Source organism: Hemiscyllium ocellatum, chromosome 6 (genome assembly GCF_020745735.1).
Source record: "Hemiscyllium ocellatum isolate sHemOce1 chromosome 6, sHemOce1.pat.X.cur, whole genome shotgun sequence".
Lineage (NCBI taxonomy): Eukaryota > Metazoa > Chordata > Chondrichthyes > Orectolobiformes > Hemiscylliidae > Hemiscyllium > Hemiscyllium ocellatum.
The window spans coordinates 26,584,081-26,654,311 of NC_083406.1; the positions used below are offsets into that span (position 1 = coordinate 26,584,081).

Below are 70,231 nucleotides of genomic sequence, written 5' to 3' on the forward strand. Positions count from 1 at the left end.
GGCAATTTAGCATGGCCAATTCACCTGACCCGCACATCTTTGTGACTGTGGGAGGAAACTGGAGTTGGTATTTCTCTGCACATTCTCTGTACCTGTAAAACTATATTCTGTATTCTGTTCTATTACCCTGATGTACTTATGCAATGTATGATTTCTCTAGATAGCATGCAAAAAAAAACCTTTCACTGTAGCTTGCTACTTGAGACAATAATAAATCAAATCAACTCAAACTACAGGACCAGTTGGAATGGTGAGGACAACCATGAAGGCTGTTCCCCTGAGTCTCACATACTGTAACTTGGAAGGCTTCATGAGTGACCTGAGAGATGATGATGAGGTGAGGTCTGCCAAAGAGGGAAGGGTTAGTATGGCCTTAGCAAACAAGAAGAAGTAGATACAAGTCAACAAGGAAGTTAGCAATGGGAATATAGTCATTTCAGCTTGGAATGAGTACACCAAAAGGATCTGGAACCTTACGAGGACTTAGCAGATGATACAGCCTGGTGCCAAACCCCACAATCTAACTTTCCCAACATTCTTTATCCTGCTAAAAGCATAAGACTCATGGCGGGAAAGACTGAAGGAATGGAAGTTCATGAGATTACTGACACAATGGCACTGTTCACAAATATCCCAGTGGTTTGGTCTCACCCCATCCCAATCTCACTTCCACCAGCTTGGGAAACCTCCCCATGTTATGTGTGATTTACATTGTGGAAGTAACACACTGAGCTCGGAAATTTCATTTTCATTCTGAATAGAAGCTAACCTGACTGTGACATCTATTAAGTCATAAACTGCAGGTAACAACTTGTCAATGAAGTCTCCCTTTGACTATGAGGGAGTTTGAAAAGATAATAAAGCAAATGAAAGAAAGTTACACAAGAGGCAGTGTAGTGAAAACCATGCAAAAATTGCCAGGAATCATTAAATGAAGTAAAAGCGAGGCTAACAAAGATTGATTTTATGAGAGAGGCACAGTAGGTTTGGCAGCATGTGTAGAGAGAAAGCAGTTAATGTTTTGAGGTCAGATAGTGGAGATAGTGCCCTTTCTGTTTTTGTTTCAGATATCCAACGCCCACACCAATCCTTCATGTTTCATGATGAAGTTCTCCATGACCCTACATGTACAAGCGAAGGGTCAACAATGTTTGTAATTGCTGGTTAGTGACAAAAAAATGGCAGATGTTGGAATGCAAAGTAGACAGGCAGGAAGGCTGGAAGAACACAGCAGGCCAGGCAGCAGCATTAGGAGGTGGGGAAGTCGACATTTCAGGTGGGTATGGGGTGAGCTGCATATAAAGAGGATGGTGGGAGTAGTGTAGTGAAGTGGGGATAGGTGAAGCTATAACTGACCATCCTTGGCCTCCTCCATTGCCACAACTTCCAGTCACTGCCCATTTTAATTCCCCTTCCCACTTCCTTTCCAACATGACCATCCTCGGCTTCCTCCATTGCTACAACAAACCAAACCGCAAATTGGAGGAACAACACCTCATCTTCTGCCTGGGCAGCATAAAACCCAGAGGACTCAACACTGAGTTCTCCAATTTCAAATAACCTCCCTTCCATTCCCCCAACTCCCTTCCCAGACCCTTCCTCTCCCTTCCACTCCTCCCAGCTACCAAGCTGATTCATTCTTCCCATTAACCAACCAGGTCGTACCCTTTACCTGTCTTCACCTAGTCCCCACTTCAACACCCGGGCAGCAGCCACCCCCTTTATCAGCAGCTGCCACTATAGTCACGCCCAGTCCTGAAGAAGGGTTACATCTGAAACGTCGACTTCTCCACCTCCTGATGCTGCCTGGCTTGCTGTGTTCTTTCAGCCTCCTGCCTGTCTACTTCAACCATTAGCTACCAAAGTACATATAGAGGCAAAGGTAGATTTAGCTGGATTTGGGTAGAAAAGCAGTGGAAGTTTTGATGGCTCCAACCTTGATAGGTTTTTAATTTATTCTTTCATAGACGTGGGCATTGCCAGCAAGGTCAGTATCTGTTGCCCATCCCTAAGTACTATTGAACGGAGTGCCTTGTTCGGCCATTTTGGGAGGCAGTTAAGGATCAACCACATTGCTGTGAGTCTTTAATCACATGTAGGCCATATCACGCAAGGATGGCAGTTTCTTTCCCTGAAAGACCTTAGTGACCCAGATGGATTTTTATGACAATCGATGATCGTGACTGAGAAGAGCTTTCAAATCCAGATATATTTATTGAGTTTGAATCCATATGTTACCAATATCACAGCACAATAGCATGGGTCTCTGAATTGCACATAGTTCACAAATAGGACTTTAGTACCAAAAAATGTTCAGGAACAATGCCTGATCCTGTACCTACTGTTGCTGATGCCACCACAATCTCCTCCTTGGCTAACAAGTGGATAGCCTGAACACTGACTTCAATCATGCAACAGTTAGGTTGTTCTTTAAAATTTTAAGGCAATGCAAATAAGCAGCAGCAGAACAGCATTGCAATAAAAAAGTTCACTCTTTACATAAATAAATTGAACAAATAGAAAATGCTTAAATTGAGCAAATAAAATGAAGGAATTTTATTTAATAGTTAAGGGTGAAACAGAGCAGGTCTTGAATTTCAAACATTGCAATACCTTTTTAGCACCCCATATCTCTAACCTATTGCCTATAAAATACAAAGAAATATATTGGGTTTTTTTTATATTTAAGCTCCATTTGGAAAATGGAAAATATGGAGCATTTCTTTGGGATTGGAAAGCATTAACTGTGTGGTTTTAACAAGAAATGAATATGTGCTATAATCGAATAATCTTTATTGTCATGTGTACTCAAGTACAGAAGTACATTGAAAAGTTTTACAATGTTGCTTCTTATAGTGCCATCTTAGATACAAGCACCTAGGCACAAATCCTGGATGCAAAAGAGGAATAAAAAAAAAGTAGTTGCATTACTTTGCAGTGTTTAAAGAATACATTAGAAATAAGACATAGGTAAAGATTGGCATGACAGTCAGATAAACAAATTTTAAATAAATACCACATTACAGTAGTTCAGTGCAAGGGATTTCCACACATGGTCTAACCCATCTGTGCCTGTCCCCAGTCCAAAAACGGTCCCCACTCCACTCCAGGCCTTCAGTCCACTCTGCACCAGCTCTCAGCTGCTCCAAGGCAAGTTTCCTCCCGGATTCACTTCCTAGATCAGCATCTGCTCTAGGACTACTTCCCCGCACCAGCCTCTACTCCAAGATTCTTTCCTCAGGCCAGCCACTTCTGGGGCTACTTCTTCATGCCAGCCACTTGTCCAGGACTACTTCCTTGCGCCAGTCGCTGCTCTAGGACCACTTCCTGTGCCTACCGCTCCCCTGGGGATACTTCTTTATGCCCCCTGCTGCTCCTGGATGACTTCTTCATGCCAGCTGCCTCTCCAGGACAACATTTTTGCAACGACCACTTCTCTGGAGCTATTTCTTTGTGCTGACCACTCCTCCAGGACTACTTCCTTGCGACAGCCGCTGCTCTGGGACTACTTCCTTATGCTGACCGCTTCTCTGGGACTCCTTCCTTGCGCTAGTCGCTGGTCTGGGATTACATCCTTGCACCAGCCACTGCTCTAGGACTACTTCCTCGTACTAGCCGCTGCTCTAAGGTTATTTTCCCACACCGGCCACTGCTTTTGGATAGCTTCGTAATCTACTGCTGTTTATAGAGAAGTCATCTGCCTTTGGCAAAGGCCAGTGAACTTTTCAAGGAGGTAAGAGATGGGGTTGATGCCTCTTAATTGCAGGAAAACCTAGATTTGCAAAGTCTAGGAGTCTTCTATGTCTAGACTATGGACTAAGCTTTCTTCTTTTTTTACCAGAACTAAGACAGTTGGGAAGGAAGACATCTAGAAGTTGTAAGCATCTCTCCTGAAATTCTTGTTAGAGTAGAGGTTCCTCGCAGCCTGATAAAAGTTTAAAATACAAATATTTCTGACTATTATGCAAAACCTGAAAAGGAAGACTGTAACCATTTTTTTCAAAATTTGGATCCAGGTTCATTGCTTTTAGGACTGAAGTGATATCATTGTTTTTCAGCTGCTTGCAATTTGTTTTTGTTGACAGGAAATTTAATATAGCAGAAATCACCAGATTTCACCTTTTGTTTCAAGGTCCTTAACCTACAGCTTTTATCCCCATTTTGCATTTTTCTTTAAACATCATCTCTGCAGACAGTTGTCTTTTTGGCTGAATGCTTCCAAAAATCATCAAATGTCAATTTTGGGGAGTTTCATAGAACGTTTCTCTCTACTAGCTCTAGTGAGTTATCTCACACAATTTTCTGCCGGTTAGCTGATTAGTTTTGCACCACATAGAATCCCTACAAAGTGGAAGCAGGTCATTCAGCCCATTGATTTCCAAAGAGCATCCCATTCAGAGCCACACTCCTACTTTAGATCTGTAACTCTGCATTTTCCATGGCTAATTTGTCTAGCCTACACATCCCTAAACACTATGGGCAATTCAACATGGCCAATCCACTTAACTTGCACTTCTTTGAAGGGTAAAAACCCACACAAACACGTGGGGAATGTGCAAACTCCACATAGACAGTTCCCCAAAGAAACAAACCTGGGTCCCTGGCACTGTGAGGCATCAGTACTAATCACTGAGCCACCATGCCACCCCTTTATGGCACTGTGCTCACGCCATTGGGTACTTACTGAATCCTACCATTTGTCTCTTCCAAGAGAAAATGACACTCTGTAGGTCAGAGAGAGCCAGGATCGGTGGCGTGGTGCTCAATATCGAACTCTTCACTCTCTACAAGGAAAGGGTACTTCCCTTAAGAGGATGGAGACCATTTGATACTGCAGCAGTATCTTTTCAAGGTGGAATAGGCACCCTTATACAATAATATCACATGGCATAATGTCACACTATTGTAATGCCTGAACTCTTCGAAACTTACGGGTTTGACTGATGATACATACATGCAATATCACTCCAAACTGAGTGCAGGAAATTGGTGGGCTGTGCCACAAGGATCTACAAATAGGAAAGAACGTTGTTAAGAGTCTCATGGGGCAGTAGCAGTAAATGGAGTTTTCAGTGGCTAAAATTTGTCAGTTTTGGGGTGAGTGTAGTATCAACCAACAGAGGCCCACAGGACTCAGGCCAGTTTATAACTTTTATTCTATAAGTTCCCATGTGGTGTTTGATGGATTGTTGAATCTCAATTTCATCAGTGACTTTGTATTAAATTGGAAGCAGCTGTTTCTAAGCCCCTTGATAGCTCAACATCAAGGCCTATATTATGAGCTGCCTGATATTTTTATAAATAATGGTCCCAACCTACAATTGATCTCTCACTCAACTGCCAACCTAAATTTCAACTTCAGTTTCGGATTGAGGCTCTCCAAATGGTCATATCTGATGTCACAACACATTAGATTCACGAGGAATGATTTCTGAAAAGAGAAAAAGAATATGGATTTTTGGTCTTTCTCTTTTCCTAGCCATTAACATGTCATTATATGCTGAATATAAATTATACTCAATCAATTAATTTAGATTAGAAAACCATTCCATTATTCATTTGATAAGACCTATTCATGGACATTTCCTGAGGGAGAATTATGTTGCATTCATACAATGCACAATCTTTCCTCACTACCACAATGTTGAAAAAAGATTTTCAGATAACTATTGAGCAAGCAGTAAATGGGGGAAGGTGCAATGTGAATGAATATTTCAGCCGACAAAAATTAATGCAGACAGAAATTCAGAAGTATTAAAAATGTGGCCAATAGTCAATCAAATTTCCTTTTTCCAACACAGCACACAAAACTAGCACTGCCAATGACTCCACTCAGCTTGTCTGTTATCCAGAAAAAAAACTTCTTTCTCTCGTCTAATCAATAAAACTTCAGAATATTCATTCTGGCATGTGAACAATTTTACTTCAGCTTTCTGCTTCAGCTGATAACACTGTTACTCCAGTAATGCGAGTTTTTGCCCCTCACTGTCTGTTATTGTCCCTATAAAATGTAATCCTTTTTTATTTAACTTATTTTCAAGATTTTAATTAGCTCAGTGGGAATTGTTTTCATTGGCAGCTTGTTCTTAACATAAAATACTTCCCAAAAATAATTTTCCTGTCCTGTACTTTTGATTAATGTTTATTACGTTTGAATGTTCAATTTCTTGTTCTATCTTCACAATCTAAGTCAAACATTTTATGCAGATTTGCAACATCTATTTCTGAATTATGGCCCTTGTATTGTTTATACACTGAAATCAAGTTCAAATATGAACTTCCTTTCATAATTTTAAATCTTAACTCCTGATGTCAAATTCATCACTCTTCTCTGAACCCTCTGCAAGACAGCAATGCCTTTTCCAGGTAAGGTACCAAAACTATTTCACAGTATTAAAGAAGGCCAGAATAATGCATTGTGCGTCATAGCTAAGTGCACTAATTACTTTCAGTGAATGCTTAGTAATCACTTCAATTCCCTTTCCTTTTCTATGTCTGACAGGGAGCACATACATTTGCTGTTTCTAATTCCAACATACATTAGCTTACATCTATCTACATTAACACCTACCTGCCATTTCCTACTACATTCATATAATGGACATATATCTCTGAGCTCTGTTTAGTTGTTACTTGTCAAATGGCAGTGTAGTTTGACAATATCATTCTTCACAATCTCCACCCATCCCTGGTGGAGGAATTTTAGGAGGACTATATAAAATGGGAGTGAATTTTAATCATGTTACAACATTCAACCATTTTAGGCATGTTGAATCATAGTAACAGTGCATTGTACGTTTTTATCTGCAGGAAGATTTTTAATTATTTATTTAACAAATGGTATAATTAATCACCAAATCACTGCAATAGGTTATAATGGAGGTTATTTTCCTTCAACTTGTCATCCACCAAATGAAACACTTGCTGAAATGTATCCAGTTTTGAAGCATGATACAAAGCATTTGATAATGCAACAGTCAGAGGACAGCTGTTGGTTAACCACGAAGATGGTTTCATTTCAGTCCTGTTCTTTAATGCAACTGAAAATTAATTGCATTGTATTTTTTTAATGATCATATTGTCAATAAATTGTGAGTGAGATGCTTTGGAAATGTTGCCAGGTTGATGGGGCCTGCAAAAGAAAGAAGATTTATTTTTAAATCCCTGACAGGACTGCAAAGAATCAGATTCTCACTCAGAGAAAGAGGGTTGGAACCAACTAGATTCTATTTTATGACATCAATATGACATAAATACACATGGTGCTTTTGAGGTTTATCACAGAAAGCAATGCAACACCATTAGTGCATATAAATAATGCAGAAGCTCTTTTGCTCTCACAGAAATAAGCTTGCAAATCTTCTGTTACGTTTGTCAGAAATTCAATAATGTTAGTTTGAGACTTAGGAGCATTTTAAACTCCACATGCAGCGCATTCTTCTCAGCTTTCTTCTAAGTGTTCAGAAGGATGTTATTCGAAACACAGATTTTAACTCAACCACCACACACCCAGCAGGAAGGAAGCACTTGATTGTACATCATTTTCCAAAATATTTAACATTAGCAATTGAAGAGTAGCAAGATTTACGTTGTTAAATGGTGATATAATTAGACATTCCATCTACTTACAAATCTTGTTTGCCAAATTAGGACATGATGTTAATCGGAAAGTACTATTAAAACAAGAGGGGAGATGTTACTTTGCTCTAGATTGCGCACATTTAATAAATGACAAGGAAATAATCGAGTTTGAATTTAAGAGTCCTGCTGCCCCTGACCAACCAGGTTAATATTTTTAAAAACTGCTTCAATTTCTGCAGCTATCTTTTGATGGTCATTTTTAAAAAATATTTATTGAATTTTCTGTGTTGTTATATTTTATTTACTGCAATATCTGTAGTAATCAGCTTGCTAGTTATTTTTCTTTTATGTCAATTAGCTTTTGTCCAGAAGGAGAAAGAGATTGCTAGCTGTTTAATTCTGAATATTTGAAACCAGCCTAAAGCTGACAAGCAGATTGTTGGTAACAGAATACTGTGGATTTATGGGAGATCAGCTGTCAGTCTATTCATGCTGAAAGAGGAGATGTACACAGTTACCCATTAAAAGTTGAAGGTAATAGCTTTACTGTTACCTTCATGTAAAAAGACTGCCAATCTAATTCTTACTTAACTGAATAAAGAATGTGACATGTACTTAGAAAGACAAGGTGACTTCCCCCACTCTGTGACCACCCCTCCCCATCCCATCCCCCACCCTTTTCCCCAAATTACTGCTACAATGACTTCAGCTGTGGTTATTTGAGATGTTTTGTACAAAGAACAGATCAGACAAAATTGTGTTGTGGTCAAAAGCGCTAATGCATTAATCTAATTAGAGCTGACAGCAGACTTGCCTTTTCACAGTGATCTGCTCTGTTTTATTTCTTCCTTGACTTCTACAATTGATAATCTCCTTACCATAATGTATTTTCTGTGCAATTTGGCCCAGCATAAGTTTCACATGAAAGTTAAATTCATAAATGCATAAAAAAACAGTAATTTAGCTTGAACAGTTTGTGTTCCAATGCTGGCATTTACACATTTCTGAGGACAGATGTTTGTTTCAGGTATATTCATGTCATTTCCTGCTCATCCCTAACTGTCCTGGAAAAGGTGGTGGTGAATTCTCTTCTTGACCTGATGCAATCCTTATCGTACATCCACAAGCTGTTAGGGAAAGAGTTCCAAGATTTCCTTCCAGTGACAGTGAAGGAGTAGCAATGTGTTTCCGAGTCTGGTTGGTGTTTACCTTGGAGGGAAGGTTGCAGGTTGTGGCATTCCCGTGTATCTGCTGCCTTCACCCTACTACATGGTAGTGGTCATGGATTTCAAGGATGCTGTCAAAGGGGCAATGCAGATTTACTACTGTACACCTTGTAGATAGTGTACACACTGCTGCCACTATGTGTCAGTAGTGATTGGAGTGGATGTTAAAAATGGTGGATGGGGTACCATTCAAGTCGATTACTTTGACTAAAATGATGATGTCAAGCTTCTTGAGTATTATTGGAGGTGCAATCATGCAGGCAAGTAGAGAGCCATTCCATCATACTTCTGCCTTCTGCCTTATCGATGATGGATAGGCTTTGAGAAAGTCAGAAAATTCCACAGAATTCCTAGTGTCTAACCTGTCCTTGTACCAAAAACGCTATATTTCTGGTCTCGTTCAGTTTCAAGTCAATGATAAGCCCCAGAATGTTGAAAGTGGGGAATTCATTAATACTTATGCCATTGAATATCAAGAGGCAACAGTTAAATTCTCTTTTATTAGAGATGATTATTACTCGACACTAATGTAGAGCATGAATTTCTACTTAGCACAAGCCTGAATGCTGTCCAAATCTTGTTGCATTTGGACATGAATCACTTTAATATCTGAGGACTTATGAATGGTGCAAAACATTGTGTAATCATTAGCAAACATTTCCATCTCTGACCTTATGATGGAGGGAAGGTCATTGATGAAGGAGCTGAAGGTGGTTGGGCCTAGGAATCTGAGGAACTCCTGCAGAGATGTCCTAGAACTAGGATGATTCAATTTGAACAAACAAAAACAACTTCCTACTTCATTTCCTAGGTATGACTCCAACCAACAGAGAGTTTTCTTCCTGATCCCCATTCAAATTAGAACTAATTGAAGCCACACACATTCAAATGTTTCCTTGATATCAAGGGCTATTATCCCTCACTTCCTCTCAGGTTCAACTGTTTTGCTAAGGCTGCAATGAAGCAAGGATCTGAGTGGACCTGAGGGAAACCAACTAAGTGTCAACGAGTAAGTTATTGTTTGTAATTTTCTTTGTCAACAACAGCACCCATGATGCCTCGCATTTGAGTTGCTGGGATCTTAGGAGGTATCTGAGAAGGAGGATCCAATCTTTTTGTTGTCCTGTTTCCTGTTGGTGTGGTGTGTAGCACTTGGAGTAAGAGAAGCTTTTCCTTTAAAATCATAGAATCCCAAAAGTGTGGAAACAGGCCTTTTGGCCCAACACATCCACACTGACCCTCTGAAGAGTATCCCATTCAGACACATTATCCCACCCTATTACTTTACATTTCCCCTAACTAATGCACTTACACATCCCTGAACACTATAGGCAATTTAGCACCACCAATATACCTAACCTACACATGTTTGCACTGTGGGGGGAAACCAGAGCACCCGGAGGAAACCCATGTAGTCACAGGGGGAAAGTACAAACTCCATACAGACAGTTGCCCCAAGCTGGAATTGAGCCTGGGTCCCTGGCACTGTGAGGCAGCAGTGCTAACCGCTGAGTCACCATTCCGCCCATACCGGTGACTACAAGATAACTCTTTGACTATGACCTTCACAGCACGCTAATGTTCAAATGTAGGCTCATACCCACAAGAACATTTCGACTCACCAGCACACTCCAGTGGAAATGAAATTGGCTTCATTAACTCCTGTCCTTGTTCATCTCTGATTGAAGGTTTGAATTTGGACTGATGTGTTGGGCTCACTTATCATTAAAGATGGGGATATTTGGAGGGCACCCTTATCCAGTCAGGTGTTTGAATGGCCACCATCATTCACATCTGGATGTGACAGGACTGCAGAGCTAAGCTCTGATCCATTGGTAGTGGGATTGCCTGAGTCTGCCTATCACTTGCTGCATAAACTGCTTGCGATGTACTAGTCCTGTTTTGTAGCTTCACCATGTTTGCACTTTCATTCCTGATATGCCTAGTGCCACTCCTGGCATATCCTCCTGTGTTCTTCATTGATCGAGGGTTGATCCCCTGGCTTGACTGTAATGTGGAGTGGTGAATTTGCTGGGACACAATGTTGCATATTTTCTTTGACTACAGTTTTGCTGATGATGATGTCTCACAGCAACTCATTGCTGCCCAGTTTTGAGTCACTAGATCTGTTCAACATCTATCCCATTTAGCACAGTGGTTGTAACACAGAGCACAGTGAAGGGTGTCTTCAAGGTGAAAGCAGGACTTTGTTTCCACAAGGTCAATACAATGTTTATTTCTTTAAAATACTATCATGGACAGATACATCTGCTAAAGGTAGACTCAGAACTTGTTTTCTCACATGTTAGTTCCCTCACAACTTTCCACAGACTCAGTATAATCATTATGTTCTTTACCACTTAACCAGCCTGGTCAGTATTATTGATTCCCCAAGCCATTCTTGATGATGGTCATTAAATTTCCACAACCAGAGTAAATTCTATATCCTTGCCATCCTCAGTGTATCCTCCAAGTGATGTTCAATACACGTTAGGATCAGACACTCGGCAAGGTTCCCTAATTCGTTATGATTCCAGATGAAATAGCCCAAAGTGTTAAGCTCCGAGGTGAAAAGGAATGAACTGACTCCCTGTCCTTAATTAATTGTCTCCTTGGTTGGTTGCAATAAGGTTAATTCAAAAATGATATGTTTCTCACAGACTCGAATGAGTTAGTATTTTAAAAGTTGAGTCACAGTGGCTCAGTGGTTAGCAATCCTGTCTGGGGCAACTGCCTGTGTGGAGTTTGCACATTCTCCTTGTGTCTGCTTGGATTACCTCCAGGTGACCATAGTGTTCAGCGATGTGTAGGGTAGGTGCATTAGTTAGGGGAAATGTAGAGCATGAGGGTAGGGGAATGGGCCTGAGTGGGATACACTTCGGAAGGTCAATGTGGACTTGTTGGGCCAAATGGCCTATTTCCACACTGTAGGGATTCTATGATTCAATAATTCTTAACTAGGCTTTTTTGAGTTAACAAGGACTGAGTTTATTATGTACTGAAAATGAGAAAAATTAGTACCACAAAGCACATACACACAGATTCATATAAGAGGTGAGTTCAAAAAGAAAGTTAAGATAAAACATAATCTAACAACCAGTCTCTAAAGTGTTCACAAAAATGATTGGAAGTTACTAGTAGCAATAGGACTGGTAGTTGAATAGTTTGATTCATTTTTGATATTTGCAAATTGGTTGCTTTTCATAGAGTCATAGAGTTATAGAGATGTACAGCATGGCAATAGACACTTCGGTCCAACCCATCCATGCCGACCAGATATCCTAACCCAATCTAGTCCCACCTGCCAGCACCTGACCCATATCCCTCCAAACCCTTCCTATTCATATACCCACCTAATGCATCATAAATATTGCAATTGTACCAGCCTCCACCATTTCCTCTGGTAGCTCATTCCATACACGTACCACTCTCTGCGTGAAAATTTTGTCCCATAGGTCTCTTTTATATCTTTCCCCTCTTACCGTAAACCTATGCCCTCTAGTTCTGGACTCCCCGACCCCAGGGAAAAGACTTTGTCTATTTATCCTATCCATGCCCCTCATAATTTTGTAAACTTCTATAAGAACACTCCTCAACCTCTGACGTTCCAGGGAAAACAGACCCAGCCTGTTCTGCCTCTCCCTATAGCTCAAATCCTCCAACCCTGGCAACATCCTTGTAAATCTTTTCTGAACCCTTTCAAGTTTCACAACATCTTTCTGATAGGAAGGAGACCAGAATTGCAAGCAATATTCCAACAGTGGCCTAACCAATGTTGTGTACAGCCGCAACGTGACCTCCCAACTCCTGTACTCAATACTCTGACCAATAAAGGAAAGCATACCAAACACCTTCTTCACTGTCCTATCTACCTGCGACTCCACTTTCAAGGAGCTATGAACCTACACTCCAAGGTCTCTTTGTTCAGCAACACTCCCTAGGACCTTACCATTAAGTGTATAAATCCTGGTAAGATTTGCTTTCACAAAATGCAGCACCTTGCATTTAGCTGAATTAAACTCCATCTGTCACTTCTCAGCCCATTGGCCCATCTGGTCAAGATCCTGTTGTAGTCTGAGATAACCCTCTTCGCTGTCCACTGCACCTCCAACTTTGTTGTCATCTGCAATCTTACTAACTGTACCTCTTATGCTCGCATCCAAATCATTTATGTAAATGACAAAAGTAGAGGAACCAGCACCGATCCTTGTGGTCACAGGTCTCCAGTCTGAAAAAATAACCCTCCACCACCACCCTCTGTCTTCTACCTTTGAGCCAGTTCTATATCCAAATGGCTAGTTCTCCCTGTATTCCATGAGCTCTAACCTTGCTAATCAGTCTCCCATGGGGAATCTTGTCGAACGCCTTACTGAAGTCCATATAGATCACATCTACTGCTCTGCCATCAGCAATCCTCTTTGTTACTTCCTCAAAAAAATCAATCAAGTCTGTAAGACATGATTTCCCACACAGAAAGCCATGTTGAATATTCCTAATCAGTCCTTGCCTTTCCCAATACATGTACTTCCTGTCCCTCAGGATTCCCTCCAACAACTTGCCCACCACTGACAGCAGGATCAGTGGTCTATAGTTCCCTGGCTTGTCTTTACCACCCTTCTTAAACAGTAGCACCACGTTAGCCAACCTCCAGTCTTCCTACACCTCATCGGTGACTATTGATGATATAAATATCTCAGCAAGAAGCCCAGCAATCACTTCTCTAGCTTCCCACAGAGTTCTAGGGTACACCTGATCAGGTCCTGGGGATGTATCCACCCTTACCCGTTTCAAAACATCTAGCACTTCCTCCTCTGTAATATGGACATTTTGCAAGATGTCACCATCTATTTCCCTACATTCTATATCTTCCATGTCCTTTTTCACAGTAAATACTGATGCAAAATACTTGTTTAGTATCTCCCCCATTTTTTACAGCTCCACACAAAGGCTACCTTGCTGATCTTTGAGGGGCCCTATTCTCTCCCTAGTTACCCTTTTGTCCTTAATGTATTTGTAAAATCTCTTTGGATTCTCCTTAATTCTATTTGCCAAAGCTATCTCATGTCCCCTTTTTGCCCTCCTGATTTCCCTCTTAAGTATACTCCTACTTCCTTTATACTCTTCTAAGGATTCACTCGATCTATCCTGTCTATACCTGACATATGCTTCCTTCTTTTTCTTAACCAAACCCTCAATTTCTTTCGTCATCCAGTATTCCCTATACCTACCAGCCTTTCCTTTCACCCTAACAGGAATATACTTTCTCTGGATTCTTGTTATCTCATTTCTGAAGGCTTCCCATTTTCCAGCCATCGCTTTATCTGTGAACATATGCCCCCAGTCAGCTTTCGAAAGTTCTTGCCTAATACCATCAAAATTGGCCTTTCTCCAACTTAGAACTTCAACTTTTAGAACTGGTCTATCCTTTTCCATCATTATTTTAAATCTAATGGAATGATAGTCACTGGCTCCAAAGTGCTCCCCTGTGATACCTGCCCTTAACCATGACCTAATTCCATCATCCTGAATGAGAGAATTTTTTTGTTTGTTTTCCTGTCTCCTTTTGTGTGGCATATAGTGCATGACGTGAGAAAAGGATTTCCTTTACATATCGGTGATTGTGGGATAACTCCTTGACTGTGACCTTTGCAGCATGCTGATGTTCAAATGTAGGCTGGTACCCATGTGAACATTTAGACTCACTAGCACACTCCAGTGGAACTGAACTTGGTTTTATTAACTCCTGTATTCTTCAAAGCAAAGAACACAAACTGTACCTGCAATTTTGGATATAATCTTGTTGGGGGTTGGCTTGCTGTTGAACAGGTAGGGGCATCAGACTCTCATGATCTCAAGTCTCTCTCTTTCTCTGTCTCTATTGAAAGCTTCTTTGACATTATGAGATGTTACATCCCATCAGTCACACACAGAATTTTTGACACCCAGCACTGAACCTATATCTGCAGAGTTAAAACAACATAACACCAGGTTATAGTCCAACAGGTTTAATTGGAAGTATAGTACTTTCTCCAATTAAACCTGTTGGACTATAACCTGGTGTTGTGTGATTTTTAATTTTGTACACCCCAGTCCAACATCAGCATCTCCAAATTATATCTGCAGAGTCTTTTTGCCTCTGTACCTTTCCTCTTTCTAAAGCAAAAACATTTTTGAATTTGGGATAAAAACATCAGCAGCATTTTAGGATTCCATCCTGTTGCAGAAATATGCAGAAGAGAAGTGACTCATTGGCAGGAGGAGCAGTTGAGATTTGGGATTAATGTAATAATTAGGACATATTGTCACCCATATTTGACCTAGTGCTGAGATTTTACAGGGTCCACAGTCAATGTTCAGAGTTCTCAAGGCAAATCCCTCCTGACTATACCCCACTATGCTGTCAACTCTGATGGTTCCATCCTGGGGGTACGACAGGTTATATCCAGTAATAGTGATAGTGATAGGTGGTGCCTGGAGTATTGTCAGGAGAGTATGATCCCATGTGTATGATTATGTCAGACTGTTCCTTGACTAGAAATGTGACATCTCTCCAACTTTTGCCATGTGCAATCAGATGTTGGTAAGGAAGACTTTACAGCATTAACAAGGTGCACCACCACAGTTGGAATTCAGTATAATTCCTTTTATCAAGTCGAGACAGAATGGTTAGTTCAGTAGAGACACAGCAGCAAACATTTAAGGAGGTATGTATGTTCTTAGCATAAAACAAAATTATACCCATCATCCATGGTCACATACAGAAGTTAAGGAATGTATCAAAACTAAGGAAAAGAAACATAAGTACGCAAAGATGAATCGCAGATCAGATGGTTGGTCAGAATGCAAGAATGTCTGGATGGTTAATCCAGAGGAAGAAATTAATGTACATGCAGAAACCAGCTGTGAATATAAAAACAGATAATAAGAATTCTTTCAAGAATTTATGACTTGGAGGTGTCAGTGTTGGACTGGAGTGGATAAAGTTAAAAATCACACAACACCAGGTTTTAGTCCAACAGGTTTATTTGGAAGCACTACTTTTCGGTGCACCACTTCTTCATCAAGAAAAGGGGAAGCAAAGGGAATGCTGTTTTTCTGGAGTGCGAGAATGCGGTAGCTTTCTAATTGCTTAATCTGTGAAATAAATAAAAAGTAAAACGTCATAGGGAGCACTGAGAGTTCTTGTGGTACAGTGGCACTGACCCTTCCCTGAGCCAAGACACATTGATAAGAGTTAATAAAAAAATTGCCAAATGAAATGGCCAATATTTTGCTTCTGCCTTCACTATGCACAACATCAAAAAAATACAGTAAGAGCTGTGACTCAAGAGGTGGAAGGGAGTGAGGGACATAGTGAAATTCCAGTCACAGAGGAAACAGTACAAAGGAAACTGGTGGAGCTGTGGGCAGACAGACCTCTCGGTCCAGATAAACTTTATTTTAGGATCTTAAGAAGTGATTGCTAATGAAGTTGTAGATGCATTATTGTTAATTTTCTAAATCTATCTTGATTCAGGACAGTTCCATAGGACTGGAAAGTCGTTAATATATCATTACTATTCAAGAAGAGAAGGAGGCAGAAAGCAGGAAACAATGGGCCAATTAACTTGCCATCGAACATGAGGAAGGTTTTAGAAATGATAATCAAAGAGATTGTGGCTGTGCACTTAAGTCAAGATAATTGGGAAGATTCACCATGGTTTCATCAAAGTAAAATTATGGTTAACTAATTTATTGAAGTTCTTTGAAGTTGTAACAGCCTGCTCTATTTTGTAATTGATGCATTGTGTGACTTTCTAATTGCTTAATCTGTAAAATAAATAAAAAGTAAAACATCATTTTAAAATATATATATATATATATATATATATGGAACACTGAGGGCTCTTGTGATACAGTGGTGCTGACTCCTCCCTGAGCCAGGAGACATGGATTCAAGCTCCACCTGCTCCGAAGTGTGTAATGACATTTTTGACTAATCTCTGTTCTAATGAAGAGTCCCTGAATCTGAAACATTAACTCTGCTTTCTCTCTACAGATGCTGCCAAATTTGCTGAGTTCCTCCCAACAATTTCTGTTTTTTGTAACATCTCTGACAGTTTGGTTAAGAAATGCATGACACAATAGATAAAGGGGAGCTTGTACATTTCCTGAAAGCATTTGCTAAGGTGACAGATCAAGGGTTATTTCAGGAGTAAAAGCTTATGATGTACTGGGTAGTATTAATGTGGATAGAAGATTGGCTAGTTGGCAGAAAACAGTGAATATGCATAAATAGGTCTTTGTCTGATTGGCAGGATGTGATAAGTGAAGTCCCATGTGGGTCTGTCCATAGGAAGTCAAATTTTCACAATTTACATTGATGAATTAAATGAGGGGAGTGAAAGCATGGTAGCTAAATTCATAGACAATGAGATAGTTAGGAAATTATCTTGTGAAGGTATAAGAATTGCACATGGATACAGTTAGGTTATGTGAGAGACATGAATCTGGCAAATGGGTGTAATGTAGGAAATGTGAAGTTGTTCACTTTGGCAGGAAGAATAAAACTAACAGGAGTATAACATAAACAATGAATGACTTCAGAATTAAGAGTACAGAGGAATTTAGGTGTTCTGATGTATGAGTCATGTTTTGGCAGTATCTAGGTACAGCAGAAATCAAGAAGGCTAACAGAATGCTCTATTTTATTATGAGAGTAATTCAACATTAATTTGAAGATATTATGCTTTAGTTACACAGGACATTGGTAAGACCATATCTCTAATAATGTGTATAGTTTTCGTCTACGTATTTAAGGTAAAATGTAAATAAATTGGAGGCAGTTCAGAGGTGATTTACTTGATTGATACCTGGAGTGAGTGAGTTGTTTGAGGATAGGTTAGACTGGCTGAGCTGGTTTCACTGGAGTTTAGAGAGTGTGGAGTGAATTCATTGAATTTTATAAGGTCCTGAATTGTCTGCATGAGGTGGACATTGGAATGATGATTTCTGTTGAAAGCCAGTCCGGATCCAGGTGAACTTGTTTAAAAATGAGGGGTTGCCCTTTCAGGCCCGAGATGAAAAAGAATTTTCTCAGAAGGTTGTGTGACTTTGAAGGTAAAAGTGAGGGCTGCAGACGCTGGAAACCAGAGTTTAGATCAGAGTGGTGCTGGAAAAGCACAGTAGGTCAGGCAGCATCCGAGGAGGAGGAAAATCGATGTTTCGGGCAAAAGTCCTTCATCAGGAATTGAGGCAGGAAGCCTCCAGGGTGGAGAGATAAATTGGGGGAGGTGGGGGGTGTGCCTGGGGAGAAGGTAGCAAAGAGTACAATAGGTGAATGGGGGTGGGGATGGAGGTGATAGGTCAGAGAGGAGGGTAGGAGAAGGTAGCTGAGAGTACAATAAGTGAATGGAGGTGATAGGTCAGAGAGGAGGATTTTGGAAAGCCCATCATCACCTATTTTTAAAAGGTAAAGGATATAAGAAAAGAAATTAAAAACCATCTCTGTTGCAGGCAGAAGTGGAAACAGAGAAAAAAAAATCAATTTGCCTCCATCTCTTGTGCCTAACATGATGCTTAGATTTGATCTGAAAAGCGTTGCAATGGAAGCCAGCGCTCCCTACAGAATGATCACACCCCCGGATCAAAATTTCTAGCTTGGTAAGTTTGCATTAATAGCTTCTGTTTGGAGCCCATCAACAAATTAATCAGTTTTTTATTAGATGCAAAGGTACTGGTGGGCAAGTTTGAATTTTTTTTACGTATCATGAAGTATTTAATTTAAAACTAAACTGACTTGTGTTACCAGTGAAAGAACGAATTGACTCAGTGTAGCTTTTTGAAGTCATTTTCAGATATTTGAAATCAAATTACTTGATGGAACCAGTCATTTATTAAAAACACCACTTTGAAATAAATTGAGGAGTACTTTTACATAGAAACGGAAACAATATAGAACTGTTTTCTATTATACAGTCCAATTGCAGAAACCATGGAAGATTTTGTGTTCCATAATTTCACTTTGGAATTCCAATACAATTTTGAGTGCAATTTGTGTGTCTAGATTGCTGAACAGCAATGCTACCCAACATATTTCTCCTTGATTTTTGATCACCTTGTGATGTGTCTAAGCAAGCTCCTAAGTTGTATCAAGCTGTTTCAAAGTAACTAGCATTACAAAATATTGCACAGTGTTTATATTACAGAAACAGGCCATTTGGCCCAAGAGATATATGACATTCTTAAGATCCTCACAAGCCTCTTCTCAGACCTCTTCATCTACTTGTAGCAGCATTCCTGCCATAGGTTTTTCTCTGTTCTCTTATATGCATCCATGCTATTTAAGAAGACCACCCACTATTATCTTCTCAAGGCAACTAGAAAATGCAACAGAGATCACATTTATGATTTAGGAAGCTGAAAGTTTAGGGTGTGGGTAGAATAAGGGTGGAATTATGATGACCATGCAACCATTGCTGATTGGAGAAAGTGAGGTCTGCAGATGCTGGAGATCAGAGCTGAAAATGTGTTGCTGGAAAAGCACAGCAGGTCAGGCAGCATCCAAGGAACAGGAGATTCGACGTTTCGGGCATAAGCCCTTCTTCAGGAATGAGGAAAGTGTGTCCAGCAGGCTAAGATAAAAGGTAGGGAGGAGGGACTTGGGGGAGGGACGATGGAGATGCGATAGGTGGAAGGAGGTCAAGGTGAGGGTGATAGGCTGGAGTGGGGTGGGGACCGAGAGGTCAGGAAGAAGATTGCAGGTTAGGAAGGCGGTGCTGAGTTAGAGGGATTTAACTGAGACAAGGAACCCTCCAACCACAAGGGATGAACTCAGATTTCTCCAGTTTCCTCATTTCCCCTTCCCCCACCTTGTCTCAGTCAAATCCCTCAAACTCAGCACCACCTTCCTAACCTGCAATCTTCTTCCTGACCTCTCCGCCCCCACCCCACTCCGGCCTATCACCCTCACCTTGACCTCCTTCCACCTATCGCATCTCCATCGCCCCTCCCCCAAGTCCCTCCTCCCTACCTTTTATCTTAGCCTGCTGGACACACTTTCCTCATTCCTGAAGAAGGGCTTATGCCCGAAACGTCGAATCTCCTGTTCCTTGCATGCTGCCTGACCTGCTGCGCTTTTCCAGCAACACATTTTCAGCAACCATTGCTGATTATCAGGAAAATCCCACATGGTTCACTAATGTCATTTAGGCGAGGAAACTGCTATCCTTATCTGATCTGGCCTACATGTGACTCCAAAACCCACATAAATATTGTTGACTCTATCTTCTGGGCAAAATGCGATGGACTATAAATGTAACATTCTATGAACAAATATTTTTTAAAAATCAAGAAGCAGCACATTGAAACTTGCTAACAATATCACACATTATCAACGTGGTTGGTGTTGCAAGACGGAGAAGTCTGTTGGCATTTCTGAAATCAGTTTGCACCTAACCACAGTTATCTGGGTTTTCTGGCTGCCTAACTATTGCAGCACTTATACTGGACTCATTCCAGGGGCTGGAGTTAGTACATTGGGTCAAATATCCCTGAAAGAATAGCAACATCTTAAAAATGCCCAATGGGCCAGCTATTTCAGGAACTTAGAGACACTTCACAAATTGCATCTCCAGAACTTGCTGGTTAATTTAACTTGCGTTTTACAAACAACATCTTACTTCCTGCATATTTTTAAGACCTTTGCAAATGAATTGCCCATTAAACTCATGACATAAAAGTAGAGTTCCTAATTAGCAGTGTAAGTAGGTTTTTAACATTGGGACAATTAGTAATATAATGCCAATCATCCCCTCTGGTCCAGAAAATGAACAATTTAAACTCTTTTGTCTAAATTCTGTGTGTAGTGAATACTTGTTTCTTTTACTTGCACCTTTCTTTCTTAATCCAATATCCCTTTCCCTTGCTACATTCCTGTTTCTGTACATAATTTTTTTTGAAAATCACCTATTTCATTTTCTATTATTTCATTATTTGTTTCTTCAATACTGAAATATCATTGGTCAAGGAGCTAGATTGCAAGTCCTATTGTTGATTAATAACGTCCCTGCTATCACTTAGTCCTTACCATACTGCTAGCAGCTTCAACTTACAGTAATTCATTCCAAATTATGTTCAATGTGATCGGGTATAGGATAAAATTTAAAGAGCAGTGCACAGAATGAGGTACCCTTTACCAGGAAGATATGGCCTCTCACTTTGAACATCTCCAAAACATTCCAGTATTTTGCAGTGGAGGCAGTACCCTGTCTCTAGCCCATTTCCATTTTTCTGGACCTAGAAACTGAATAGTCCCCAGAAGATCAGTCCTCTGATGTTGCCCACCAAAAAGGTGAAAGAGTCTAAATTTAAATTGAGTTAATTAGGTAAAACTGGTGTTGTAAATCTAGCATCAGTAACGATGACCATAAAAAGACTGGATTGTTGCCCAATGCCATTACGTTCCCGAATGTTCTTTAAGGAAGAAATCTTCCATTCTTACCTAGTCTGACGTATTCATGACTCCAGACCCACAAATTGACTTCTCACTGCCCTGTCTAAATGGCCTAACAAGCCATTCAATCGTATGTAAGAAAGCAGTTTACGAGCACATTCTCGAGGGCAATTAGGACTGAGTAATAAAGGTTGACCTAATCAGTGATGCTGATGTCTTATGAATGAATTTAAAATACTGTACAGGCAGTGTGAGGAAAAAGGTGAAGCATGTCTGTGTAAGGAAAAGAAGCTACGGAAGTCAGATCGAGTGAGATGAAAAGTACAATTGACCGATGTCAATGATGGAGGTTATTAAAGTTTACATAGTATTAGTATTAAATTCACGTTGGAGGTTATTACAGCTGGGACATATTGTGTGATCAGTTGATCACCAGGTGGAACTCTATTGATCAAGTATAAAATTAGTAATTAAATCAAAAAGTCTACTTGTCTTTTCTTCTGACAAAGGACCATGGATTTCCATTGGATTGATATACACTTATGGGAAGAGTCCTGTAGTGTTTGCCTTTGCTCTGTATAGGATGGCTGGGCAGGAAAGCTTCCCACTCTTAGGCATACAGGAAAGCTTTACAAACTAATAAGTCAACCTGTTTGGTGATTGTTAAGAATGCACCTTCCATAGCCCAAAAGGCTTAGTTGTTTTCCCAATAACAAATGTTAAGCAGACTGACATACCTTGACCTGGTTTTTCCCTCTCATTCCCTTTTTGAATAAAGTCTTTGCTTTGGCTTTTTTTCTAGCCTTCTGGGACTTCTCTAGAATCTACATATTCTTGGAAAGTTATTACCAATGCATCGACAATCTCTGTAGCCATCTCCTTTAATTAAATTGGATGCATCCCGTTAAGACCAGAAGACTCAAATACTTTAACCCAAATACTTTTCTCTAGTATTTTTCTCTCATAATGTGTTTTTTTCCTCTCCCCTTTGCCCAGTGATTAATTATACTTTTTGGACATTGCTCTTTGTGTCTTCTACCATGAAGATTGATACAAATTAATTATTAAATTTTCTGCCATTTCCTGGTTCGCCATGATTTCCCCAGTTTAATTCCCCAAGGGAACAATGTTCATTTCGGCCTGTCTCTTTCTCTTGATATATTTAAATATACTCTTGCTGTCCATTTTAATAATATTTGCTAGTTTACCCTCAAAGTTTATTTTCACCCTGTTATTTTAATGTTCATCTTTCATTGATTTCTCAGTCCTCCACCTTAACCCTAATCTTTGCCAGACAGTATTTTTTTTCTTTCAATTTGATTCTATCCTTAACTTCTTTGGTTAAACTTCCTTTGTCTCTTTCCTAGAATGTGTCTTTTATACTGGAAAATATCCTTTCTGTGAGTCATTTTTGCATGTCCATGAGTATTCAATCTTTTGTTTTCTGCTTACCTCCTTCTCCAGTCTATTGCAACCAACTTTGCCTCATTTCTCTGTAATTATGTTTACACCACAAGTTTTGACTCTTAACATGAATGTTCGATTCAACTGAGGTGTGATGAATTGTTTCAGAGGGAAGTTTTTTCTAAGATAATTTATTAAAGTTCTCTCATTACCCATTACCAGATCCACAGTAGCATGATCCCAGATAAGATTCCCAAAGTATTACTGTAGGAAACTATCCTGAGTACATTCTATGAATTCTTCCTTGAGGTTACCTCTACCTATCTGACCATCCTTACCGACATGAAAATTAAAATTATTCACAATTAAAATTCTGTCTTTTTCTTATTATCACTTGATTTATTCTCTGCCCTTAGTTATTTGGGGGGTACTCAGGAGATTGCCTTTTGTGAGTCTTAGTGTCACTCGTTCACATGTTAAAACCTCTAGCAGGTAACCATTGGTGTTTACAGAGAACAGGAAAAAAGTGCCACACCAGAAGATTTAAGGATGAGTACACTAAGCAATGAACATTCAGCGCTATCTGAGACTTAGAATGGAGGGCCATTCTGGTTAGTTGTCCAAGGATATTTATGTCATCTGATGTGTATATTAGTTGCATTGACCCACCTAAGTCTTACTGAGTCATTTTACATGTTGATTAATGTACATTAATTGTAAAACATGAACAAAAATTTTAATAATATACATAACAACCAATAAAAATTGTTATTAACAGTAAGTATTCTTTTTTTACTCAACCACCCATTATAATCTCTTGTGATTGTGCTATACTGAACGTCCTCAAACAATCTATTGTATTCCAGCATTGTAGGTGGTGGTCATACATGGCAGAAAGTTAGACAGGAGTTATTCTCCTAATTTATACTGAATATTTTTAAGTGTTCCAGAATCAGGAATATAGTAAATTAGGAAACTTCTTGAGCAAAGGACTTAAACCTTTGAATCCCAAGGATCTGTGTGAGGTTGTTTTCAATTCAAGCTATTTCCCTCGCACAACCATAACAAAGTTGAAGTGATTGGGTTTGATTCTCCATGTATTTCCATGATTTCTTGGCCAAGATGCCTATACTTCATTTGTTCAAAGCAGTTTCCAATGCTTTATTATCATCTTCAAATCATGTATTGAAATCAACAACCACTGGTCAAATTTGAAGATCAGATCTGGTTTCCACAGCAATGCATCTTTGTTTTTCAATCATTGTTCAATGTATATTGTCCATACAAACTTTTCACGTTATTGCTGTAACTTGGCAATGATCTTGTTGTGACATTTGATTTTTGTGCTTTTAACAAATGGACAGTTCCCTAAAATAGTAACTAACTTCTCCAGTAAGACCTCACATCTATGAATCTCCTTAAGCATGTACAGTCTACCTGTAGGTAGAATGGTCCTAGTAAGATATAGATTACAATGTAATAGTAAACCATCAATCAATCTTAATGATTTGATATTACATGATGATTTTATCTAAGTATTTGAGACTGAATCATTTTTATATTAACTGAATTGAGAACAATGGCTTTTGAATTCCAAACATTTGACCATTTCTCAGTATCTCCATGTCTCGCAATGAGTCACAGATATTGTTTCTGCTGTTATTTCTTCAGGACCATGGTATTCATGGACTCCTCTGATTTTGCTGTGAGCTTGTGTTTCTTGTTTTTGTACAAAAGTCTTCTTTAGAGCCTTAAATTCTCATATTCTTTTCACTATATCCAAGTTGTTCTTACCAGAGAATGGAAATGAGACCAATATCACAAGATTTTTGGATGCATCATGTGCATCCCATTTCTGAATAATGGCAATGAGAATTTGTACTTCAAGCTTAGCCTATTCCTCCAATTCTATTTTTTAGCATACAACTGGCCATCAGCTATAAGTTGTGGGAGGTGGAGAAACCGTTTGATTGCATTACAGATAATTAGATTAAGTTTATGAAGTGTACTTTGAGATGCTTCAGTCAGGATTAAGTGATAATACCTCCTGGGAACGATATGTTTTTAAGAGTTTGACCTTTTGAATTGGTTGGTGAGCAGCCAAATCCAAGTTAGCAATCAAGTTCTAAAACTTCTCCACCAAAATCTACCCCCGCCATGCCACTTCATAGATTGATTCAGGCACTGAGTTACCACTCCACCTCTCCTGGGGGGGGATATAATCAATACTATCACATTTCAATGGGCAAACCTTTTCATACTTATATAGAAAGGTCTTCCCCTTGTGAATAAAGTGAAAATCTTTGGGCTTTGAGATATTAATTGTAAGACCAATGTTAACACAAAATGCTAGGATTATTTTAAGTTTTGTCATCATTCTGGCATGCGAATCATTCAAAAGCACAATGTGGTCTGTGAAAGCCAAGGCAGAGCAATTAATTCTTTTGCTGTTAAATGTAATATATATTCTGAGTTAACTTCTTCTGAAGTGCACAGTAACTGATGCAAGGCAGTGTTAAAGAGAATTGGAGATAAGCAAAGGGACCCCCAAACTCCCCTTCCAATTTTTATTGGATTTGCTTTTGATCAATTATCTTCAATTACAATTGTATTGTGTATTTAAGCCATTGATGAATTGTATAACTGTTTTTGGAAGACAGACTCACGGTAGAGAGCCTTTATTAGTAATTTATGTCCTATCAAGTTGCATGCCTTTGCAAGATCAGCAAGTATAACTGCAAGGGCCTTTCTATTCTTTTTGGCACTTCTAATGACATTTTCCAGGACTGCGATGTTTTCGTTGCATCCTGGGGTCCCTGCTTAAAATCCCTTTTGCCTCGAGTTTACGCTGACTACATTGCTCAGTCATGTTTTAGTAAAGAAGTCAAATAGCATTGGGCCAATCATAATGGGTCCCCAGCAATGGATGCTTGTCAGGTATTCCATATCTTCTATTTTTGTAATTAGGACAATCAGATCCTTTTTTTAGGGAAATTCTAACCACAAAGAGAAGAGTTGGGCAAGCATGTGGTATCCCCTTCATGAATGTCCTGAATATTGTCCAATTTTATTCCATCTGGTCCAGCTGCACTCTTTGGGTCTATCTCCATGATGGCCAAATTAGCCTCTTCTTCCTCAATGGGACACATTGACTCAGATTTGTCTTGCTGTTCATCAAGTTTTGTATTGAAATTGTAATGGAGCTTCTCCTGAGAAAAAGGACATAAAGTTAAGGCTGGTGTTCTCATAATCTGACAAGCTATTTGATGCCCGTTATACTTACAGTATAGAGTAATTGAGTTTCTCCGAACCATGCCTTTTTACCAGCAAATTATTTCTTTACATCTGTGTTCTTTTCAGTTCCATCTCATTTTCTTTTTTGAACTACATTCTACTGGCCTGGGACTCATTTTGTGAGATTGTCCAGTTAATAATGATCAGCAATGCTTTCCATAAGCCCTATCCCCATGCTGACTTTGGAGTTACCTTTCTTATTTAATAGTTCTTCAGTTTCAGTTAATTGATCATCAGTTTCAGAGTTTAGGATAAAAGGCAAGAGATTGAATTATCCTTTCTTTTCCTTGGTTGACCTCATCTGGATACCAGTTTTGACACGTTGACCAACCTCTGAGATATCTTCTTCAGTCTTAACAGATGTTGATGATTGGGCTCCCATTCAGATAGTCTGCAACACTCTGCAATTGTTGGAAATTTGCTTTGATGTTTTCATGGTAAGAATGCTAGCAATCTTTATATTTATTATTAAATGACTTGCAAATTGCTGTTCTAGCTCTTGACGAAGATATACTTCTTATTGGGTCCACTTTTATCCTCTCCCTCCTGGCTTTGCATTAACTTCCGGGACTCCAAGTATTCTAAATTTCATACCTAATGCTGGCGGAGGCCAATGTTTGGTAAGAATGTTAACTTGCACTTAGAGCATGCATAGGTCCTGAGTTGTTTGGCAGGTACCCCAACCTTACATTTAGCATAATGACAGGATATTGTATGATATCCTCCATTCTCCTTACACTTGGAGCCCTTTGTTTGGACTTTCTTGATCTGATATATCTCAGCCATATGGGCACAGAAAGTCCCTGCTGTCATCAGAAAGGATTTACATTGTGTGCCAAATAATCCATCAGTGTTGTATTACATCACGTCCTCTTAACAGCAGTATTGTCATATGTTGGCTTGATGACTGGTTCCATATTAGCTGTCATGTGGCAGTGGGTCTGGAAGGAATGTTCTTTGGAGGGGCTGTGTAGACTCAATGGGCAAAATGGCCTCTTTCTGTACTGTAGGGATTTTATTATTCATATTGCATATCTCATCGTTGAAAGTAATATCAACTTCTTCAGTCGAAGTTATCCTTCCCAAATCCTCAAAACATCTGTTATGGAAGATTTGCATCTTGATGGTGTTGGAAGTCTCTGTTGGATGGGACAGCCAAATGTTTTCTCCTATCACAGGTTTGTCTGCATCTACTGGTACTACTGATCCTGCTGGGCTGTCTCCTGAGCCTGAGTCCACATAAGCAATGGATCTCAATCTTATGATTAAAACTTCCATCTCTAACGTCTGTGCAGAGACAGACTTCTTGCCAGTGCAGATAGTCTTGGTGGAACTTATGCGGCATCGGCATTTTTCACAGAGCAGTACCACATACCCACCTGTGGGGAGGATTTTTTTATCCAGGACATATCCCGTCTGGACTTCTGTAACGCCTCCATCTGTAACACTTTCTGAGGGTGACACATTGCACTTCTTGGTGTCCTGATCTCTCACCATCTTACAATTTTATTAGGTCCTTTGACTAGCCACTGTCAAAAGATTGTGCTGTTTCCAACGAGGCCAATGGGGAGGCACAGGCCTCACTGTTGTAGCCAAAGTAGTGTCAAACAACCACAGTCAGGTGAGGCTGAGAAATGCATCCACAAGTTATTGTGCCTTGGGTAATAATCCCAAGATTATTATTTGGAGTTTCTGCCTTTAATTTAGCTCTTAACTATTCAAACTTCATCAGCAGAACCTCCTTTCTATTACAACGTTGGCACAATGACAATTGCATCCCAAGTTCATCTCTTGCTCTGAGATGTTCCCAGTACTGCTATCAGGCTGGACATGTTCTGTACTAACTGAGAAAGGAAAGAAGCAGAGTGCCAAGCTGACTGTGATTGCTACTCCTTCAAATATCTGGAGCATTATCATTTCAGTCGAGACCCGACATAGCATTTTCTTTTAAACATAAGAACAAATTAAATAAAATCACTGTCAGTCATTCTGCCCTTTAAAAGTGGTTTGCTATGCTACAAGAATGTGACTGACCCATAATCTCAACACCAGCTTCCACGCTATCCCCATATTCACTATTTCACTTTATGTCCAAAACTCGATCTGTCTTTATCTCCAGGTAGACTGAACGACTGAACATGCATTGTAACCTGAGTTTTAAAAAATTCCAAAGATTCATAATCCTTTGAAGAAGTTTCTCCTCATTTCTAACCTACTTTTGTAATTTTCTTCATCATCATGAAAAGAATAATGGGCCATCCATCTGCTGTCACATTTGAGAATAACTATACACTGTATTCATTTTATTGAAATCAGAGAGACAAAGTACACCAGTAAAACTGCTCAGCAGATCTTTTGCTGAATCAATTGAATGGCAATTATGTAAAAAGGATACAAAAAGAAATGCATTTCTCTTTGTGCAAGGTATGACTGATTGGTAATCAAAGCGAATGACTCCCTTTATGATATTAATATATACCCAAGTTATCTTGATGGTGTCAAGTGAACAACAGTATTAACTAAAGTTATGACTTTTTTAAAAAAACTACTTTCTGTCTTGATTATATAATGTGATATTGATTGAAGTCTTCTAACTACCATCTTGTTAGTCAGGATCCAGTACAGCTTTCCGATGAAGATACATATTGTAAATCAGAGAATGTGATGTGTGGTACAGAGAGAGGGGCCACATAATACAGAATGTATAACTCTCCCACTAAAAGACACTCTGTAACTTTGCATATCCATTTAAGGTCAGTAGTTTCTTTTCTCTAAAAATAACAATGAATCAGCTAAGATGCTCAATTCTGTTCCAAGAACTTTACCTACATTCCTGAAGAAGGGCTTATGCCCGAAACATCGAATCTCCAGTCCCCTGGATGTTGCCTGATCTGCTGTGCTTTTTCAGCAACACATTTTCAGCTACAACAACAGCACGGTGGCACAGTGGTTAGCACTGCTGCCTCACAGCGCCAGAGATCCGGGTTCAATTCCCGCCTCAGGCGACTGACTGTGTGGAGTTTGCACGTTCTCCCAGTGTCTGCGTGGGTTTCCTCCGGATGCTCCGGTTTTCTCCCACAGTCCAAAGATGTGCGGGTCAGGTGAATTGGCCATGCTAAATTGCCCGTAGTGTTAGGTGAAGGGGTAAATGTAGGGGTATGGGTGGGTTGCGCTTTGGCGGGTCGGTGTGGACTTGTTGGGCCAAAGGGCCTGTTTCCACACTGTAAATAATCTAATCTAATACACTTCTGAAACCACTACATAAGAATATGGATTAGAAATAGGAGCTCGAGTAGGCTATTTAGTCCATCAAGACTGTTCCAATATTCAATGAGGTTATCGCTGATCTTCCAAATCAACTATACTTTCTTACCCCAAATGCTTGATCTCCTTCATGCCCAAGTCACAGTTTCTTTTACGTACCTGGACATTATGCTAGAAGCTGAGATTCTGGTCAGCTATCCATTCCAATGATGAAGTGTCCACTCCCACCACAACCTCTCTTCCATGAAGGTTTTTAAGGCCCCTGCCATAGTTAAGCTTGTCAGGCGAGCTGGAGGAAGCCAAACAGAACAACTCGCAGGATTCAGGCCTTCGGAGAAAGAACAGCTTCCACCGAGTTGCCAGATGGATAGTGCCATGCTTGGGGAGGATAAGATGGCCCAGGAAGCCATTGGCTGAGGTTATTTTTAATGAACCATGAAGGAACATCCCTGTCCTTCAACTCATGAAAAGAAGTCCTCCAGTTTTATCAGGCTGGATTTGAACATTACTCTGAAGAACATGATTTTTGGAGCAAGCAAAGAAGAAAATGATATGGGGATCTCGAACCAAAATCATGTTTAATTTTAGATTTTCATGAACACTTTCCCTGATTACTCAAGAAAATAGCAGGGACAAGGAAAAGCTGTCTGACCAAGACACAGTCTAGATTAATCCAGATGATCAACAAGGCATTTGTTCCATGCCTAACTGCTCACAGGAAGGCAGCATGCAGGAAGAAAACAGATGAGTTAAATGGATTAAGAGGCTACAAAACAATCAGGAATACCCCAGCTCACATTAAACACCTCCGCGCCTCTGGGTGTGAGGAATAAACCTGACATAAAAACAGAAATGATAATAAATGAAAGCCACCTCAACACAGCGGCTCAGTGGTTAGCACTGCTACCTCACAGCGCCAGGGACCTGGGGTTGATTCCAGCCTCGGGTGACTGTCTGTGTGGAGTTTGCACATTTTCCCTGTGTCTGTGTGGGGTTCCTCCGGGTGCCTTGGTTTCCTCCCACTGTCCAAAGATGTGCAGGTTCAGTGAATTGCTCAAGCTAAAAATGCCCATCTTGTTCAGGGATTAGGTGCATTAGTCATGGTTAAATATGGGGCAGGGGGAAATGAATCTGGGTGGATTAGTCTTCGGAGGGTCAGTGTGGACGTGTTGGGCCAAAGGGCCTGTTTCCACACTATAGGAATTCTATTAAAAAAAAGATCAGTTATGCCAATTTGAATAACTTTCGAAGATGTCATATCAGTTTTGAAACATTAACTCTGATTCTCTCAACAAATGCTGCCAGTCTTGCTCTGCTTTTCCAGCATTATCTGTTTTTATTTTAAATTTCCAGCATTCAAGTATTTTACTTTTATTGAAACAATTGGGCACTCACTTTCAGAAGACCACTTAGGGTCAATTGTGTGTGGCAATGACTGGAATGGATCCTGATTAATTCTGATCTAAAATGGATATGTGGTTGACCATTAATATCATAAGGTAATCCGTGCTTTCTAGACCAATTTTAAAGATATTGGAGCAGAATAAGGCCATCCGGCCAATCAAATCTGACTGCCATTCGATTATGGCTGATGTTGCTCAGCTCAATTTTCTTGCCTTCTTCCTGTAACCTTTGATTCCCTAACACATCAAGAACCCATTGATCTCTGTCTTAAATACACTCAATGACTTGGATCCAGAGCCTTCTGTGGCAATGAGTTCACAGATTCACCACCTGCTAGCTGAAAAAATTCCTGCTCATCTCATTTCCAAAAAGTCACTCTTTCACTCGAAGACTGTGACCTTGTGACTTAATCTCTCCTACTGGTGGAAATATCTTCACCAGTTCCATTCTATCCAAGTGTCTCAGTGTTCTGCTTCAACAAGATTTTGCCCTCATCTTTCTAAACTCCTTTAAGTGTAGATCCAGTTTTCTCAGTTGTTTCCACCAATCACCAAAAATAACCTGACCACTATGAAAGCAATCACAAATCATCAATTTGGCTTTGATGCTCAGAAGGTCTGACAGCAAAAGTGTTCTGTAAAGCAGTTAATGCTGATATTCCTTTTGTATTAAGACAATAATGATACCACAGTCAAGATTGTGGTGCTGGAAAAGCACAGCAGATCAGGCAGCATCCGAGGAGCAGGAAAATTGATGTTTCAGGCATAAGACCTTCATCCTGCTCCTCAGATGCTGCCTGACCTGCTGTGCTTTTCCAGCACCACACTCTCGACTCTGATCTCCATCATCTGCTGTCCTCACTTTCTCCAATAATGGTACTACAATCATATGCCAAATACTTCTAACGTGGAAACAACAAAATCAGAAAGGGATCAACAGGTTTTACCAGGATATCTTTGGTAGATTTCACTGGCCACAAAGTTAATGGGCAGGATATTGCTGGAAGGGTGATGGTGAACATCGGTGAATAGTGACCGGTGGATATTGCCATGGATGTTGTCGCTTGACATTGCATTGTGCACGCATGCTCCAGCTAATTTATTTAGAGAAACTATAACTTTATACATATTTTGAAAAGCTTCAGATAGCTCCATGTGGAAATCTGGATCCCGACCATCTGATCACACTTTCATAGCAATCACGGAGCAGTCTGAGCAGTGGTAAAACTACCAGTTGAAAGTTTAAACTCTCCATGATTGAGGATGCATTCTCAGCCTCCTACTGTACTCCCTGTGCACCTACCACTGTATTGCCGAATTCCAAATGAATGTCATCAACACGTTCACTGATGACATCACAAGAATAGAATGGATATCTAACAATGATGAGTCAAAATGCAGAAGGGAAATAGAGGGCTTGGTGATATGATGCAATGAGAACAACCTCTCTCTCAATGTTAGCAAAACTAAAGACCTGATCATTGACTCCAGAAAGAAAGGAGAATACGCCACCATCTATATCAATGGAACTGAGGTTGAGAGGGTGGTAAGATATAACCTGTCCTCGAGTTCCCAAGTTGATGCGATGATCAAGGAGGCATAATAGTGCCTATTCTTCCTCAGGTCATTCAGGAAATTCGGAATGTCCATAAGAACACTCACCAACTTCTACAGAGGCATCATTGAAAGCATACTGTCCAGGTCATAATGGCCTGTTATGGCAACTGCTCTGTCCAGGACTGTTAGAAACTACAGAAGATAGTGTGCACAGCCCAGACTATCACAGAAGCCAATCTTCCATCCATGGACTCCATCTACATGGCTCACTGCCATTGAAAGGCTGCCAACATCCTCAAAGACCCATTGTACCCCAGTAATAGTCTTCAGCAACCTCTTCTATCAGGCAGAAGATACAGAAGCCTGAACACATGCACCAGCAGGTTCAGGAAAGCTCCTTCCCAGCTGTTATTAGACTGATGAATGATCTCTCTAGCCTTAACAAGCAATGTAACCTGTAAGCCTCTATTTATGTCTTTTTCACCTGTACATTCTTACTTACTGTGATCTGACAGTACTGTTCGTAAACAAAGTTTTTCACTGTATCTCAGTACACATGACAATAAAAAAAATCAAATAGTCAATCAAGTTGACTCAGAGCCCTAGCTTCATATTGGAAGAGTTTGGGCCAGTGCTTTGAATCAGAAAACTAAAGTCTTTAGCAGCATATTTCTGGACAGCAGATGGCGCTTTTCGCTGTTTGATTCAACACTACACAGATTCAAGGAGGGAAACAGACAAACACAGGTAAATAGATAATATACACGAATACACATGCAGACATAGTCACACAAACGCACGCATACACGCACCTCACAAAAGGATAATCTCTGCACAATGTCACATTGTATCTGCCCATTCTCCAGACAAAAACTCAAATGGCAGCCAGAAGCTACATTAAAGGTTCAACTAACTGCCTCTTGAATTGCAGGAGATAGGATTTCTGTCCGTCAGGAACATCAAGTCCTACCTCAGACAACTGACTCCAATCCAAGGCCAGCAACTCCCCAATACTTTGGGACTGAGGTGTGCATAGTTGGAACAGCATTTGGGTCATGTTTTTCAGGGTCTCGCTGGGTGCCATAGGGGAATTGATGGATAAGGTTTGACAGACCCCTAAGAGGAGGGAAAGCTGGGGTTGGGAGGAGGAGGCAGGAGTATAACTTTTAGGGATGCTTCAGTGGGTACAGTTGGGATATTAAAAAGGGACCTTCCCTCATGCCTACCATCATCCATGACTGAAAACCTGCTGAGTTGGTTGTTTGGTGTGAGCCTTTCCCACCAGCGATTAACTCCTAGCAGCAAGATGTCCTTAAAGAGAGACACTAATTGGCATTTTAAAGGCCACTCACTGCCACCCCTGCCACTTTTGAAATTCCAGTGGGGACACGAGCGTGTAGGCAGCTGGCTGGCCGTGCACTGGATGTAACAAGTAACCTGTCCTTAATCCCGCAAACAGGACAATGTCAAACACACACAAAAACATGTGCAAATATGCACAGAGACATGCACTTCCTTAATTCATTAGTGGCAATGTGGGCATCACTGGTGAGGTCAGCACATTTTACCTGGTCCTAATTGCAATTGAGAAGGTGGTAGCGCACTGTGCTCTTGAACTGCTGCACTCAATCTACACTCACAGCGCTGTTACGATGGGAGTCCCAAGGGCCAGAGGAAGTGATGAAGGGCAGTACAATTGCAACATTAAAAGGCATCTGGATGGGTATATGAATAGGAAGGGTTTGGAGGAATAGGGGCCGGGTTCTGGCAGGTGGGACTAGATTGGGTTGGGATGTCTGGTCGACATGGACAAGTTGGACCAAAGGGTCTGTTTCCGTGCTGTACAACTCTATGACTCCATGATTTGACCCAGTGACAGTGAATGCTTGGCATTGCAGTTCCAATCCAGCATTGAGTGTGGTTTACAGGTGGTGATGTTCTGTGTATCTATTGCCCATTATTCTTTTAGATGGTAGAGGTCAGGAGTTTGGAAGTAGCCGTCGACAGAGCCATTGTTGCAATGCATCTTGTAGATAGCTGCTTCATTGTATCAGTGGAGGAAGGGGTGAAAGTTGAAGGTGTTAGATGGGGTGCCAATCAAATGGCTACTTTGTCCAAGATGGTAACAAGCTTCTTGAGTATTGTTGAAGCAGCATTCATCCAGGTGAGTGATGAGTATTCCAACACACTCTTGTGTGCCTTGAAAATGCTGGACAGGCTGTGAGGATTCAGGAGGTAAAAACAATGACTACAGATGCCGGAAACCAGATTCTGGATTAGTGGTGCTGGAAGAGCACAGCAGTTCAGGCAGCATCCAAGGAGCAGTGAAATTGACATTTCGGGCAAAAGCCCTTCATCAGAAATAAAGGCAGAGAGCCTGAAGCGTGGAGAGATAAGCTAGAGGAGGGTGGGGGTGGGGAGAAATTAGCATAGATTACAATAGTGGGGGAGGAGATGAAGGTGATAGGTCAGGGAGGAGAGGGTGGAGTGGATAGGTGAAAAAGGAGATAGGCAGGTAGGACAAGTCCGGACAAGTCATGGGGACAGTGCTGAGATGGAAGTTTGGAACTAGGGTGAAGTGGGGGAAGGGGAAATGAGGAAACTGTTGAAGTCCACATTGATGCCCTGGGGTTGAAGTGTTCCGAGGCGGAAGATGAGGCATTCTTCCTCCAGGCGTCTGGTGGTGAGGGAGCGGCGGTGAAGGAGGCCCAGGACCTCCATGTCCTCGGCAGAGTGGGAGGGGGAGTTGAAATGTTGGGCCACGGGGCAGTGTGATTGATTGGTGTGGGTGTCCCGGAGATGTTCCCTAAAGCGCTCTGCTAGGAGGCGCCCAGTTTCCCCAATGTTGAGGAGACCGCATCAGGAGCAACGGATACAATAAATGATATTAGGGGATGTGCAGCAAAAACTTTGATAGATGTGGAAGGCTCCTTTAGGGCCTTGGATAGAGGTGAGGGAGGAGGTGTAGGCACAGGTTTTACAGTTCCTGCGGTGGCAGGGGAAGGTGCCAGGATGGGTGTGTGGATTGTGGGGGGGGCGTGGACCTGACCAGGTAGTCACGGAGGGAACGGTCTTTGCGGAAGGCAGAAAGGGTGGGGAGGAAAATATATCCCTAGTGGTGGGGTCTTTTTGGAAATGGTGGAAATATCGGTGGATGATTTGGTTTATGCAAAGGTTGGTAGAGTGGAAGGTGAGCAGCAAGGGTGTTCTGTCCTTGTTATGATTGGAGGGGTGGCGTCTGAGGGCGGAGGTACAAGATGTGGACGAGATGCGTTGGAGGGCATCTTTAACCACGTGGGAAGGGAAATTGCGGTCTCTAAAGAAGGAGGCCGTCTGATGTATTCTGTGGTGGAACTGGTCCTCCTGGGAGCAGATACAGCAGAGGCAGAGGAATTGGGAATACGGGATGGCATTTTTGCAAGAGGTAGGATGGGAAGAGGTGTAATCCAGGTAGCTGTGGGAGTTGGGAGGTTTGTAAAAAATGTCAGTGTCAAGTTGGTTATCATTAATGGAGATGGAGAGGTCCAGGAAGGGGAAGGAGGTGTCAGAGATGGTCCAGGTAAATTTAAGGTCAGGGTGGAATGTGTTGGTGAAGTTGATGAATTGCTCAACCTCCTCGCAGGAGTACGAGGTGGCGCCAATGCAGTCATCAGTGTTGCGGAGGAAGAGGTGGGGAGTGGTGCCGGTGTAATTACGGAAGATCAAGTGTTCTACGTAGCCAACAAAGAGACAGGCATAGCTGGGGCCCATACGTGTGCCCATGGCTACCCCTTTGGTCTGGAGGAAGTGGGAGGATTCAAAGGAGAAATTGTGAAGCGTGAGGACCAGTTCGGCCAAACAAATGAGAGTGTCGATGGAAGGGTACTGTTGGGGACGTCTGGAGAGGAAAAAACGGAAGGCTTGGAGGCCCTGGTCATAGCAGATGGAGGTGTAGAGGGATTGGATATCCATGGTGAAGATGAGGTGTTCGGGGCCGGGGAAACAGAAGTCTTGGTGGAGGTGGATGGCTTGGGTGGTGTCTCGAATGACTAGGGGGGATAGGACAGTGTCGACGTAGGTAGATATGTGTTCAATGGGGCAGGAGCATGCTGAAACAATGGGTCGACCAGGGTGGTCAGGCTTGTGGATCTTGGGAAGGAGGTAGAACCGGGCAGTGCGGGGTTCCCGGACTGTGAGGTTGGAAGCTGTGGCTGGGAGATCTCCTGGGGTGATGAGGTTCTGTATGGTCTGGGAGATGATGGTTTGGTGATGGGAGGTGGGGTCATGGTCGAGGGGGCAATAGGTAGAGGTGTCCGTCAGGAGGTGAGTTACTTACTGCAGGATTCATAGTCTCTGATTGGCTCTTGTAGCCACAGTATTTATACAGCTTGTCCAGTTCAGTTGCTGGTAATCCTAGTCCAGAATGTTGATAGTGGGAGTTCAGCAATGGTAACACCATTGAATGTCAAGGGGCAATGGTTGCATTCTCTCTTGTTGAAGATGGTCATTGTTTGGAACCTGTGTGGTGTGAATGCTATTTGCAAACTAAGAGTCCGTGTCTAGATGTTGTCCAGGTCTTGCTGTATTTGGTCATAGACGCTGCAGTAACTGAAGAGTGTCAAATAGTTTAATTAGATTAGATTAGACTTACAGTGTGGAAACAGGCCCTTCGGCCCAACAAGTCCACACCGACCCGCCGAAGTGCAACCCACCCATACCCCTACATTTACCCCTTACCTAACACTACGGGCAATTTAGTTTGGCCAATTCACCTGACCCGCACATCTTTGTGACTGTGGGAGGAAACCGGAGCACCCGGAGGAAACCCACGCAGACACGGGGAGAACGTGCAAACTCCACACAGTCAGTCGCCTGAGTCGGGAATTGAACCCGGGTCTACAGGTGCTGTGAGGCAGCAGTGCTAACCACTGTGCCACCATGCCGTCCACTAAGTTCTAGACTTTGTGCAATAATCAACTAACATGCAGATCTCTACACTTATGATTCAAGTATGGCTATATTAACTACAACATCCTGGAAGAATGATCTATCCCATCTGGCTCTTTGTCCAATGCAATTTCGTCAGTGGCTTGGGTGCCATCAGGCAGTCAACATATCAGTGTGTCAAATAAGGTCCTTAACTGAGGAATTAATTACCACTTGAGGACTTCATCCTTCTGTTGCTCGGATTAAACTACTGGTGCAACAGAATCACACCAAGCACCCAGCAGGTTTCCACCACTATTGCATAAATATATATATAAACATATACATTAATACACAAAATTAAAGATATAAATGTAGAGACACAGATACACACAGTTGAACACATACATAAATCATGTTTAATTCTTTGTTGGTTTTCCAGCTTTAGAATCTCAATCGGATCATAAAAAATGTTTTCACAAAGTACATTTTGGAACTTAATGGATGAAGGACTAATGAACTGACAAAATTTCAAGTAACAAAGCAGAGCTTTGCCTTGATATTAGCAATACTGAGTCATCTGCAGGTTGTATTTAAATTGCTGCCAATAAAATTGTCTCATTGCAAGACACAAGGAATTTTTTTTGGCTTAACAGTGTTCTTAACAAAAGGCCAATAAAACTCGATGCATTTTCACTAAGCAGTTGATTTAAAGCTAAAGTCTTGCCAGACATATGGATATGACCTGAAGATGCCAATATGTCAGAATAAAACTGCCTTCTCACCCTATCCCTTATGATGACTATTTGCATTTTTAGAGCAAAAGGTCAACCAAGGGAACATACAATTTATGTATTCACTCTTCTGACCCATACTTTCTGCCTGGGCTCTGTGATTTATTGTAATCATTACTGGAAGGTGTTTGTGACTTTTACTTTGGCAGATTTCTAACAGATCCATTTTGTGTAATGTAAATGTCATATCACTGGGAGTCCTGACATCTATGTGACAGATGTGCCATTAAAATGATTACAGTGGGAACAAAGTGTTGCTTTTATTCATTGTCACCTTTTTAATAACTTATTTATATAAGCACAGCATTTGCCCTATAAAACAATTGAAACTTTTTTACTTATTCAGCAAATATGTTAAGTACTCTGTAAGTTTTGTCAACCAAAGAATCTTAGCAGAAGGTATAAATGAGGGGATGAGGAGAAATTAGTTGAATATATAACTTGAGAATAAAATATTAATAAAACATACAATAATTGTTCCTTCATTTCTACCAGTCGATACAAAATAGTTGTTGATAAATACATTCAAACACATTTGAGTTAATTAGAATGGTTAATCATTCAATGTAAGTGTAAACACACATCAATTAAACGTTAACTCAACATTCATCACTGAGTTGTTTTCAACTAAAGTTTAGTCAATAAACTAGTTGATGTGTGTAAATGGATGAGACAGGTAGACAATTCATTTCAAAGTAACTGAAAACCAACCAACAATTTAGTTTCTGTGTGCTGCGCTACAATGTGCAATGTTATTGAGTCAAAACCTGATTAAAATCAGCCTAGAAATTTAGTGTATATCAGAACAATAACAGGTACTGACGTATATTTCAAAGGAGTAATCTAATCTGCAAGCTCAGGTAATTTTATAAGCTACTCAAGGCTTGCTGGTGCTATTGACTATCCTCCTTCGAATAGGTTATGATATGGCATTCATTCCCAGGTGAGCATCATTTTCTTTACATTTGAATAAAGATAAGTTAAATCTCACAGAATTTGAAAATGAACAACATAATCAGACAAGTCTTAATCATTATCTCTTCTTCATCAAAACATCATAGTTAACAGCTGTAGCCAGTCCGATCTGAAATTTCGAAAGTCACCAAAAATGATAATGGTCACCAAATAATGTTGCTGCTTCAGATTTCTGAGAAAAAAATCCATAATTAATCACAGGAACATTTTTTTCACATTATCATCTTTTATCCCACATCATCGCTTAAACATAAATTATTTTGCTGAAAACTCTTGTTAATTTGCATTGGAAGCCATTTGATGACACTTTCTTCTGTAAATTTTCTCCACCTGAACTGGTTTGAAATTTTGTAAGGAATCATTAATAAAGAGCGCTCAAGACTTTTCTTTGCCGGCACTGTTGAATTTTAAATATGTTGACACTGAACATTGTGATGATTTACATTGGAATGGTGAAGCAATTGCTGCACTTCAATCAGCTCCCTTTGCAAAGCAACCTACGCCATAACGTTTGCTATAGTCTTCAGCAGTTACTGGTCACTTGTTACATGAAGGAACTCGGCGGGTTTCAGCTAATCCAATCTATCTTGTCCAACATAATGCTTTAACTTGTAAAGTCAATGGGAACATCTTGAAACCATGTTCAAACATACAAATCCTTTAGATGTATAATCCTTACTTACTCCTTTTTTATGATATTACCTGTGCTTAGATGCTCGAATTTGTAGAGTCCAATTTTTACATCCTTTCTGGAACATATGTGATTCTATCGAAAAGAAATGCAAGAGTTCAAAGACATTCCACAATATTTTGAGTGGAGCATATGTCTCCATTACAACAAAGTGCATCCAGTTATTGATGTGCTACTTGAGATAGTGTATTATGCATTTTATTCATGTTGTGCTTATTTGAGGGGTTTAATTTCATAGACTGAATCAAGCCAGGATTTTATACAAATAAAACCACACCAAAAATAGTGTAAAGAGGATAAAATGGCATGCAAAGTCAGAGCATTTTGAACTGAATGAAGAGAGTGCTGCAGAATATTTATCTTGTGACCTTGAACTGTCACTTTGACACTGATACCAAAATATTAAACTCCATTCTGCCAAATACATTAGAGTACCCAGGCAAAATTACTGTCATTTTTACACAGGTAGGGGCTCTAATTATTTTCCAATATGAACTGCAATAGAATTATGGTGCTAAAGTCCAGATGAGATTAAACCCACATGACTGCTCTAATTAGTTAGGAATTATAAGTGCAGACGCTTTCTGCATTATTGTGTTGGGGCGGCTGCATCAGTCAGTATCCATCTGTCCATTGATCAGAGTTAAGCCTGGGCAGGGAAGTATCTCATTAATCCTTTCACACAGTGTGAACAAGGAGGTCCCTCAGCCTCACATGATGCGACTCAGCTGCTGGCACTGACAGTATCATTGTATCCTCTAGGAATTTTCTTTAAAACTCAGAAAATAAATGCTGCCAAAGAAACAAAGTACAAACCCAAAAGGTCTTGCAACCCTGAATTGCAGGCTGGAGATCGGTGCTGCATTTTGCTTTGGTGATACGTATTTCTAAATCATTAACTGCACTGGGTTTAAAATGAGGATTCGCCATTCTATTATGTTAAGCTGCACTTGGTTAAGATGAATCGCAGAGAGATATTCAGATGTACATTATTCCCATTCCAGATGGTACAAATGAGGTTAACGAATTAAGAGGTACATTCAGGGAAGTTTCAGGATTAACATTGCAGGAAAAGGAAAGAGAAGCATTGCGAAAAGAAATCCTGGAAGGAGGAACCATTGCCAGCAATGGCCTTTATTAGCATCAACCATTTTACAAAGTGTAACAAACCATTTTTACTAGCACTGTAGAGTAAATGGAAATCAAAAAGTAAACTCAGCTGTGGCTGGCCTTCTATGAAATCGCTGAGAGCTCGAGGCAAAAGGTTGAATTCACAGATCTGGAAAAATAGAGAATATTGGGTTCCATAAATTCCTTGCTTTAATAAGCGTAACGCCATTATACATCAATACAACAATAATTTGCATTTATGCAGCATTTTAATATTTTAAAATGTCTCAATGCTTTCCACAGGAATGTCATCAGTCAACATTTAAAGCTGAGCCACATAAAGAGATGATAGGACAGGTGACCAGAAGAGAGATGGGAAGATTTGGGATGATTTAGGGAGGGCATTTGCCAGGCTTTTCAGCCATAGCAGGAAGGTTTTCTCTGATAAATACTCACAAGTTGGAATGGATCTATTGTTCTGCTAGAAATATTAATTAGACAACATCTCCATTTGATGATTCTTAATGCTGGTACATTCAGAATTGGATTAAATATTATCTATTATTAGCAAATGAGGACTGCAGATGCTGGAGATCAGAGTTAAGAGTGTGATGCTGGTCAGGCAGCATCCAAGAAGCAGGAGGATTGCCGTTTCGGGCATAAGCTCTTCATCAGTATTCCTAATGAAGGGCTTATGCCTGGAACATTGATTCTCCAGCTCCTTGGATGCTGCCTGCACTGCTATGCTTTTCTAAACCAAACTCTCAACCCTGAATATCATCCGTTGCCAATCTCTAGTTGAGAATAACTGCTGTAAACAAAATTAAATAATGGATGGCAACTTTGTCAGTTATCCTGTGCATGTTTGTAATTATGTTGTCAGATATATATTGTATTGTACAGTTTCTTTATAATAGCAATATGTACTTTTAATTCACTTTTAGCATATGTACTCAACTCTTCTGAGGAAGAGTGACACTCATATAATCATAGAGTAATTTCAATACCAAAAAATATGTGAGCTGATAATGTCTGTCCTAATTCTTCCCACCAACAGCAAATGACATAATTTTCATGGTGCAAGAAGAAAGGGAACTGGGGTGGTCAGACACAAACTTTCAAAATGGCAAAATAGATTAGCAGCATAGTTAATCAAACATTTGGGAACTGGGTCCTGATGAATAGAAGCATAGAATATAAAAGGTAGGAGGTTATGCCCAATCTATTGTGTATGTAGGTGTGTGTGTGTGTGTGTGTGTGTGTGTGTGTGTGTGTGTGTGTGTGTGTGTGTGTGTGTGTGTGTGTGTGTGTACGCGCGCGCAGGGGTGATTAGGTATGTGTGTGTAGGTGTGTGTGGAGGTGAGTAGGTATGTATGTGTAGGTGTGTATAGGCGTGTGCGAGGGTGAGTAGGTATGTGTGTGTAGGTGTGCGGGGGTTGAGTAGGTATGTGTGTGTACGGGCGTGAGTAGGTATGTGTGTAGGTGTGTGTGGGGGTGATTAGGTAGGTGTTTGAGTAGGTGTGCGCAGGGGGTGAGTAGGTATGTCTGTGTGTAGGTGTGTTTGTGGGGGTGAGTAGGTATGTGTGTGTGTAGGTGTGTGTCTGGGGGTGAGTAGGTTCGTGTGTGTGTAGGTGTCAGTGTTGAAACGGCAGGGAAGTTTACTGAGGGAATTCTAGTGGTTAGGACTATGGAAGCTGCTACAAACGGTATACTGATGAAATACTGGAGAAATATTAGGCGTGTAATTTGGAACTGAATTGGAACTGCACAAAGATCTGAGCATAAACACAGATTGGGTTGGACGTAAAGAAGAGAAAAGTCATTGACGTGTGTTCAGGAATGTTTTACTGATGAGAATATTCCCTGCACATAAAGAAGGAGGCATTACTGGATCTGGTCCTGGGGAATGAATCAGTTCAAATGGAGATGTTCGTGAGCATATGTCTGTCATGGAGAATGATGAGCAGTAATGTGGATTAAAACGTCTTAACCAGAGCTTGCCAAACAGGAGTATAACATGATCTTTAATAAGAAAACAGTTTAGGTACAGTTGAAGTACATGCCCCCAAGAGAAAAGGGAGGGCAACCAAATCTATAGGCCCCTGGATGATTAAAGAGTTAGAGAGTGGGATAAAGTAGGAAAAGTAGGATAGACATCAGTTTGATCATTTTGAAAGGAGTCATTATAAATTATAGGTGAGAACTGAAAAAGAAAACAAGGGAGACAAAGAGACTATAAGATACAGAAGTAGACCATTTAGCCCATTGAGTCTGTCCTGCCAGGTATCGAGATCATGATTGATCTGAAATCCTCAACTCCACTTTCCTGCCTTTTCCCTTTAACCCTCAATTCCCTATCTATCTCAAACTTAAGTATTATCAAAAATCCTGCCTCTTTAGTTCTCTGTAGCAAAGAATTTCATAAATTCACAAACCTCAGAGATGAAATTTCTCCTCATCTCTGTCTTAAATATAAAGGCGTTTATTCTGAGGTTATGCCCTCCAATCTTTGACTTTCCCACAAAGGAAACAACCTTTCTGTATCTAGCCTGTAAAATCCCCGAAGAATCTTGGATGTTCAGCAAGATCACCCCTTATTATTCTTTATTCCAATGAGCACAGGCCCAATCTGCTCAATATCATCTCATAAGACAGTGCCTCCATACTCAGTATCAGCCTAGTGAACCTCGATAGACTCCTTCCAATGCCAATTTCTCTTTGTTTACGTCATTTACAAACTTCACTTTCCTCATCCAAGTCATTACATAATTAATATACATGAAATAATTGTGGCAAATCACAAGTAATTGATTTCCAGCCTGAAATTACCCAATTATCCCAACTCTGTGTGCTTTCAGTTAGCCAACTTTATCCATAGTACCTCCAACACTCTCATTAAGTAGACTGAAGTGTGGTGTCTTATCAAATGTCTTCTGAAAATCCAAATATATTATATTGATTGCTTCCCTTTAATCTATCCTGATTGTTATCTCCTCAAATTTGTCAGAAATTTCCCCTTCATGAAGCTATGCTCGCTCTGCTTGATCATATTATGCATTTCTAATTGCTTTTCTGTAACATCCTTTATAATAGATTCTAACTGTAACACAGAGAACACAAAAATAAATCATCCACTAACATGAAAAGAAATCCAAAATCCTCCATCAACATATTGACAGCAAAAGATCAGAGGAATGGTACGGAAAATTAGAGACCAAAATGGGGGTCTAATATGGAAGGCAAAAATCATGTCTAAGGTCCTAAATTTGTATTTCATATCAGTGTTTGTCAAAGAAGAGAATTTTCCCCAAGATACGGTTAACAAGGAGGTTGCTGAAATATTGAATTGGTAAAAATACATAAAGAAAAGACCATAGAAAGTCACACAGATAAATCTGAGGTTTCCATCTGAGGTTGCTGAGGGATGAAATTTGGTTAAAATTACTGTAATGCTGACTGTAATTTTGCAATTCTTCTTAAATGGAAAGGTGATACTAGTGGAATGGTAGATTGCAGATGTTATAAACTTAGTTGAAGAAGGATAAAAATGGCACTTGTAGGCTGGCACGTTTAACCCTTTCGTGGGGGAAGTTTCTAGGTACAACAATTCAGGGGAAAAGGGTTTTAGGATAAACATGGACTACTGACAATGAGCTAGCAGAGATTTCTTGAGGTCAAATTGTCCAGCACTGACGTGTTTGAGTTTGTGTAAAAGTATCAGAGACAGGAAAATCTGGAATTATTTTCTTCAGAGAAGAGAAGATTTTATCGAAGTGTTTGAAATCATGAATGGCTTAAACAGGCTGAGTGACATGAAAGGCCTAGTTTTCAGATGTAACCCCCATCAGCTGCTTTGTCAGTGGCCTTCCTTCCATTGCAGGGACAAATGCAGGATGTTTATTTGTCGATTTCATGATGTGCAGCATCATTTTCAACTCTTCAGATACTTCACAAGCAGGTAATGTCTTTATGCAGCAAGACAGCAACATCTAGGCTAGGGCTGGAAAATGACAATTAAGATTTGCACCAGATAAATGCCAGTCAATAACCATCTCTTAAAAACCGAAAACCTAATCATTGCCCCTTGACATGGAATGGCAATATCCATGCTGAATCCTTGTTGCTGACTACCAACATTTTTGGTGGTGGGAGTGGGGAGGGGGTGGGGGGAGGGGGGGTGCTCCCACTGACCAGAAGTTGAATTGGATCCATGAAATAAATACAATACTTCAAGAGCAGGTCAAAGGCTAGCAATTCTGTGGTAAGCAACTCAGCTCCTGACTCCCCAGTGCTTCTCTACAAAGCTCAATATACAATTAAATACTCTCCACTTTCCTGGATGAGTCAATAATACCAAAATTCAAGAAACTTGACACCATGCAGACAAAAACAACCTGATGGATTGGGGTCTCATCAAATACTTTCAACATACACTCTCTATACCAGCAGAAGTAGTGTGTACCATCTACAAAATGACATGCAATAACTCACCTAGACTCATGTGAGAGCATCTCCCATACAAGTCGCACCTACTACCTAGTAGAGCAAGCACAGTAGATATATAGAACTACCAGTATCTTTAAGCTCCTTGTCAGGCCATACTCTCTGCTGGCTTAGAACTGTATTGTTGGTCCTTCTCCTTCCTGTTCAGATTCCTGGAATTTCCTTCTGAACAATTTTAAGGGTGTACCTGAGTCCCAAGGATTGCAGCTGTTAGGAAGGTACCTCACCACCATCTTTTCCAGGGTAATTAGGAATTGGAAATAAATAATAGACTAGTCATTGATATGAATTTCCTTTGAATGAATTTACAAAATGATTTTATATATTAATTATACTTTATCATACCGATATATCCCAAAAGGTGCTGAGACTCTCCTCAAAGGATGCATTATCTCCACTAAATGGCAGATTCCCATCCTTGAATGTGAGCTGGCACCAGATGCACAGGGTACCTTTCCTTGCCAAAAGGGTATCCTCACTATCCAAAAGAAAAACACTTAGTAAAGAAAACCTGCTTTGATCTGGTCTAATCCAGACCTTTGTAGACTAATTCTGATGCTCTACAAAAGACTCAATTGGCACATTGGCTTCTGTTTGTCCCAAAATATACTGTGATTCTATGACATAACAATGATCTAATGAAGTTCTTAATGCTTATTGTTTTAATTAGCATGTGCAGCAATTAATTTACTTTGTGTGTACTGATGGTCGAGCTGAGATCCGTGCTATGAACAATTTTCACAAATGTTTTCAATAGAAGTGTCAGACATAAAGACTGCCTGAAAGAGTATTATCTTATAATTCTGATTCTTATTAAGCACCTCTAATTGCTATCTTTTACCAGATAATTAAAGAATACCGTGCATGGTTGAAGCAGGAAAAACTTTGCTTCACCAGCATCTTCCAGCTAACAGAGAATGGTGCTGGCATTATAATGAGTTATGTATTTGTGTGGTGCTGCACACATGATGCTATTCAAGATCAGTACTGTGTGCTTCCCAGTCGAAATATAGCATTTATTATCCTCACACAAAGCACAATCCATAGCTGATTGTTGCTTGTATCTGCCTTCAAGTTCACTGCAATGTATCATTATGGAATCTTAGCGATACACCTTCCTCGCTGCTAATGTGTGTAATCATATCCTTTCTTCTCAACTGGAGGTTTCATTAACACTAGCACATTGTTAATTGTAATCTATGTTGTATAAGAATATTGATCCTAAGAGTTTAATGTTCCTGTTACATACTCGTTCTATTGATGTCACATGCTATGCAATAGTTCCACTTTCTCTTACAGAGAAAACAGTTGTATTTAAAGCAACTCCCTAAGGTCTTATTGATAATGCCTGACCAAATGTAGTTTTACTTATTGTTATCATGTGAGAGACCTTCTTGTTCACTAACAGTGACTCTGCTATAGATGTTCTACAGTGGCGTATTCTCTACTAATTATAATTTGATAAAAACGAAGACAAAGGAGGATTGGTTATAACAAACAATCTCAAAACTACCTTACTTAGTGCTACATATTGTTTGAGGTGGCAAATATCGCAAGGTACCAGGATAGTAGCACAATGCACAAGATTCTGCTTACATCTCCAATTATTCTTTCAAGTAGTAAACCTCCAGAAGTAACTGCCATTGGTAACTAACACCAAGTTATCACAGTCAATGTCCACTATTTTGGTACCTCATTTGAAGGCATCGTAATAACAGAGGTATGGAAGCCTCGAATGCATCGGCCAACTCACTGTGCAGAGCTTCTTTGAGTATATGGCCATCATCTAACCAATAAATGTAACTAAAGCAGCACAGATATTGGTCACTTAGAAATGAACTGATGGAATTAATACCCTCCAGGACCTGTGAGTTGATATTCGTGTTGTGGATGTTTTCCTTATTTTCACAAATCAACCACGCTCTGTGATAAACTTGACTCTGAGTCAGATTGTTGTGTTCAAAACCTGAGCACAAAAGTCTAGACAGATTCTTTAATGCTTTCCAGAGGAAGTATGCACTCTCAGAGACGCCATCTTTCAGAGCACTGTGACATTGCAGCTTTAGTGCCTTCCTAAATTGGTGGCTGAGATAAGAAAGAACTGGCTGTAAAACCAATGCTTTAAAGGATTGCTGCATGTTTTTAAAAGCAAATAACCTGATCATTACAGCAGGTATCACATAAAAAGCAATTTGAACAACTATAATTGAAGTGCTTTTCAACAAATTGGAAGAGGTTTTGTATTCAGTTGAAGCTGTGGGTGGTAACTAGAAATTGATTGACCTGTGGACTGGTGATGATAAGATTTGATTGCCAACAACCATGTGATTGCTTCTCAGATAATTCTGAGGCTGGGAACAAGAGAGAGAGAAATATTTGATCTCCACCAGCACAGGAGCTGTTACTCTGTTCTCTGCAGTTAAAACCCATTTTAAATCCAAAGAAAATGTGCCCTCAACAGTTATTGCAAGCTTTCAACAGATAAGTGATAAACTTTTTGTAAGTGAGCCGGCCACCTTGTGTTTCTTCAAGACCAATGGAGCTACCTGCATTAAGAAATCTGTAAAATAATATCCTGACCAGCATAAGAATCATTACAACCATGTTAGCAACTCATGAATGGGAACCACTAAACTGACTTCTGGCTTCCCTTCACCCAGAACCTATTTTCCTTACTTATTTGTCTGTGTCTGCACATGCATGTGTGTATGGGGAGTTTATAAGGAGATTAGAGTGGGCGGCACGGTGGCACAGTGGTTAGCACTGCTGCCTCACAGTGCCTGAGACCCGGGTTCAATTCCCGATTCAGGCGACAGACTGTGTGGAGTTTGCACGTTCTCCCCGTGTCTGCATGGGTTTCCTCTGGGTGCTCCGGTTTCCTCCCACAGTCCAAAGATGTGCGGGTCAGGTGAATTGGCCATGCTAAATTGCCCATAGTGTTAGGTAAGGGGTAAATGTAGGGGTATGGATGGGTTGCGCTTCGGCGGGTCGGTGTGGAGTTGTTGGGCCAAAGGGCCTGTTTCCACACTGTAAGTAATCTAATCTAATCTAGAGCTTTAATTTGTAGTAATATGCCAACAGTTAATTGTAATAAATAGCAATTCTTGCTAAGGGTAGAAACATGGTTCTTGCATTAATTGACCCTGTCTTTGAAAATCAGGTGGAATTTCGTGCACTTATCTTAAAATCATTAGTTTTTATGATGACTTCTGAATAGCAGGACTTCATTGCTAGCGAGTTACCATGATGAGTTGTGACAAGATTTTATGACACTGTTTTTGAACAAAAGAAAGGAATTTCTGCCTATTGTCTTCAATTAAATATTCCCTAATTCTGTGTCACTAAAATGCTACCAGGCCATGAAGACATGGCTGCTTGTGGGAGCAAGGATCAGGAATGAACTTATGGGTGCAGTTGCTTCTCCTGCTTCTGGGTTCCTTATTGTTTACACTCCACTCCTCTCCCTCACAATTCAATGTTTAATTCTCCTCTTCACCACCTCTCAGGTACCCAGAATTGGAAATGATCATTACAGTTGGTTGAACTGCATAGTTTTAGCAAAACATTTTGATGTTTATATAAGGATGTTGCTAGGGTTGGAGGGTATGAGCTGCAGGGAGAGGTTGAATAGGCTGGGCCTGCTTTCTCTGGAGCTAAGGGGTGATCTTATAGAGGTTTATAAAATCTTGAGGGGCATGGATAGGATAAATGGACAAGATCTTTTCCCTGGGCTGGGAGGATCCAGAACTAGAGGGCATAGGTTTAGAGTGAGATGGGTAAGATTTAAAAGGGACTTAAGGGGAAACTTTTTCACACAGAGGGTGATATGTGTATGGAATGAGCTGTCAGAAGAAGTGGTGGAGGCTGGTATAGTTACAACATTTAAAAGGCATCTGAATGGGTATATGAATAGGAAAGGTTTAGAGGGATATGGGCCAAATGCTGGCAAGTGAGACTAGATTAGTTTAAAAAGCTGGTCGGCATGGATGAGTTGGACTGAAGGGTCTGTTTCTGTGCTGTACATCTCTATAACTCCATGATTCTATATTCTAAGCCTGTATTTATTAAGTCCATCCCCCAAAACCAAGGTTTCAGTCCAGTACATTTTATAACTATAGTATTGCTGAACAATTGCCTACAACCTGATTGGCCATGTCACACAACAAGCTCCATTCATTTTAAAATGGTCCTACAGAATATGCAGAGTAGACAGGCAGGAGGCTGGAAGAACACATTAAGCCAGGTAGCATCAAGAAGTGCAGAAGTTGACTTTTTGGTGTAACCCTTCTACACCGGAAACATTGACTTCTCCACCTCCTGGTGCTGCCTGGCTTGCTGGGTTCTTCCAGCCTCTTGCCTGTCTACTTTGGATTCCAACAGTTTTTTTGTCCCTACAGAATATGCAGACAATAATAATATCCAAAAGATTTGAATCTCACTACAAGCCCTGCAAGTAATTCCACCAACAAATAATATTAGAGGTGTAAATGTTTACCATGTTGAAATATGCAAAAGAGTTATTGCTTTTGTTGACGTGATGTATAATATTGGAAATGCAAGTTACATGAGATCCTGTTACACACTCTCACAATTCAAAGCTCTCTACTGGCGTGAATGAGTTTCTATCCCAATTCCATGACTATCTTCCATTTCTTTCGCTAGCTGAATAGGATGTATGTGTACAAGGATCTGCATTTTTCTTGATTTTAGCAAGTCATCTTTGTAAATATTCCATAGACATATTCAGTTAATTTAAAATAAAATACTATACAGGAGAATACCGAAAAATGGGATGTGATCCGAAACAGTGCTATTGTGACTTCTACGCATGTTATGATTTGGAGATGCAGGTGTTGGACTAGGCTGTACAAAGTTAAAAATTACACAACACCAGATGATAGTCCAACGGGTTTAATTGGAAGCACTAGCTTTTGGGGCACTGCTCCTTCATCAGGTAGTTATCACTTAATGAAGGAGCAGCACTCCAAAAGCTAGTGCTTCCACTTAAACCTGTTGGACTATAGCCTGGTGTTGTGCAATTTTTAACTTTCTATGCAAGTTGACATTATGATGACAAAAACGATTTTGTCTGCAATGATTTTCAAACAGCATGCTTATCCATCTCCAAAAGTAATGAGGCAGCATAAAGGAAAATCAGATTTCATTAATTGCACAAGTTAGTTTTATCACAGTTTAAGTTCACTTCTATAAATGCAGAAGTTTTCTTAACATTTCTGCCTGCAAGCTTTCATTGGTAGTGAGGGAATGTCATGGTATGATTTCATTGACTGTTTATTTTCACAACAAATAATGCTATTGTAACATAAAGTTATTATCATTTATATATTCTAACATGGAAAAAGTATTTCCATTCTCAACTGAAATCAAGAGAAAAAATGTTAGTCTGGAGAATAAAGATTTTTTGCCAATTTTATGTATATTATACTATGAGCTACTGTACTTGTCCCAGGTCCAAAGCAAACAATTATATCAAAATAGATTTTGGGAGTGATTTTTCATTTACTGATTTCTTTGCTTTGCTGTGTGAACAGAGTTGAATGCAACCATTTTTGAAAAGGTCTTTGTGGGATATCTACGCTGAGAAAAGAAAATATATGTATTCAGTAGAGTCTACGTTCCTTCTGTCTGATTTTCATTTACTATATTAAAGTTAGGCATAGAATGAGAAAGTGCTGCTTGTGAAGTTCCAAACAAAGCTGGAGAGGAAGAGTTTTATTTGATACAACTAAAATAAACAGACATAGAAATTGCTAGAAAACTCATCAGGTCTGGTAGCATCTATGGAGAGAAATTAGACAATGTTTTGAGTCGAACGACACTTCCTCAGAGCTGATGGTAATTAGGAAAATGTCAGTTTATTTGCAGAAGATTGGGTGTGGGGAGGGATAAGGAACAAGTGATATATGGGATAGAGCCCAAAGAGAGAGAAGAACAGTTGGACAGACAAAGGCGTGGATAACAATTTGGATAGGAGAGTGAATTGCTATTAATGGGGATTGTTAGCGGCTAATAATGAGTTGCATGTAATAGCTGACTGTGTGATAACAAGATCTGGAGTATGGGGGTTGGGGTAAGGACATGGGAGAGCTCAAGCTTTCAAGTTGTTGAACTCAACATTGAGTCCTGAAGGCTGCAGAGTCCCCAAATGAAAAATGAGGTGTTGTTTTTCCAGCTTACACCGAGGTTTATTGGAGCACTGCAGCAAGTTTGAAACAGAAATGTTTGTCAGAGAACAGGATGGTGTGTTAAAGTGGCAGGCAACTGGGAGCTCAGGTGTTTTTTTTTGTAGGCAGAATGTTATGAGAAGCGAACACCCAGTCTACACTTTGTTTCCCCAGTGTTAAGGAGATCACATTGTGAGCAGTGAATGCAGGAGACTTTATTTTATACATCTTTGCTGGTGTCATTTTACAAAACGTCAATTGCAAACATTCATAGCCTAGAATCATTCCAAATATTTTAGATGAAGACAAAGATTTCAGCATTTTTGTTGCACATGTATTAGGTTTTTGAGTTGCTCAAAACTCTCTGATGAAGCCATATTTGTAACATGGTGTTTAATTGCAATCACACCAAATAGTGCCACCACATTGAGAGGGTTTAGCAAGGAGACATGATCATAATTCCAATGGGAGATCTAAATTCTAACCAACACCAAACTTGTTTATATTGGAAAAGAAATTAAGAAGATAAATGATTGAAGTCTTTAAAACTAAAACAGTATGGATAATGGTCATAATGTCACAGATAAAATTTGTATGTTCCCTTTACTGTCTACCTATGATCAGTCTGTTTTGATTGGTCGAGGTGAGAGTTTTAATACACAAGGGTGAGTCCACCAATTGAACATATTCATCAGCATGCATTTGGGAATTTTAAAATAAAGAATGCTATTTATTCCTAAACACTTACTCAGAATTTAAAATGCTACATCACATGTGTGCATACAAACACACATATATGCAAAGATTAGTTACAGATAAAAATATAAAATGTGACAAATTATAGTTAATTCAGTCTCAGATTTATGTTCAAGGTTCTCAGATGAATTTGATTTTGAACCGGGTTTGAGGAGTCTTCTCTGTTGGGATCTTCATTTATGAGGTTTTGTTGTTAGTTAAGTTGACTGCTTGAATCACCTGCAGCTAGTTTGATAGCTTTGATAGAACTCTACCTGCAAAGAGCATCCAGCAGATTTTAAAAGCACAAGACAACAATGGTTCCCTCATATGAGATTTTTATAATTTCAAAGCCCTTTCCAAATACAGGCTGAGGTATCTGTCAAATGCAACACCCTGAATTGCTATTTAATATCTTGAGAGTTTGAAGCACTCAATGTCTTTCTGTTTGAAAGACCCATTCAATTTGACGACAATAGTGTTTTGGATCGGTTTCAGGAAAGAGCACTGGTTTATATCAGTTGAGAATATTTATAATGTTCCCTCCTGTGACAGGGGAGTGGCTTAGATCCACAAAAGGAATCACATGACCCTTTGATAGACAAGCTTTGAAGCCTTGTGTGTCCAATTGTAAGATAGAAAATTAGATTACCCAGTTCAAAATATACTGGGGCATGACAATACAAACAAAATAATCAAAAAGCAGAAGGTACTCAGCAGGTCCAGTGATGTAGAGAGAAACAGACATATAATAACTCAAACCTGTAACCTTTCATCAGGAATGTGATGATAGACAGATTGGTTGATTTTTATGAGAATCATTGAATACCTACATTGCGGAAAGAGGTCATTTGGCACATCAAGTCCACATCAGCCCTCTAAAGATCATCCCACCCCTAGACTATCCTTGTAACTCCAGATTTACCATGGGTAATCCATCTTGCTTGCACATCTATAGATGCTGTGGCCGATTTAGTGCAGTCAATCCATCTAACCTGCACATCTTTGGACTGCGAGGAAACTGGAGCACCCAGAGGAAACTCACGCAGACACGGGGAGAACTTGCAAACTCCACAAGGACAGCAGTCATTCACAGCTGGAATCAAACCTGGGTCCTGGCCACCCTACTGCCCTGAGGGACTTGAGGAATACATTTTGGTCAGGATAGCAACATAACTCACAGCGCCTTTTTCAAATCGTGCTAAGGGATCTCAAATACCTGAGAGAAAAGACACAATCGCAGTTGCATCTCTGTCCCTGTAGCACTCCCATAGTACTCTAAAAAAGTGTCAAGCCAGATTTTTGTGTAAATCCTTAATTCACTGGCTTCCAACTCAAAGGAGAAAGCACAACCACAGAGCCACAGCTGACATCTGGTGCATGAATTAGAATGGATACATAGAAATATGCAATCAATCACAGTTTTCTTAAGTAAAAATTGACTTAATATATGAATTGTGCAATGTCTTCCAAAATAAACATACCTTCATAAAATATAAATATTAGTTTATATATGTGTGTGTTAAACTTCAGAAAATGTAAACTTACACAAATATACATATATACTAGCTTGAAAGAAAATGTGAATACATTGCCTTGAGAATCCAACAGAGCAGCACATGGAAAAACTTGCAATGGGATGTGATGGCTTGTGTGTTAAAAAAGGTGCTGAGGTAGGCAGAAACCAACACAGAAATATATGCACATATTGTTAAATGAATAAGCTGGGCTTTGTTGGAATCTGTTTATACTTCAAAATCTGTTTACCGTGCACTCAAAGTTTTGTCATTCTGATGATAAACTCCATTTTCATTTTGACACAAAAAACAGAGAAGACAGTCAACCATTCGGAACAAGACAGAATTGCTCACAGATTGGCAACTGATAAAGTTTGAAATCCAGTCATTGCTTGAATTACATTTTGGTGTCATGCGCTATTTGGCTTTAGTATACCAAACTTCAAGATAATAAATATTTTCAAACTTTCAAGCAACTAATCCAATCACGCTGGAATTAGTTTTGAACTGTTGTAACCAAAATTGTCATGAAGCTGAAAATTAAGCTTTATTTAAAAATTAGTAGTATTTTCAGGAATTTGTATTCACATCGCACTTCTTTCAAATAATGAGGAATGATTAAGACATTAACTTGAGAAAGACAGTGCTGTATAAGTTAGGAAAGTGTTAATGCTGAAGACTGCTTTAAGCTTCACCGCATCTGGTGATGGGATAAGAGGACATTTTAGAAACCTGAATAAGATTGACTTATTATCCTGGAACTCTACATATTCTTATCAGCAATGGGTGGAATTGTATAGGGACTCACCAATGTGGGCAGGATTTATGGCAGAATTAGACAAGACATTCATTCTCACTGAACCTCAATGAAGTTACCATTTGGGGGGATTACTGCATATTAAATGGTTTATTAATGCATAAATCATCTTATTAATATATAGCTTCCTACCATACCAAATACATCAAACATGTCAGACACTTGCTTTAAAGGGCCTCCATGGTGGACACCAGGCATCTCAGGACCTGCTCCATGTGCATCAGTTCACATGCAACTCCCATCCAGGACACTGAGATCTGGCATGTACTATTTTTTCAGAACCCTCACGGTGTATCTTTGATCCAATTACAGAACAATTCTCCATTTCAATGCTGTAATTCATGATTGAACTATAATCGAAATGCAGCAACAACATTGTGCACCTGGGAGACACTCATAGCTCATTGATTAGCGGCACCTCTACTTTTCTCTTGCTGCCATGGCACTCACTCAATCTGAGCCAATTTGGATGCTTACAGTATTCTTGCCTTGCCTCACTTTTTTAACACTTTGCCCTCAACAGAAATACCGAGCCCACAAGAATATTAGTTGACTGCCTGATACTCAGTTCGTCAACTTTTATGTGGCGAGGATCCTGACTCTGACCACCCCAAGTAGCTGACTGATGGGCTAAATGTGTTGTTTACTGCAAGCAGGAAAAAAATAAGGGACTTGCCATGGCTGGTAGCCATCTTCATTCAAGTCAAAGGAGTTAGCTTTTGCTCAGGGTATCCTGGCAAAGAAAGTTAGGGAATGCTTCAGTATTAGTCCAGGCATCTGGACACAGTCTGTCAGCTATTTGGGGTGGTCAGAGTCAGGATGCTCTCCACATAAAAGGGGAGGAGTTGAATGTCAGATTGTCAACTAACAGTCTTCTGTCTTTATGCCATTAGGTGACATCTTTTCCTCCTGAAATTAAAGACACAAGTATTGCAAAGAGCTGAAAATGTGAACCAACTGTTACTTTTGGTGCAGAAGTGGAAATGTCTAGAACAAATTAGGGCAGCAGAGAGGGTGCATAGGACTAGTGGTGTTGGAGGTTAGGCGGGAGAGGCTGAGTGAGGAAGTTGCTGCAAACATTAGCAACAGTAGTAGAGCTCAAGCATTGGTACAATTTGTGCAGCAACAGAGAAAAAATAAGTGTGAGGTATCTGTGAGAAAATAGTGGGTCTTACACTGATGGAGTGGAGAATGTCTATGATGTTGCTATAGTGCTGTGTATTTCTCCAGAATACAGAGACTGCACTGATCTGGAGTGACAGCCTCAGACCAAATGCAGGACGCCTTGTACCTCATCATCATATCTGTCAGGACCTCCCTGTCCACAAAGTAAGGTGGCAGTTTCCCCTTATCTACCATGTCCAGGGCAATGGTCAAGAACCACACAGGGGGGCTCCAAATATGCAGTGCTTGCCCAGGCACACCATGTCCTTTTAAAGATGCCACAGGTACAAGACTGTATACTATTGGCGGAAATCCACCGAGTGGTGAGTTGTTTTGGGAATGGGTGGAGATAGAATTAGACATGAGGGATTTGATGAGGTGGCTAGTTTGGTTATAAACAGCAAGAAATCACATCAGGCCTTACTATAAGAAACCCTCCAAAATTCTCAATTTAACTCATGGGATAAATCTTGCCATTTTTTAGATATCTTATTCAGAATTTATTCCTGATTGCTATCATGCAATAAGCCATATCTTGTTTTGGAGTTTATCTTGTATTTTCTTTTACAGTCATAGAGATGTACAACAGCTCGAAAACAGACCTTTCGGTTTAACTCATCCATGCCAACCAGATATCCTAACCAAATCCAGTCCCATTTGCCAGCACTTGGCCCATACCCCTCTAAACCCTTTCTATTCATATACTCATCCAAATGACTTTCAAAAGTTGCAATTGTACCAGCCTCCACCACTGCCTCTGGCAGCTCATTCCATACACATGCCACCCTCTACATGAAAATGTTGCCCCTTAGGTCCCTTTTATATCTTTCCCCTCTCACTCCCCACCCCAGGGAAAAGACCTTGTCTATTTACCCCATCCATGCCTCTCATAATTTATAAACCTCTATAAAAGGTCACTTCTCAGCCTCCGACGCTCCAGGGAAAACAGCCCAAGCCTATTCAGCCTCTCCCCATAGCTCAAACCTTCCAACCCTGGCAACATCCTTGTAAATCTTTTCTGAGCCTTTTCAAGTTTCACAGCATCCTTCCAATAGGAAGGAGACCAGAATTGTATGCAATGTATCAAAAATAGCCTAACCAATGCCCTATTCAGCTGCAACAATACTCAGTCCTCTGACCAATAAAAGAAAGCATACCAAATGCGTTTTTCACTATCCTATGTACCTGCAAGTCCACTTTTATGGAGTTATGAACTCCGAGGTCTTTTTGTTCAGCTACATCCCTAGGACATTTCATTATTTGTCTAGGTCCTGCTCTAATGTTCTTTTCCAAAATGTAGCACCTTGCATTTATCTAAATTAAACTCCATCTGCCACTTCTCAGCCCATTGGCCCAGCTGATCAAGATCCTGTTGTAATGTGAGGTAACCTTCTTTGCTGTCCACTACACCTCCAATTTTGATGTCACCTGTAAACTTACTAACTATACCTCCTATGTTCACATCCAAATCATCTATGTAAATGACAAAAAGTAGTGGACCCCAAACCGATCCTTGTGGCAATCCACTGGTCACAGGCCTCCAGTCTGAAAAACAACTCTCCACCACCATCCTCTGTCTGTTACCTTTTTTTTAAAATTATTCTTCTTTATTACTTTAGATCAAATATGCTCTGTATACCTAATCAGAAAAGGAAGATGGTGCCAGTTATTTACCCAACTATGTTTTGTCAGTAGTTAGCATCATCTGACAAATTGAATGTTGTATGAAAAAATATTATTGTGAATGTCAAATATAAGAAATGGAGATCCAATTACATTTATTAGACCTACTGTATATACCACGAAAAAGAGAGTAAGTGCCAGCTTCCCTTAAATATTTAAGCAACAAAAGTCAGTCCATAAACTATATCAAGAGAACATAATGCTAGGATGAAAATCAAAATTTCTGTGTAACTGAGACTTTGGGTCAGATAATCATTGATCACCATCAGTTATTAGATACAACATTAACTGTCCAGCATTTCCAGCTCACAAAGAATGAGGAATAGGATTAATAATTAAATAATAGAATTCAACTTCATAGTGTGATTGCTATTACAGACAATTAACTCTGTTATCCAGAAGGAGAAAGTGAGGACTGCAGATGCTGGAGCACCAGAGTTGAAAATGTGGTGATGGAAAAACACAGCTGGCCAGGCAGCATCCGAGGAGCAGGAGAATCGACGTTTCGGGCCTAAGCCCTTCTTCAGGAATGAGGCTGGTGTGCCAAGTGGGCTGAGATAAAAGGTAGGGAGTAGGGAATTTGGGGGAGGGGCCCTGGGAATACGATATGTTGAAGGAGGTGAGGGTGAGGATGATAGGCTGCCCTCTTGACCTGCAATCTTCTTCCTGACCTCTCTGTCCCCACCCCCTCTCCGGCCTATCACCCTCACCCTCACCTCCTTCCACCTGTCATATTCCCAGCGCCCCTCCCCCAAATTTCCTCCCCCCTACCTTTTATCTCAGCCCGCTTGGCACACCAGCCTCATTCCTGAAGAAGGGCTTAGGCCCAATTCTCCGTCTCCTCGGATGCTGCCTGGCCTGCTGTGTTTTTCCAACACCACATTTTTCGACTCGGTTATTCAGAAGGCAGGTTTGGGTACACCAAGGTGAAAGCTGCCATTGCTCAGGAGTGAGATATTTCTCCACCTTTGATATGTGGTGACATATCAAACTCTGCAGGTCCCAGGCTGACACCCCTCAGCTTTTAATCAAAAGTGTTCCCTACTCCCAGATTTCTAACACAATTATCATATTTTCTGTAGTCCAAACCAGACATACAGGCCTCTGAGAATGAGTCTAGTAGCAAGTAATGCCTGATTGCACATCTTTGTGTGGTTTGGATTGGTACCATATGATTTTAGTTCAAGGTTGCTCAGATTCCATCCATTCATGTTCCCTACAGATGATGGAGGATTAATTTTCCAACATGAACCAAAAGGAAACCGCACTCAGGGTTGGCCAATGTTTCCAAGATGTAGTTTCAGCAGGCAAGGATTCCCCCTGGGAATTCAAGGTTGGAATATTGTTCATTTTCACTTTGTTATTTACTGAAATACGTATCCTAAAATGAAACAAAAATACTCTCAACATCAAGCTCGGGGGCTAGGCTGTCGGAATAATTTCTAGATTGCATTTATAATAGACGAGGAAGCAATTAAAATAATAGTTGTTTTTTAAGCACTTTGTAAGGAAAAAAGAAATATGATCATATAGCTTTCAACCAGCTATTATATAATTGTGGGAATATTTGACCCAAAAACATTCCTTGTAAATACTGGAAGTAAACAAGGTCATTTACAAAAGCTACATATGTAAATATGATCATGCTTATTACCAAAAGCTAATCGACGTTTTGCTAAAATGTGACATTGGCAGTAAAGATGTGCGATCTACAAAATAGGGAGCAAGAAGCTCAAAGAAGGACAATGCGACATGTTCCAAATGACGAAAGAAGTGTGACAAAGCTGAATGTAGATGCAATTTTAACAAATGAAAGGCGGTTAAAGAGCTGTTTGTTTAACCTCCCAATTTGTTCTTCCAAAACAATCAAGGCATGATTACACAGAAACATATAAAATCACGACAGGGTGGACAGATGGAGTCTTTCTCAGGGTAGAATGATAAGGGATATAGATTTAAGATGAGACAGAGGAAAGCTCAAAGGTGATGGATGAGTCAAGTTTTCCTTTAAATAAAGGGTGTGGTAGATGCTTGGAACATGGTGACAGGGGAGATGAGAGAGTCAGATACAATAACAATGTTCAAGAGGCATTTAGATAGACACATGAACAGATAAGGAATAGAGGGATATAGTCAATGTGCAGATAGATGAGATTTGTTTAGAATGGTGTCATAGTACACACAGATACAAGGGGCTGAAGGGCCTGTTCCTGTACTGTTCTACTTTTTTACAATATGTGGACAAATTCAAAATACTGCAGATCCTGGAAACCTGAAATAAAAATTGAAACTGCTGGAAATACTGAACTGGTCAGGAAGCGTATTTCTGTTCTGACGAAGTATCATTAACCTTGAGAATTGTAAGGAAATGCATGTTCCTTCTTATGTTTGATGCAGGATAACAGGCAGTAGATAGATTGGAAAGTCAAATGTTATTTGGGGGTGGAATGGGGAGGATGCACTGTGCTTGTTGCCTCCCTGTTTCTATGCTGGGGATGGTGGTGTCATGGTGAGGTGGCTTAAGGTCCAGGATTGGGGGGAATCATGCTGTCTCTGTTCAGTGATCCTAGTCATTGTTTGCTCATCAGAGTGGATCCCCTTCCCTCACCAACACATTGCAGAAGGTTGACCAGTCCCAGTGAAACAATCCCATTTACATCATTGTCCACCCTCAATGAGAATTCTAGTAAGTGATCAGCTGTAGTCCCAACATTGACCAGGTCTGCTGGTGGGGCTGTTGGAACTGGAGAGCTTCCAGACATCTTGTTGATCAGCAGCTCTTCGAGCCAGGACATCTGCCCAGATGCAGTTGGATGAAAGGACCCAAAACAATTAACAGCCTAATGGAGATGGGTTCACACTTGACAGAGGAAATGTGGACAGTGTCACCACCATTGCCAAAATTTCTGATTGTTAACTCTCTTTCTTTCTCCACTAGACTCTTTGACCATCCTCCATATATTGTTATGTTTGCATTGAAAATGGATTGCCAGTACTCAACCTTCATCATTTCACTTTAATACCCAAGCCTTACATGGACTGAAAATGTTCTTTTTAATCCTAAAACAGCTGCTGTGACCATTGGTTAAGCCCAGGAAACCCATGTGGATTATAGAAAAGTGACAGCATTAGAACTTTAATAAAAGGGCACTGAGATTGAGTGAGAAATAAAAATAAATCTCTGTTACTCGCTGTTGCATGATAGCTTTATATACAGAGATAAAAGGTTGTGTGCAACAATCCACTTGGAATGGAACAAATGCACCGATACCAGGAGGCACAAAGGAAATGTACATCAATAACAGCCCTTGAGCAAATAGGGGAAGAGAAGACAACATGAACTGATAACTGCAAAGATACCTCAAGCTCTTCTGTCTCTCAGAAACCAGCACTCGTGAAAATGCAACTTAGAACAAACCCTGTTCACTGAGAAATCAAGGTAATGCACAAGTCTTGTCATTCTGAGGAAACCGATAAACAGCTAAATGTTTGGGGCTTAGATTACACTGTTGCAACTCAGACTCAAAATGTTAAACTCCAAATGCTTTGACCTTCTTGTTTGTCTCGTCTTTCTCTCTCTCATACGTTTGTGTGTGTTTGACAATTTATTTTCCTGTGGGGAGATGGAATAAGGTATGCTGGGTGGTTGTAATAAAATCCTTTATTCTTTCATTCAGGGTAAATTTCAAACTGATTCTTTTATTTTGATCCTGTTAACTAAAATTTAATTGAAGCATAATGTCTGCATAAAGAACAAATATTTGTTGTGACTGACTGAGAGAGGTGTTAAAATGTGAGGACACAGTCACCCTTCCTTACCTTGTCATAACCATGTAGTTATATTCACTAAAGCCCCTTTTAGTATTCACCCAAGAATGTAGATCTCTCACATTACTATACAAACCTGTAGAGTATTTTCAGCACCTGCAATATTTTGATTGTGTTGGGAATATTTCTCTGCTATCTTTAAAGATATAATAGCTTCTACATTTTTGACAATTTAAACCATATTCAAATAAAAGCAGATTTTATAGAGTAAATATTCATGGGTACAGATTTCTGGCAATCTGAATTAAAATAGTTGCAATTAAAGTGGAAAAGGTGAATACAAGCTTTTTTCATTTGACCTGAGTTTTGCTCGTTTCATTATTAGGGGATATAGACTTATAATGGGGATATGGAGGGAAGACTTAAAATGGGGATATAGAGGGAGATTAATGATCAGCTCTAATCACATTGAATAGAAAAAGGTTTCAAGAGGCAAAATGACTTACTGCTGTTTTAACGAGCAAAACATCTGGCAAACAAGAAAAAAAATCTAAGATGAATCTTCAGATAGTCTATGCAGTCAAATAGATCTTTAAGAAATTCTCACTGATGAATTAAAATCCCAATTTGTTTTAACAATTACAAATGACCCTGCTTCAATGAAGAATACAGAAAGACCTGCCAAAAGTGAAAACAAGCATATCTAAAAAAAAAAGGTGTCTACCCAACAAAGCTATAACACAAGACCATTTCTATGTCATGAAGGCAGTAAAGACTACAGATACAGCACTTCATCCAACCTGATCAATCATATCCATTGCTCCCGAAGTGGTCTCCCCCATACTGGGGAGACCAAGTATTGACTGGGGGACCGGTTTGCAGAGCATCTGACCTCTGCATGTATCAAACAACCCAACTTTCTGGTTGCCATTCAATTTACTTCCCCTCCCACTCCCCTGGTGACATGTCCATCCTTGGCCTCTTCCAATGTTAGAGTGAGGCCAAATGTAAACTGGAGGAACAACAATTTATATTTCCTCTGGGGAGCTTACAGCCCAATGACTTCAATATTGACTTCAACAGCTTCAAAATCCCTCCACTCCCAATCTTATCCCAGCCTCCCCACCCCCTCAGTTCTCTGACGTGATTTAACCTGTCCATCTACCTACTCACCTATCCACTTCATTCTTCCACTGACCAATCACAAAAATCCCCTACCTGCATCCATCTATCACCATCCCACCTACACTGCCCCCAATCCAACCCCACTACCTCTATTTATTTCTGAACTCCCCTCCTCATCCCCAATCCTGACAAAGGGTTTTAGCCTGAAACATTGACTTTCCTGCTCCTCGGATGTTGTCTGACCTGTTGTCCTTTCCTAGCTTCACACCTCTTGACTCCCACTAACTTCTGTGCCAAACTGTGGATTTAGCATGCAATAGTCGAGCTAAGCAATCCCACAGTCAACAGAACAGATTGAAACTCTGCATTTAAATCCAGTAGGAATGCTGGTGGACAATAAACAATGAACTGGAGGAGGAGACTCATAAATAGTCCCATCATTAATGAAAGAGGGGCTCAATTAAAGATGAACCTGAAGAATTTGCAGACATCTTTATTTAGAGCTGTGTGAAGATCTAATTCAACCTCCTCTTATCATCCCCAGCATTACAGACATAGACATTCGGCCAATTTGATTTGCTCCACTTGATATTAATAAAAGGCTGATAATTATCTGAAAGGCTATGGGCTCCAAAATCTGTTGACAATAGGACTAAGGACTCATAGTCCATAAATAGCTCTACTATCACCATGCTTTCCTAGTACAGCAAAAACATGTTCATTTTATTCATTCACAGAAAGTGAGCACTATTTATTGACTATACCTAATTGCCCTTGAATAGACAGTGGTGAGCCACTTTCTTTAACCGCTGCAGAATCAAGGGATAGATACACCAACAATATCTTTAGGGAGAGAGACCCAGGTCTTTGACTCAGTGACAGTGACAGAGCATTAATGTACTTCCCAGTGAGGATGGTGCTGAACTTAAAGGAGAACATTGCAGGTGGTGGTGTTCCTATGTATCTGCTACCCTTGTCCTTCTGGGTGGGAGAGGTTATGGCTTTGGAAGGTGCTGTCGAAGGATCCTTGTTGAGTTGCTGCAGTGCATCTTGTAAATGACACACGGTTTTGCCACTGCCATCAGTTGTGCAGGGAGAAAATTTTCTAGGTGGTGTCCTGGTACTAAGTAAGATGGTTAATCTCCAACAACCAGACTTATTGGCCGTTGTGCACCATTTATCCAAAACTATGGAATATTTCCAAAGTACATCCCGACCACAAAAGCAGGACAAATCTGATCCAGTCAAATGTCACCCTGTCAGCATGTACTCATCATCAAAATGAGGGTGGGTATAATTAACAAATCTATCAAGCAGTTTTCAGCAATAACCTGCTCACTGATGCTCAGTTGGGCTCTGCCAAATCATTCAGCTCCTGACATTATTAAAATCTTCGACAAAATATGAGGAAAGTGAAGAGTGATTGCATTTGACATCATGGCAGAATTTGACTGGGTGTAGGATCAAGGAGCACTGGTAAATTTTAAATAATGGGAATCCAAATTTTGGGTCAAAACAATTTGTAGTTGTTATAGACTAATTATCTTAGTTCATGGATATCACTGCAGGAGATCCCAGAGTTAGTGTTCTAGGCATAAATCATCTTCAAATGCTCCATCAATGATTTTCTCTCAAACATAAGGTCAAATATGGGTTATTCACTTTTGATTGAACAATATTCAGCACCGTGTTGAACATCTTAGATACCAAAGCAACATGTGTCCACATGAAGAACTTTGAAACAATCAGGATTGTGCTGACAAGACGCAAGCAACATTCACCCAACACAAGTGCCAGTCAATGACCATTTCAAACAAAATAGAATCAAGCTATTTCCCCTTGATGCTCACCAGCATAAGCTTTGCTCAATCCCCATGCCCTAGAAACATTCTGAAGAGAGCATCATTAACCAGAAACTGAGCTGCATCAGACATATAAATACTGGGGCCACAAAAACAGAGTCTGGGAAACCTGAGGTACAACTCAAGAGTGTGATTGAATACATTTGGCTCACTGAGTGTGCTCCAATAATACAAGAAGCTTGTAATCACCCATCGACCATTTGATCAGTTTCTCATTCACCAAACTGAATGTATACTCCCTTAGCTATCAACGTGCAGTTGCAGCAGCATCTACAAGAATGCATGCTACAACTAGACAAGGCTCCTGCAAAAAACACCTTCTATGCCCAATATAATTTAGCACCTAGGAGGACAAGGGCAACAAATGTTTAGGAACACCTTCACTTGCAAGAGCCTCTTCCAAGTCACACCCTATCTTAATTTAGAATAATAGTTATTTCACTATTGTTGAATCAAAATCTTGCAAACACCCAACACTGCTGTGCACTATTACCTTTTCAAGAGCAATCTATGATTGGCACCAAATGCTTGGTGTGGTGTGTGTATTCAAACTCTGGTTAATATTTTCAAATTCTTTGGACATAGGCACCCTAAGTTAGACCAGTGGTAAGCTCACCATCGGAATGCAACAAAAATCAGCCTGGAGCCATTCAGTTCTAAGTTTCTATAGAATCATTCATACATACGCACAAAAATAGAAAAAAAAAATTGGTGAAAGTGCAAATAACCTTTTCAAAGCTTAATTGTAGAGGTGAAAAGAATTAAAAACAAGCAAGTGCGAACAGAAGTAGAAATAAAACTGTTGCTATCTTATCAAAACTTCACTAATATGGATGTTTTCAAAGTGTTCTACAATGCTTAAAATTTTAATTCAGTCACAAGTTTTGAACAATAGAACTAACAAGTAATAATTAATCAGTGTGATCCTATTCTCCTTAAATGAATATGCATAGGATTTGACTAGGATTATAAATTGGGTACAATATTTCTGGTCAGAGCTGCTTGATGTGTGCCTTGATTATTTCACTTTACCACAAGCTATCATTCACAATGTTAAAATGAGTCAGTCAGTTGCTATTACGCCCACAGTCAACAAAGTGATTATGAACAGATAGGTTTTTATTACATATAACAATCAACCAGGGCACATTTTTGAAAGAGTGATATTTTAGTTTCACTCAGCAGATTGGACCTTAGTTTGGTGCCTCATCCAAGAGCAATATGGGAATGGATAAGATAAACAATGAATCTTTGGTCCTGACCAAACTTGTCACTCTTTCATCATATTGATTCGTTATTGGCTCAGTGGTTAGCATCACTGCCTCGCAACATAAAGAACCTGAGTTCATTTCCACTCTCAGGTGACTATCTATTTGGAGTTTGCACAATCTCCCAATGTCTGTGTGAGCTTGCTCCGGTTTCCTCCCATAATCCAGACATTTGCAGGTGAGATGTATTGACCATGTTGAGTTGCTAGTAATGTCCAAGGATGTGCAGGCTAGGTGGATTAGCTATGAGAAATGTGGGATTACAGGGATGGGGTCGGTCTGAGTGGATCCGATTGGCCGAATGGCCTGTTTCCACATTGTAGAGATTCTATGATTTGATAACGGGATAATACAAATGGTGCAACAATAATAATAAAATTATTTACCTAAAAAACACTTTGGAATTTTTTCACTGTTGTGTATTGCTGTACCAGTCACTAGAAGTTTATATTTGGTACAGCGTGCTTTCCTCAATCTTGAGGAACAGTTTGGTTAGCAGTGGCAAAGGACAAACCAGTACTAACTCTCAACAAGAGAAACTTGCCTCAACAATCAGATGCAGTTGATCACATCATAGAAATAGACACAGGTGACATGGACTAGTTAGGCAGTAACATTAAGAGCAACAGGAGACAAAGGTAACATTTCCGTTCCAGTCAGAATCTAGTGCTGGACTTCTCATTCTCCAAACAGGCTTGAGGTTGTGTGGTGTCCAATGCAATTAACCCTTTCTGAACCATAACCTTCTACAATAGTTAACAGCCTCAAGGATCACAGAGAATTCATCAACATCACCTCAGGACATTCAGGAATGAGCAATAAAAGTAACTTTGTCAACATTTCCCATAGCCCAAAAGCAAATTAGATAACACAGCATTGTGAAAAGATCATGATTGCTATTGACAGTCTCTGATCTTAGTGCAAAGAACAGTTTAAAAACTGCTGAAAGCTCTCTCAAGGTCATTGTAAACACGCCTGAGTTAGTTGCTGGTTATGATCCAGTTTTGATCTAGCTAATGTGCCATGTTAGTGCCTGGGCTAGAGCAGGATACTTCAGTGCATCTTGTAAACAGTCCACCTTGGGAATGAATGTTAGGGTTTGATCAAGTAGGCTGCTTCATCCTGGTTGGCATTCAGTTCCTTGGAGGGAGTATTTTGTCACATTCCTGACCTATGTTTTGCAGGTGCGAGAAAGATTATGGGGAATCAGGAGTTACTTCCTACAATGCTTCCCATCTCAAACCTACTCTGGCAGCCAAAGTATTTATCTAACCAAATAATTTGAGTTTATTTTTAATGATAATTCAGAGAAATTGATAGTGATGAACTCAGCAGTGATAATGCCATTGATTAAGAATGGGAGATGTTTATATTCTCTTCTATTGGAGATGAGGATTGATTTGTACTTGTACGACATGAATATCACTGACCTTCTGCATCTGTAAAGTCAAAAGATAGGGTGTAAAACTGCTGACTAGTTTTCACCTCTTCATTGTAAGTCTCTTGCATTGGGAATGCTTTTGTTTCTTTTCTTCTTGCTTTGGGATAAATGAAGGATTACAAACAATTCAAAGCTTCAAGGGTCTTGAAGGAGCATCTGATCTAGATCTCATGTTACTTTTTGATAGTGTTATCAATCTCTTTGCCTGATTTCTCAGGTTGAAACAGTTGTAATTTTCTCTCAATTAAGTGAAAATGCATTATGTATCAAACTAAAAGACTACTATATATAGCATTTACCACACAGAAACATGTTAATCAGCCCTGTAGATTCATACTGATGTTCATGAAATACTCCAGTATCCTCCTAAGTTCCCTTAATTGAACCTATCAATATATCCCTTTTTTTCTCCCACATATTTATCCAACTTCTTAAAAAGCATTTTTTATATTCAACCTTACCTACACAAGAGGCAGAAAACCAAACATAGAAACCATGCACGCCATCATACTTTCTGGCCATGGATGGATGAGCACAATTGTCCAGTTTGCTAATTTTTTTAACGTTATTGGTTCATTTGCAGATTTTCTCATTTCTTAAAAGGAAAAGTTCCATTGGAAGAGAATTTTAATTTTTCAGTCATTTAAGTATAGAAGTAATTATATGCTGTTTCAGAATCATTTCATGAAAACTGAAGGACAATATAAATACAAAATAAATCTGTTTGATTGTATTCATAACATTTTCCAATGAAAATGTATTAATCAACATGTATCATTTGAATTTAAGAACTTTTCTTCAGTAAAATAGTGAAATGGTCAATGAAGTAGCTAGCTGTTCCTAAAGGATTGTATCTCTAGATTAATAGGCAAAAATACATCACCAAAATAAAATACACATTATTTACTCTGACAAAACATAATTTATTGTACACTAAGATGCACAAGCCATGATAATTGCAATACAAAACTAATGCTCAAACAATTAGATGATGTGTAAACTACTAATGTCAAAATACAAAGAAAGGAATCAACTGTAATCTAAGAGCATAAGATAAAATAACACTAATGCCATTTGGCTTCCACACTCCCTGCTGGAGATTATTATAGATGCTACAATTAGAATGTAAACAATGTTCTGCAGCATTAGCCCTTTATTGACTATAGAAAATTAGCTGTTTCTGAAAAGATCTCATGCAGCGAATAATTTTACTTCAAGTGAAAATCTCTACACCTCCCTCTCCTCTTATGGTAATATCATGTCTGAGTTTTTGATAGAAGAATATCGACACTCTTAAAGAGAGGCCCCACCATCTGTAATTAACTAAAGAAGTTAGGAAAAGCATCAAAGATAAGGAGAAAGCATATAACTATGCAAAGGTTAACTGCAGTTCAGATGATTGGTCAGAATATAAAGGGCAGAGAATGGCTAAAACATTGATCAGAGAAGAAGTTAGAGTATGAAAGACTATCTAGGAATATAAAAACTGAAACAACAGTTTCTGCATGTATTTAAAAAGGAAAAGACCAAGTAAAGTAAGTAGCTGGTCCTCTTGAGAATGAGAACAGAGTATTAATTGGGCAAATTAAGTGGACAAAATGAACAAATATTTAGCTACTGACTTCATGAATTCCAATGATAGATATAAGTAATGAGGGGGAAGAAGGAGGGGACTTTAGCAAAGTTATAATCATGAGAAAAATGGTATTAAGAAAAATGATAGATCTGTGGATAGATTGGTCTCTGGGCCCTGATAGACTTAATCTGGAATCTTTGCTCTTGAGGTAGTTGATAAAATTCTTTTAATTCAGAAAAGGCTTGATCAGACTGGAAAATAATAAATAGAATCCCTCTGTTCAAAAAGGGAGGGAGATAGAAAGCAACAAACTATAACCCAGTCAATTTCATATCTACTGCAGTGAAGGTACTAGAAAGTATAGCTGTACACTTCAAAAAAACTCAAGTCAAATTAGGAAGAGTCAGTTTGGTTTCATCAAAGGGTAATCAGTTGAACCAATTTATTGAAGTTCTTTGAAGGAACAACATACACCGTGGATAAAAAGGTGTTTGTAGGTGTACAATACTTAGATTTCCAGATGGCACTTGCTAAGATGCCACGTCAACAGTTATTGTGTAAATGTCCATGGTACAGGGAGTAACATATTAGCTTGGAAAGAAGATTGGTTAACAATCTTGGTAGATTGGTAGAAAACAGAATATGCATAAGTAGATCTTTGTCTGGCAACTTGTGATGAGTGGGGGGTCCTACAGAGGCCTCAATTTTTACAATTTACATCAATGACTTTGAATGTGGGGGCAAAAGGTATAGTAAAAAGTGAGGTCTGCAGATGCTGGAGATCAGAGCTGAAAATGTGTTGCTGGTTAAAGCACAGCAGGTTAGGCAGCATCCAAGGAACAGGAAATTCGACGTTTCGGGCCAGAGCCCTTCATCCTGATGAAGGGCTCTGGTCCGAAACGTCGAATTTCCTGTTCCTTGGATGCTGCCTAACCTGCTGTGCTTTAACCAGCAACACATTTTCAGCAAAGGTATAGTAACTAAATTTACAGAAAATACCCAAATAAGTAATAAAAAATGTTGTGAACAAGACACAAGGGTGGAGATGGATATAGATGGGTAAAAATCTAGTGGGCAGTGTATAATGTGAGAAAATACGACCTTGGTCAATTTGGAAGAGTGCAAAAGCAGAGCATGATTTAAAAGTAGAGCATTGGCAGAATTTTGAGGTGTAGTATGACTTAGGTGCTCTGCTGCATGAATTATCAAAAGTTGGTATACAGATACAGCACATGGCAGCCATTGGAAAGCTACCCTATATTTATGAGAGAAATGAAACATAAAAATGAGGAATTTATGTTTCAGATATATAGAGCAACGGCGAGAACACATTTGAATACTGTGTGCAGTTTTGGTCTCTGTATTTTCGGGTGGATATAAATGTATTGGAGGATGTTCAGAGGAGGTTTCTTACATTGATAACTGGAATGGATGGGTTGTCTATGAAGAAAGGTTTGACAGGCTGAGGTTGCTCCAAGTTTAGGAGGATGAGGGATAACTTAATTGAAGTGTATCAGATCCTGAACAGTTTTGTCAAGGTGGACAGTGAGAAGATATTTTCAATTGTGGGTCAATGAAGGGGCACTGTTTTAAAAACAGGACTATGCCTCTCTGGACAGAGATGAGGTGTTTGCTTTTCTCGCAAAGTGTTGAACACCCTTGGTATTTTCTTTCTTATTAGTAAGTCATTGAAAATTGTTTAGAGCTATCGGAGGTGGATGGTAATGTGGAATTTGAAACAGAAACCAATCAGCCATGGTCTGCTTAAATGTGAAGCAAGCACATAGGGCCAATTGGTACACTTTTGCTCCTATTTCAGCATTTGTATGGAAGATAAAATGCCAACAATCTTTACTAATTTTATACACTGTATCCATGGGCAAGAGTAAGAGAGGATATCTCTGGAATCCGGGAAATTCAGACCTCTGATCTAGTTGTTAAATATTGCAG

The 70,231-nt window shown here is 39.9% G+C and overlaps 1 long non-coding RNA gene across 1 annotated transcript; it reads left to right on the plus strand.

Annotated features, from left to right (window-relative positions):
* The first annotated feature begins 18,324 nt into the window (after window positions 1-18,324).
* On the plus strand, window positions 18,325-60,267 carry LOC132816667 (uncharacterized). The gene is made up of 3 exons (XR_009644815.1): window positions 18,325-18,449; window positions 58,464-58,574; window positions 60,180-60,267. It is a non-coding gene; the product is annotated as an uncharacterized LOC132816667 (long non-coding RNA).
* Window positions 60,268-70,231: the final 9,964 nt, after the last annotated feature.